General features: G+C 41.2%; 4 protein-coding genes across 4 annotated transcripts in view; 3 read left to right on the top strand and 1 right to left on the bottom strand.

Annotated features, from left to right (window-relative positions):
• Nucleotides 1-16773: 16773 nt before the first annotated feature.
• On the top strand, nt 16774-24009 carry zdhhc15b (zinc finger DHHC-type palmitoyltransferase 15b). The gene is made up of 11 exons (XM_058649198.1): nt 16774-16939; nt 17369-17395; nt 17530-17624; nt 17747-17867; nt 18165-18234; nt 18573-18605; nt 18702-18822; nt 18945-19077; nt 19996-20122; nt 20387-20505; nt 22021-24009. Exons 1-11 carry the CDS (start codon nt 16822-16824, stop codon nt 22062-22064), a joined length of 1008 nt encoding a protein of 335 aa, XP_058505181.1. The 5' UTR covers nt 16774-16821; the 3' UTR covers nt 22065-24009.
• Nucleotides 23930-29137, bottom strand: uprt (uracil phosphoribosyltransferase (FUR1) homolog (S. cerevisiae)). Its single transcript, XM_058649199.1, has 7 exons — nt 28917-29137; nt 28074-28116; nt 27911-27980; nt 27608-27670; nt 25670-25831; nt 24969-25067; nt 23930-24342 (listed from the first exon to the last, which is right to left on the bottom strand). Exons 1-7 carry the CDS (start codon nt 29135-29137, stop codon nt 24236-24238), a joined length of 765 nt encoding a protein of 254 aa, XP_058505182.1. The 3' UTR covers nt 23930-24235.
• Nucleotides 29138-29539: 402 nt separating this feature from the next.
• On the top strand, nt 29540-51345 carry abcb7 (ATP-binding cassette, sub-family B (MDR/TAP), member 7). The gene is made up of 16 exons (XM_058649197.1): nt 29540-29689; nt 33083-33163; nt 33247-33324; nt 34282-34401; nt 37829-37961; nt 39674-39942; nt 40564-40652; nt 41201-41288; nt 43149-43323; nt 43550-43707; nt 45482-45645; nt 45812-45941; nt 46345-46516; nt 47718-47821; nt 48493-48600; nt 49970-51345. Exons 1-16 carry the CDS (start codon nt 29540-29542, stop codon nt 50186-50188), a joined length of 2238 nt encoding a protein of 745 aa, XP_058505180.1. The 3' UTR covers nt 50189-51345.
• Nucleotides 51346-57428: 6083 nt separating this feature from the next.
• nexmifb (neurite extension and migration factor b) overlaps nt 57429-72089 on the top strand; it is a 46937-nt gene continuing 32276 nt past the window's right edge. The window contains exon 1 of the mRNA XM_058650094.1: nt 57429-58046. The gene's annotated coding sequence lies outside the window, so the exon portion shown is untranslated. The remainder of the gene's footprint in view (nt 58047-72089) is intronic.

Genomic DNA, 72089 nt, shown 5'->3' with positions numbered 1-72089 from the left:
TGGTGAGCTGCGAGGGCCCGATCGCTCCCATCCGGACTGTCTTTGTCTGATCGCACACGTGGGCCAAATAACACTGAGCACTCAGAGACTTTTACTGGTCAGTGTGGATACAGAACGCCATTGGCCAAAACCCATAAAACTAGCAGAGGCATGTTTCATTGCACTACAAGGTGTGAACTAATAGAGACTTGGTGTCTGGCAGCAGAGAGGACTGGAAGTGAATCTTTGGACCTTGACTAACCTGAGCAGATATTTGTCTGTGATTTCTTTTTTTTTTGTACTCAAGAGAAGTCATAGGGGTTTATGAAACTGAATGTTTTGATGTTTTATGTGCTGGATGGATGAAGGTCATTGGCGTCGTCTTCTTTGAAATGTCTGTGTAAGGCTGTTTATTGTTCAGTATATTAATTGACTTTGAGTGCTCCCACCGGCACCATTACGTCAAATGAAATAACCACAGTTGTAAAAAACCTCCATCATAAGGTGAACACAAAGGGACAAAAGCACCGCGAGAAACTGCAGATTCATGCTGTTTTCTTTTTGGGGTTTGTGATTGTGTGTGTGTGTGTGTGTGTGTGTGTGTGTGTGTGTGTGTGTGTTCCAGGCATTACTTATGTTGTGGGGACCTCGGTTTATTTACTCAGTCACATTATAATGTAAATGATCACATATTAAGGTGAGGACATGGTGTATGGTTAGAATGAGGTTAGGGTAAGGTCAGTATGGTTAAGGTTAGAGTAAGTCTCCAGGAAATGTGTGTGTGTGTGCGTGTGTGTGAGAGAGAGAGATATTTAGAAAGCATAAAATCTCCATGAAAACTTTGTATGGCCAGTCACATTTCCAAATGTTTGACACACTAAAATAATTTTGTGGCCTCTGTCGTCAACATTCAGCTTCTTAATACACTTATAATTTAATACTTATTTTATTTTTTTTATCAAAAGAACAAACTAGCAAGTAATCAATGTAAATGTAAATGTAAATGTAATCAAATGGCATAGTTGACTACAATGGTCAATTTATTAAGAGCTTATTAACACTAATTAATCAAGTACATTTTATCTTCTGCATGTTCTCCCCGTGTGTGCGTGGGTTTCCTCCCACTGTCCAAAAACAATATGGAGAATGGCAAATTGGACACTCTAAATTGACTGTAGGTGTGAGTGTGAGAGTGGATGGATGGATGGAAGTCCTCTTCTTCTGCTTTATGTCCTCCTTCACACCATCCATGAACCTTCTCGGCGGTCTTCCTCTTTTCCTCCATCTTCAACATCCTTTGTCCAGTATAATCACTGTGCCTCCTCTGCACGTGACCAAACCATCTGAACCTTGCCTCTCTTACTTTATCTCCAAACCCTTCGACCTGAGCTGTCACTAAAATATGCTCTATGCTTCTAATCTTGTCCATCTTGGCCAGTCCCGATGAAAATCTCAGCATCTTCAGCTCTTCCCAATCTGCCTGTTGATGGCACACAGGAATGAACTCAAATAATGTGTGCATTGACATCAGGCAGAGGCACAGCTCCTTTCTCGAATGAGGATTTTAGGGCATGTCTTGAACTGTAAGGGCAGCAGTTTCATATATTTTACATGTAGACACTTTAAGAATCAGATGAGGACTCCTACTGGTAAAAGAAAAACTTGGTTAAATGATGTATCAACCAGATTTATTAAATCTTTGTCGGGTTAATTATGAAATCTAACTCTGCTGCTTTGAACGACTGATAAATCTCACCACGTCACTACTTTCCTCCCTCTCCACCTTTGCTGCAGATTTGCTCCGTGCATCTCCGTCTGCACACATAATCACTCAGGACACAGATAATTCTGGATATGTGTCTGCTTCTGGAACACAGTGAACTGAGCGTAAATGCAAAGTGATCAGTGGAGCATGCACTGAAATAAGGCTTGGCTGCGGGGAAGGGAAACATTAAGTCTTGCACTTGAACAACCAGAAACTGCATCAAACATCCCAGTAATGTTATAATTTTACAGCCTGTTTTAGTAATGCTCATGACTCTAATGTATGAGTGAGTCAATCAGTGCGCGTGAAGCTCAGGATTTCAAATGAACTTTGAAGTGCAGCTTTGCGTAATGACTTTTCTTGCACGCCAGGCCATTAAATTGTGGGAACTGGTGGACAGAGCGCGTCCACATGGCATATCAAGCTGTCTGAGGTGTTTTCAGACCTGCCTGCTGCTGCATGGACCCGAGCTACAGCAGTAATGGAAAAGAAAAAGTGTGTCACTGATCTCTGAACATTGATGACAGCCACAGCAGTCGGTTCCTTGAACACTGCTGTTCCCCGTGGTCAACTGGAAATTGATAAAATATGTGCGACGCTTTTCCTGTAAGGCCATTTTAGACTCGTCTGCCAGACTTGTACATTTAAAAAGGCTGGACTTAACGCGACTGTGATCAACAACGGATCACATAACTCTGTGTAATGTAAAAGGAACTGCTTGTAGGGATGACGCCCATAAGAATTATCCCCTGACTCTACAGTTCCCCTCAGCTCTGCAGCAGTGGCCTGCACAGATAAACAAGCGGAGCCAAACACTCCAAAACTCCAAATGTGCGATTCAGCTGTTTACTACACCAATGAGTAAAATGTGGAGCAGACGACAAAATTAAACTTGGAGTAAATCTCGTACAATCCGGGGCCTGTCCTGTCTCATGAGTTTGTGCTGCCTGTCTTTCCTGTGCTGATGTTGCTGCCTGGTGAGCTCCATCACTCTGCACGATGCGTGGTTGATTATCAGTGATATTTAAAATATTTACCTGGCAACAGTGTCATATACCTCCGCTCTGTGTGTCTCGCCTGACAGACACACAAGATACCTACTCTTCTGAAAGAGAAACACTGGGCTTTTCAATTGACTCTAATGTAAACCCACTGGTGTGGATTTAGACAGTGGTAAAATAAAAGTCTCTAAATAAAAGAGTATAGGGTTAGGGTGAGGGTAAATATCCAGGTTAGGCTCAGTGGATATTCAGTGTTGGCTCACACTCACACAGACCTTTAGTTTATTAATATCATCTGCTTTTCATGACCAATAATAAATCATAAATAATTATAAATAATAGTAGAGTGTATGTTTTCATTGTCAGCGACTGCTTAGTGCTGGCTCGACGCTCACACTGACGTTAAAGTGTGGAAGGATGCTCGGAGCAGTACAGCACCATAAGCGGCAGCATATGGTGCTCGCGGAGTGAGAACAGGATGGACAACATCACACACTTGAGTGGCAATGTAGAATTATGTTGTGTTGCGTTGTTATATCTTTCCCTGAGTTATTGTTCGGTTTATAGTCAGGGCGCACAGGGGAGAGGCTGAGTTTTGCTCTGCGACTGAGAACTTGGCTTGGGTCTTGGCGAGTTATAGCGTGTATTTATAAAACTGCAGTTACAAGTCTCTGATACCTTTACTGTCACACTGCTAATATTCTTTGCTTTGGTCTCATACCCACTCCATTCTGTGAGGTCTGGATGTCACGTGCCTCTTTTGTTTACACCGCCATGTTGGCAGGAAAAGTTCTGCAAAAAAAAACAACAGTGGCCAGTTCCAGTTTGAAGCTGTAAGAGTTCATTGAGCATTTAAAATCCGGGGAGACTGAGAAATATATCATAAACATTGACGGACTAAATATAACTGACCCTGATAGTGACTCCAGGTCTTTGGTGATCCATTTTCACTTTTTATGAATACAGATTTGAAAAGACGGCACATGCCACTGACTGGTGTTGCATGATGGGACTGCATGACGTCAGCTACAGCAGCTCCAACCCTTTTCTTTCACCGATAATAAGAACAATATGGAGTCTGAAACCTGTCAAACTTGCTGCAGATCATAAACAGTGATCAATCACCGTGTAATTTGCTCATTTACTTGCTACTACTGTTACCACTTAACGCTGAGGTAGGAAAGATAATTGAAGTCATTTTCTAATGAGCCAGTGTAGTTTCCACATGCAACTGCACGTGTGTACAACATCAGTGGAAGCGGAGTCAAAAGCAGTTTGACAGCACACTTGACTATAATGCTAGCTATATTTAGTCACCCATTGGAGATCTAATGCTTTGATCCCATATGTGCAAATGCCAAAAACACTCTGCTCCCCCTTTATCCCGAGTCTATGAGTATGTGCTTCCAGAGACAATGGTCTACCAAGACCACAAAAGGATGATCAAGAAGGGGCAACATCATTAACTTAATGGGACAGACATCCTAGTAGAATTCAGCATACAATTCCAGTGTGTGCGAATTAGTGACATCTAGTGGGGAGACAAACTAAGACTCTTTGCTCACTTTTCCTTTTCCCTATTGCATCACAGAATTAGAAATAGGTGTTTCAGGTTGACCAACAGCTGATGAGGTTCCCATAGATGCACATGTTTTGAGTTATTTATTCAATTTTTAAACCTTTAGGTCAAATTAACACAAGATAACAAGCCTTTATTTCTTGCAAGATGGCAGACTTGGTCAAAGAAGTCTCTTGCCTATAAATTACACACAACATGCTCATTCTAAGGCAACAAAAAACAAACATTTTTGTAATAACATGATCATCCACTCAATGAAATGGATATAAAGTCTCAACATGTTGCATTCTGGGCCTTTGCCCTTTGTAAACAGAACGTCACTGTTCTGTGTAGTGTTTAAGTATTGCTCACCTTGGCGAACAAAATAAATCGAGAGCGACTGTGTGCAGCACATGCCCAGCACCAAACGATTAAGCTAAGCAGCGAATCGACATAGTTTGGTAATTATAGCTGTAGGAGAGAACAAGGGGGATGAGAGAAGAGTACATTTTGGACATAAACATAACCACAGGTGCATAATAACCGTGAGATGTAATAAACTGCTTGATGCCAGTACAAATGAAACGGTGATCGCCGTTGTGTTAACAGTTGATTTCCAGTGTCCCAAGGTGGACCTAAAAATCCCATACCAAGGTGAAGATTGGAGGTCAGCGAAAACAAGATTTTCAGGTTGTAATGTGTCGCTCTTTTAATAATAATTTTGAAATGCTGTAAGGGTTGAGCGTATGTTTGTACTGCATTTGATTCATTTAGGAGTTTGGACAGTGTCTGTGTGAGAAAACCTACGTCTGTGTGTGTGTGCGGTCCTGCTAGTGTGCGTCTTCAACACCCTGAAAAGCGTAAAATGGCCCTCAGCGGAGTAAGCCTCCACACTACCTACCACTCCATTACCAGCCACGCCGCCTGACTCAGGCCAATGTGCAAAACATCTGTTGAAAAGGCCTCATGCTTTCTCTTTAATAGAGTGTCCCCTTAGAAATGTTTTTCCTACTCTCCTCAATTTTATCAGAAGTCTAGAAATACCCACCCACTTCTGTCATGTAAGATTGGGTCCCCTCCAAGTATGACATGATGGAACTCATCTGGATTGAGTTAGGGTGGGGCACCCTGTGGAGATAGAGTGGATGGGAATGTCATTACTGAATCGATAAAGCCTTGTTAGCATGTTTGGACTCACGGTGTGCTACAATCACTCAACTCCGAGACTCAGAAGGTTGCAGTTGCTGTGTTCAGGGCGAGCCACTGTACTATGACGGTGCACCATTTTGCCTTTAGTAAGTGCGTGTCTCGCCCCTTCGTCCCACCCCCGCTTCTGTTTCTGATATGTTACTCGTGAACCACATGTTGTACAAATTTCAGCACCATTTTAAGTGCTCTCTGTTGCCACTCGGCCTGTAAGGCACTGATTACTCTGGCAGGAAGCTGCCCCCCCCCACACACACACTTTTAACAAACACTCTACCTCAATTTACTTCAGGGTATTGATTTTAATACAAAAATGTTTCAAACAAAGGAAAATCTACAGAAACTCTTTCCTTCATATAGTCCCCACCTCTCCTGTTTTCAACAAAACCAATAGAAACCACTCTCTGTGAAGTTGTTTCAAGTGATGGGAAGTAACAGAGATCGGGGAACAATATGGGATCAACAGAGAGGAAAGAATCTTAGCGAGCGACAGTGAGATTGAAAAGCACTATTCCGTGTCAAACTGCAAAAGTTTTGGTAAACCTTAACCTAAACGGAAGTAAATGTAAGGAAAAAAACACACAGGCACATTTGTTTTGTGAATCATCTCTGCTCTGTGCTGCCTTTACGTGCTTTACAAGACGCAGCCAAACCACATTTTTCATAGAGATACACCGACATGAATCAAGTTCATGATGGGCTGCTGCACTCATGTGCAGTGTGTCTTGTGTAGATATAAAAAGGTCCAGTAGCTTTTATTTGCTTTAGACTTTCGGTGTTAACATTGCGATCGAAAGGGTTTATTGACCAAATTAAATCAGAGAATAACCTGTATGCTCATAAAATGAGTTAATTAGTAACAAGCTACATCTTTAAACCTTAACAGTGACAATACTCTTATATTTGAGTCCGTCTTACCTAATCAGTACGTCCCTTTTATTTGTTTTTTTTTTCAGATCACCTTTGTTTCCTGTTTTACTATTATTATTTATTTGTGTTATTTTACATTACTGTTGTGTTTTGGTCAGTCATTTGTGTTTTAGTCTCAGGAGTTTCTGCATCACTAGTTGATGAGAGTGAAAGTGTCACAGTTTTGATGTACTTTGATTTTATGTGTAGTCAGGGAGGTTTCTATTCTCTGAAGCACTTTGAGTTGCAGTGTTGGTTGATTGATTGATTGGTTGATTGGTTGGTTGACTATAGGTGTTTGTCGATCATTGGTCAGTCCTTCCTTGTTTTTGTCCCTGTGCTGCATCTGTAAACCCCCCTTTGAATATTTCCTCTCTGACATTTCCATTTTACCCTCTCCAGCCATGTGATAATGTTTTCAAGTCAGCCATAGTAGATTTGAATCTGCCCCCCCTTCCCCTCCCCCCAGTGGCTATTTAACACAGATTTTAGTCCTTGTAATTATTTAATGTGAACAGATGTATAAGCATGGCTTAAATAGGTGACACAAGTCCTGTTTGATTACACGAGAAAGGTCCTAATTAGCAACATCAGGCTTGTTTTCCAGTCCGCATGACCCATCAGGCCCGTCCTCCCAGCCGGTCTTTGATGCCAGCACAGAGCAATCAGACTAATTGGCCATGGCAACACTGATGAAACATTTCAGGAGGAGATGAGAAAAACACAGGCTTGGAAAACTGAATCAATATCATTAATCACTGGCAGGAATTTGCTATTATTGGTGTCTGTTTTCTATTAGGGTTCGAACACAGACGTTAGACGTGTGCAGGGATGAGGTTTATCTGGCGAGTAGTGCTGTGACCCCAGCTGTCCTCGACATGACCAGACGCAAAAAGTTCACGGCGGAGTGCGCTGAGCGGTTCACAGCACCCACTGTCACCTCAAAACCAAACAAACCGACGTGTCTCTCCCTGTCAAGGTTACTGCCGCGACACAGCTGCAGGTGCAACTGCAGAACGATCAGAAAGAGATCTAAGTTCTGCTCTAATATATGTATCTGGAGGGCTTGTGTGACCTATTGTTTTAGACACAGCACTAATGCTGTTTCTGAAGGACAGACGATATGAAAGTCTATCGCCTTCAAAACATGTATTGTCACAGCTCCTTTGAACAAGGCTGTCTGTGCAGCTGTCAGTGTTGCTCCTTTTTAATTCTTTCTCCCCTGACTTATATAAATCTGCATCCTCTGAGTTTCCAAACTTTATTCGCAACTATTATCACTACCTTTTAAATGTATACGGTAAACTATAAGCCTATAACTTAATTTTTGGTCTCCACCAACTGCTGAGATGAACATCAGGCTCTGAAGTGCCTAAACTGCTCTATCTGTTGGTTCTCGGCAAGTGGTGAACTGTGTCTATCTTTGTTTTCAAGGAGAGCTGTGGGTGGAAACGTTGCTACTCGAGTCGTGAGTGAACTACATCTGCAAAGTTGACGATGAGTTGAAATGGTACAAAAAAGCTCTGGCACTGAGGGGACATGCAGTGACCGTCTGTGGTTTGTGACTCCATGGACACCTTTCCACATACAAGGAAATGTGTAACTTGTTAACATGTTGATAATAGCAGCAGTATTATCATTGTAGAGCCGTCACACTGAGGGCAGTTTAGAGTTTATATGATTTAATTTGATGCTAAGTAAAGAAATACCAGGACTCGCATCAGAGCATGACAAGGGTTTTGAGCCAGGTAACATGAAAGGCCCTTTCACAAGTGATTGAAACTTTATGAGAGCTCTCAAGACAAGAAAAAAAGACCTGGCTGCTCGTGACACGTGAACCATAGTGGCTGTCCCATCAGTGGACGTCCATCCACCAGAAGAAAAACATTCCTTTAAGACCCTGCTTCACCAGAAAGAACTGCCACAAGTGGAAATGTTGTTATGCTAATGTGTTGAGAGACTGTAGGCAGGCAGAAGTATGAAGAGAGTATGGCTGCAGAGGATAAATAGTTAGGCTGCCGTCCCAGCTCGTAGCTCCAGCACTGGTGCATCGAGGCAGTGCGTGCCTTTCGGCCAGAAGGTGGGGAGAGCAAGTGAGGTACCCAGGAGCAGTACAAACAATGCCCCTCCTCCCTCTCTTAGTCACTTTCTCTTTCCCTCTCCTCCCTTTGCAATCCCTGACTTTGATGTAGCACCGCTGCTTATGCCATATTTTTCTTGGCTTTTGAATCCAAATGGAAAATACAATGTAACAAAGTGCTTGTTGCTGACCAAGTGCATAGACCTTTTATGTGACTTTTAAGGATGAGGGAACTCTTTAAAGGTGACACTGGCCCTCTAATTCCCCTTAATCCCTAGCTCAACACAGAGCCTTTTTGGGAATGAGAAGTCTCTTCCACACTCCGTTTAACGCTTGAGCTCTCATTTGTATGGAGGTAGTGACATCATCACGGTGAGACATGTCCTTTATCAGCCACCTGATGGCATGCGGGCAAGTTGAATTTGTCGTCATGGTGACAGAAACACTACTTTATATACAGTGCATATGTGGAGGCCGACATCCACAAACAGTGTGCTTTTACATTCGCACAACTCTGCCGTAACAGAAGCAAAGTACAGTAATACCATTCTTAGTCTGAATCCATTCCAAGCCAGGCATACAACAGTTGTTCATAATATTAACTTTACATGACTCTCCAAGAGAAACATGTTTCTACGAGGTCAGTTACTGTTTCCCATCAATGAATCATACACACATTAAGAAGTATTTGTGTTTGCACTCTTTTGACAGAGATTACTTGTCTTTGGTCTTTGCAGATGGAGTCCACCGTATGTGGGAGTGAAAGTATCTCTGGGCTCTGGGACCACTGCGATGTCACAGACTGGATGAGGATTTACTGTCATGCTCAGAACCAAATGACCCCAATTCAGGTTCTGCTTGGACCCACAAGATCTCTCTCTCTCTCTCTAGACAGCTGTCGGCCTGGCCGGTGGCTCCTGACAGCAGTGGGACTGTAACACTGGATCCAGCACAGGGGAGACAAAGTCATCTGCCAGGGTTTATGTGATGCTGCCAGTGGAAAGAGTGTTTAAAATACATTATACATCAGTGGAAAGATCTTCAATGAAACCAGCTTTCCTGTGCTGATAAAAGAAGCTGCTGGCAAAAATAAAAAAAATAAAAATAAACTATTTGCACTATACAGGAAAAATTGTTATAACTTTAAACATTAACTTACCCTGAACATATTTAATTAATTTGTAATAATAGATCATTTAAGTTCACATTTTCATATCCAAACTGTTTTAGTCCTATCAGTGGTTTGGTTATTCAGCTTCATTCAACATCAAAACCACGACTGATGGAGTGTCGTGAATTCATTGTATTTAGAGCATGAATCTTTTTTTACTCTTTTTATTGAGGGCCACCAAAATACAAATCTGTGATTCCCTCATGGTTGATTCAAATGGCATTTTTAACTTTAACATCCCTGACACCACTCAGTAATAGTGAGTTTAACATCAGCATGCTATCACACACAAACACACTAAACGGGCACAGGAGCAGTGGGCAGCACTTAAGCCCATGACATATCCTGGGATTTCAACTGGCAAACCCTCCAGTTACAAGCCCAACTCCCTTCCGCTTGGGGACAGGCTGCCAGTTGGCTACGAGCTGCCCAGCACCATGCCAGCATTGTCACTGGTTGGTGTTTGACTGAAAGCACCGAGCAGTTTTTTGTTGGTGTTAATTTATGTGATCACAACAATGTCAACCCTCAGGTGTGAGGCAAACTCAGGAATCCACTTTCATTACGCTATAAATAACTCGACAAGACAGTCGGTGTCTGTATTATTTCCTCTTTTCTAATGCAGCGCTTCTCTTGGTACACAGCAGTGATTTGAAATGGCACACGTGGCCTGTCTCTATGGCTGCCTGTCTGTCTGCTCTTCAAAGGCATCCATGTATCAGCTACAGTGGTGAGTCCGGGTTTCTTGGGGGTGCACACAGGGTCAGCAACATGTGCTGTGATTACCAACCAGCCCCCCTGCGGCTCCAGACTGCATCTGTTACATTCCTCGCAAAAACAGAACAAAACATGGTCAAGCTGTTTGTTGTGGTAACCCGGAGCATGAAAACACATTAGTGCCTACACCAGGGGCTTTAAATGCAAAGGTTTAGATTCCTTATTGTGGTTTACAACTCAGTGACGATGACACTTTTGGCTGCATTACTATAATACTATAATAAGCTCTTTTCCACCCCGATACCTGTGCTTTGTTTACCCTTTTGTCTGCTCCTCACTCTCATTATTCCGCCTCTTTGTCTGCGCGTCTCTCCCTCCCACATTTAATCTTTTCTGTTCTATTTATTCCACACAGTTTGCCTCCATAACTCTGCCCCTGTGTGTCAAACTGGATCATGGAAACAGATTCCCTTAAGTACCTGCTCTGGAATCTCCTCTGCGATGATAACTCCAGACCCTTTCCATGCAGTGCTGGGAAAACAGTCAACCCGAACTTGAATTTTCAGACTGTAAGAAAAAAAGAAAAGAACTTACGCCATTAAAGTGTTTTTTGCAATCTTTGAAATGTAAATTACTGTCATTGACGGGGTCACCTCTTCACTCAAGGCATTCGTCAGAATATTTATGAGCATGTCATTTTGGAAAGCAGTCATTTGTGTACGGTTCAAATGGGGTGCTCATAAATTACCGTAAGCTGCCGTAGCAGGAGACAGATGAGCTGTTGTCACCCAGATTTTTCTTATGCCACATTACTGCTCTGTCAGAGCTCAGTTTTTGTGTGATCTGGCTTTGATAGAGTTGCACACATCTGCTCACAGAGCTTTTGGTGCTGACACTTTAGTTTGCCTTTTTTTTCCACTCGGAAACGAGGGCCATGTCTTCAGGTGAGTGTAAAATCTGCACCACGGCAGATTAAAGACAAGGTAGATGTTCTTTTGCTCTTTTGCACTCGTCCTGAGGGTTGACTGACTAATACATAGAGGTCAGTTTATGTGCGTATAGGCACAGTGGTGTGCAAACTTGAGGATGAGTGACAGACACCGAAGAAGACTGATGTGGTCCCATGTGATGCTGACGCAGTTTGCATCTGTGGGACCGGATCATCAGAACCCAATGAGGCCTTCCACTGTCTACCTCAGTCTGTTCCCCACTGGGTCGTCATTGAGTAATCTGTTTTCTGTGGCAGTGCGGGGAGAAGGAATGCTCACATATTTGTGCTCTGGTTGTTGCTATTATGTTTTCACTGCTTGCTCTATCTTGACAGTTTGATTAAAGCTGAAGAGACTTTTTCCTTCACCTTTAAATCCATAATCTTTAGCAAAACATCCTAACGGCAAGTTTTACTCACTGCTACATCTTCTTTGTTTGTGGTTCATTGTATGTTGTGACTGTGTCTACGTTGCATGGAAAGAGTGCACAGATAAGCGTCCTTCGGGGACACTGGAGGCTGGAGTACAATACAAGGCAAACGGCATCTAATCCGTTGAAATGTTATACTTTCCAGTCCCCATCTTTGTCCGGCACCGCGCTGACTCTTCCCCAGCGTCTGTTTGTATCTCACAGGCCGCTCTTAACAACCGCTTCCTTTTCACTCAGTCAACTAACACGTACTGTTACGCAGGGTAATGAAAATGAGTTTAAGTGAGAGGACTGCCTTTTGTTCACACTATCTGTGATTAGACAAGGTTTAGCTCGGGATCACATTTTCCATGAGGTGCTTTTAGTGGTGAAGAGGTGGTTCAGTTTAGACAGAGCACAGGCTGCGGTTCAGCTTTCAAAAGGGCTCTTGAAAGCGACAAAGCTGCTACAACGGCCCTTTGATGTTCTGCATCAATTATCATGTGGTTAGACACAATGTACTACTTTATCACTTAGCATAATGCAATTAGTCTGTTTGACGACAAGCATGGGGCACAAGAACAATAAAACCGATGAAACACTTTTTCAGTTAGGATCCTGTTGGTATCAAGGCAATGGAAAGAGCTCCACACATGGTTTCAAGGCAACTAGTGACACGGAAATCGCCCACGAGTGCATGACTCGCACACGGTGTAATGAAATGCCTTTATTAAAACGCATATAGTCTTCCTCCATGGCGTGGCCATTGAAATTTCCATGATTGTTGAAGACACACAGGTCTCCACCCTTGAGCAGATTTATTTTCACACATGCTGGGTGAGGTGTCTGCAAGTCCTCCCCGCCCCGTCATTGTTTGTTCTGCTGCTGAATGTGAATATGAGGAGAAACCAGGCAGAAAGAGGGAGTTCTCCCGCTCCATAGGTGCTGCTTGCTGAGGTCACGTGACCCAATAGATTTCCCGACATCTGCAGTCCACTTTACCTGTCGGTGGGTGCGGAGCCAGAGCTTGAGGCTCTGCAGTCGTTCTCATCGTAAGAGCATTTGACTAAAAATGACATGAATTATTCTCCATGGTTCCAACATGACTTATTCATACAGGCATAAGACGTTTCTAGACATTTCTCAGTGCAATGCATTAATGTTAATATGTTAATGGTAGAATACATTAAGTCTTTTTCTGTGTTGTGTTAAACTAAATTGCAAATGACGTGTCTGACTATACTCCGCAAAGTCATGGCTGCGTGTTCTTGTACTGGTCTGTCTCTCGTGCTCGTGCCTGATTTTTGCACACATACCTTTTGTCTAAATGTGGGCAACTCAGTACAGTCACTCTTTTATGACCTGAACACACACCATTGACAATATGTTAAGTTGGATGCAGAATTTCCAATATGTGCTCCACATTGACTTCAAACAGATGGACACATGATGAATTCCCTGTCCAGACACTGAAGCATGCAGGGAATGAAATTGAAATCCTATCAAAGTCTGCATCGTCTTGCAGCGCTGTAAAAATAGAGACAGACTTGCAGCGTGCTAACCCAAGAAAACAAGTAATATCGCCATGTGCATGCTCACACAGACTCAGATTACGATCACTTTACTGATCCCAGGATGACAATTGATTTATCTCAATTACAATCAGACAAATAACAGATTATATATCACATGTCAAGGCTCGGCTTAAAAAACAGAGGTCGGGGAAGGACAGATAGATAAATAGATTAGTAAAATAATTAAAATAAATAAAATAAACAATAGATAGACAGACATTTGAATGAAGGATTTGGATCTATTGGTTCTCCTGGAAGGTGAAGGTGGCAGCCTGAAGGCATCACTATGAACTCTTCTTCTTTAACGGATAAAACATTGAACCAACAGATTTAAATGAACAAGTAAAGTTACTGAAAACAAACACACACACACAGAGACACACCTAACAAATGAATCAACCTCTCAAGTGCTTAGCATCATCCGCATTCCCTGAGTCAACTGTGGCTGCAGAGCACAACAGCATGACATGAGAGTCTTCGGGGTCAAATGAAAAACACACTCAAAAGTACCTCTTCATTTTCAAGTAATAGCAGTGAGCAGCAGCACAAGTGCAAACTCAAATAACACTGGACTGTGTTGGCCACCGTGCTCCTCTCGCCGGTTAAAAGCCTGTATGGTGGAACATTGTGAACTCAGGTCTTTTTGCACTTTTCTGCAGCCACGCATGACTTCTCACCAAACAGGCTCTTGTCCAGCACCAACTGTCTGATGGTAGACTGCCATTAGGGCGACGTGGAATTGCTCCAACCCTCTTCACTGTGATGAAGAGTCTGCCTCAACCCGATATGAGCGGGTTGTGTTTTACATTTAATAAATGTTTTTATTAAAAGGCTATTACTATTTTGCTGGTCACAATGACTTTGTAGTGGTTTGCTGCCTTGCTGATGGATGGACAGCCACTCCCTGCCTCCTGTGAGTGCATGAATGAGAGAGGAGCTGTCATCACCCAGCTGCCGACACTGTAGCCTGAAGAGAGGGGAGGGGGGGTTCAGTGGGAGCTGGATCGAGAGCCAGTGGTCGACAATGTGACGTGGGAAAAGATGTCAGGAGTAAAGGAGTAGGTCCACAGACAGAGGGGGAGAGAACATGAATGATGCAGGAGAGGAGGTCAATATAGGGTCCAGCTCACCTCACACCCTTATCCTCTCACTGGGACAGGGGTGTGAGGTGAGTATTACGTAAAAAAAGTGGGGGGACCCCTTTACACAGTCTGTGTTCGGCAATCTGTTGGACTGTTTGACTCCGTGGTTTAACAGCTTGAGTGACACAGGGGACATGATGTAAAGTTTCACAGCTCTCGGTAATGGGGAGACTATTCCATGAGTTTGTACGCATTGTGCTGAAGGGCCTTGTCAGAGGATGACGGCATGCCATAAATCTGCATAACAAATGGAGTGAACATGAGTGTCTCTTGGAAAGTTTGGGGGAGAAATCCATGTTTCACATTGAAAACGAGAGTTGAACACGAGCAAAATTGTTGTTATCGAAATCGCAGGCCGTGATCAGCTGTTGTTGTTGGAGGAGCATAAATAATACATTTTTAAAAGAATGTGTTGCAAAAACAACTTTTTCAGACAAAGTTATAATAATTTGATACCTTGATCTTTACACAAACAGTCATTTATCCCCACTCTCCACTGATGATGATGATGAACACATAGTGAGATTAACACTCTTAATTGGTTTATATGCAGTGTTGAGTCAGCAATTGTCACTTGTTCATTATTATTATTATTATTATTATTATTATTGATTGCAATACAATATATTTGTGATGGAATTAGGCGTTATGGCTCTGGTTTTAAAACAGACTCACACTGCCTCCTGTTGGCGAAGTCTGCAAAGTTCATGCAGTATTGACTTAAACTGACCCTCTAAATGTTTTGTTAGATGTAAAACAAACAAAATACGGTACTTCATAGTCAGCAATCAATTTTGTCTCTATGTAAAGCAGATCCAAATTAAATGATAATTCATGTCGTAAAGGTGTTACTTCAGGAGGTAAAGCCAGTTTTCTTGGCCAGTCATTACAACAAGATACCCCGAGCAAACTGTACTTTTCTAGCCCCAGATCATTCAATGTACAACACTCTTGCTCCCCTAAACTTCAGGGAGATTTCACCTTGAGAGTAATCTGCAGTTTTATGCTCCGCGAGGATAAGCTGTGTCTCCATCAGAGTGAGACAAACTGAAGACACTGCACTTCTGTGCCCCAGATAAAACTGAGCACAAGACGATACGACACATTGTTCCTGTGGAACGAGCCTCACTTGCATTGCAGCAGTGCATTGTCATCAGTTGGTGCTTGAGTGTCATTAGCTTTGTTCAGAGGAGGCAGCGAGAAGACGGGGAGGCCAACAGTCCAAACATGCTGCTGAAAAGGCTGACTGTCATAGAGCTGAACCTGACACCCCGGAGACAGTAACACACAATCCTCTTTACCTCCTCTGTGATGAGCTGATGCATGAAGTACCGACAGGTTCCACCTCGTACCTCGTAGGTGTAACTGAAAGCCAGTCAATCACAGCTCCAGTACTTTGTGGCCAAATGGCCTCAACATTGGACACAACTGGAAAATAACACCATGCATCCACCTGATTTATTCCCAACACATTAATGTTAAATTATTACTGATTCTACCAGTAATACTTCACATTCTAACTAAAAGAGATCACTTATATTATGTGCTGTACATTACATGACTGTAACTTCAATTAAATTATCCTCTGATTTATTGAGTAGTATTTGTTGTTTGCAATTACCATTATTATTATACAATTTAAGTTTAATTTAATCGCCATAAATATAAAAATGTTCCCACAAAAAAGACACACTTTTTTTTTTAAAATAATAATTGTTTTCCAACTCTTCTTGGAATGTGTGATGTTCCAGATTTACCAGTGTATACGGACAATGACCTGACAGATAGAACAAGTCAGAAGAGACCACCTGAAGGACATGGTAATCAACACAAGAAAGAATAAGACATATTGCTGCATTAAAATACTTAGAATGCAAATCCGGCAACTAAAGTCCGCAGCATTCTTTATTTTTTTTCCATTTTTGTCTTTGTTACATACACTTCAGCAATACATTTTGTCATTCTCTCAGCAAAAGCCACAGAAGTCCACCTAAAGTTAATAAATGGAATATATCCATCCAATGATTAAACTGAAATGACTTATGATATAAAGAACTGTGTGTTTTTGTCCTTTCAACAGGATAATATTCATGCATTCATTCTAATCCCTGCGAAATTAAACAAAAACTAAATATAACAGAGTACGAGACAACAACCATTCAGGGAAAAGCAGAGCAATGGCCTCGGAGACTGTGCAGGTCATGTGACCAGGTTGCTGTAGTGCGGTGAATCGCTCGCTGATGCCGCTGATGTAAAAAAAAGGAAAAGAAAATTCCAGGAACGATAGTCGATCGCAGATAAGAGCAGTGGTTTGATGGAACATGGCTCTCTCCAGAGGTTTGAGATGCTGTCAAAGGGTTTTCTCCTGGATACCTGTGCTTATCATAACCTCCGTGGTGCTGTGGTCGTACTACGCGTACGTCTTCGAACTATGTCTGTGTAAGTACGACACAACTGTGGGCTTTAAATGTGTGAACAGGATTAAAGTGTGGACTTCGCATAATGCCGCACAGCAGTGTTGACAAAAATAACGTTGTTGTAGACGGAGCAGGAGCTCGCGAGGGAGGCGGAAGTGGTGCAGGGCGTGTGCTTTAGTTTAATAAACGTTTATTAAATGTACCTTTTAAAGAGCCACTCGTAATTCAGTTTGTCATGGCCACTGCGTATTAACTGTGTATTCACAAAGAGACCGGCTGTAGTTGTGCTACATCCTATAAATGTGGCTAGTCGTGTTAGCCACTAAATGTAGTAGTTCCTCTTGTGAATAGTGTGACTGTCGTAAGTAGAACCAAATATCTACATTGACTTGTCGTCACTGGCATCCGGCTTGTGTCTTAATTAAGTCATATTTTTTGTTTTGTTTAACAGTTACACTCACCAACACACTGGAAAAAGGTGAGCTACTCAGTCATTTGTGTGCTTCATATACGAAATGGTGTTACTCAACAAAGATCTAGTATAATGCCACGGTGACGTGTGTGTGTGTGTGTGTGTGTGTGATATCGTGTCTGGTGTGTTTGTACTTTCAGTGCTCTATCTGCTAGTATTTCACGTTTGCTTCGTGATGTTCTCCTGGACCTACTGGAAGTCCATCTTTACACCTCCTGCCACTCCATGCAAAAAGGTGAGCACATGCTGAACTCTTAAAAATGACAGCCTGAATATGACTTTATGAACATGTTTGCTGAGCCAAGATTGAAACAAAGCAAATGTGAAATTGATCACGATGCTTGTTTGTTGCTCTAGTTTCAGCTGTCATACTCGGACAAGCAAAGATACGAAATGGAGGAGAGACCAGATGCTCAAAAACAAATCCTGGTTGAAATTGCAAAAAAACTACCCATCTTCACTCGAGCACAGTCTGGAGGTAGCGTGTACTGTTGAGTGATCTGTGTTTTTCCTCTTGCAATATTTCAGTTGACATCATTCACTTATTTTCCATTTATCAAAACTGCTGGGAGGAAAAGTTAATCTTATGCACATCTGTGTGCACTGAAAGGAAGGGCCATTCGCTTTGTGTGTGCACCCCATTCAGAGTAATCAACCAATGCATTTCCTTCATTAGTGCTGATTGCTTAGACTAAGTTCAAGGCTACAGGAAGTAAGTGAAGGGTAAGCTCAGCTCAGATGTCTTTCATTCAACTGGCCATCCTCTTCTCTGTAGCTATCAGGTTCTGCGATCGCTGCCAGGTGCTGAAGCCTGACCGCTGTCACCACTGCTCAGTTTGTGAAACGTAAGTCACCTTTCCTCCTCAATCCACTCGCCCAGAGAGATTAACCTAGGCAAGGCGATAGTTGTTGGCCAGAGACTGGTGTGATAATTAGAAGGTGTTGCTTTGCAGCTGGCACACCATCTCTGAGAGATAATATCCTAATGATGAACCAGTACAGCTGTTTGTTAAAAAAAACCCAGCAGATCCTTGATATTATGATTGTAAAGATGCATTTATTCAATTCATTTTATAAGTTTCATAATGTGCAGAATGGTGTTAAGGTTTTACTGCTTTCTGTAGTTCTCACGTTGCCAGTGAAATATAGGAAAATAATTGAACTGAATGTTTTTCTTCTAAAGATGTGTCTTGAAGATGGATCACCACTGCCCCTGGTAAGTCGTGAGTCATGACAGCCTGTATTTCTTTGTCAGGATAATGTAATGTATTGTAACGTACTTTGCTCTGACAAAGGTTCCTTTTCCCTTCAGGGTAAACAACTGTGTGGGCTTTTCCAACTACAAGTTTTTCCTGCTTTTCCTCTCCTACTCCATGGTGTACTGTGTATTTATTGCAGCAACAGTCTTTCAGTATTTCCTCAAATTCTGGGGGGTGAGTGTCATTTGTCTTATTTATTACACATGCTGTTGGATTGGATAAAACAAGTCATATGACCACTTTGAATTGTGCATAGTGGAAGTGTGTAAGTTCTCCCGTTTCTTTCTCTCTTCCAGGGGGAATTGTCAAATAGGCCAGCAAAATTCCATGTCCTCTTCCTAATGTTTGTGGCACTCATGTTCTTCGTTAGTCTCATGTTCCTCTTTGGCTACCACTGTTGGTTAGTGGCAAAGAACAGATCCACTTTAGGTGAGAGTTTACATCGTAGATTTCCAACCTTTTAGCCCAAGGCAAACCAAAGACGCAGTCAAAATCTCAAGGCGCACCTGTGGTCAAATCTATGTAAAATACTCTCTATGTAGTCACTTCTTTTACTTTGAAGAAGTTAATTTCTAATTTCTGACATCAGATAAAATTCTACAACTGCATTACAGCAGCACAATGCATGCATTGAGACCACATTAGACATTTAAGGTTCCTCACAAAGGCCAGTTTGAAAAATATAAGCTACCGGGGTGCCTGAGATTTGTATTTCCTATGTCAAACCTATAAAGCTAGGAATTGATGCCATTAAAACAACATGCTTTTGTTTGTTAAATTTCACTCTTAATTGCAAATATTGCAGGCAAAAAACAATGCATCTTAACATAAAAGAAATATGTTGTTGTTTTAGTAATTACACAATTACAGTAATTAGAAGTAGCTTCTAATTTTGAACTATAAAGTAGTGTTTGTAGAACTGTGGTATAAAAGCCTTATCACATTTGACGTTGTGCTGAATATTAGCAAGACTGTGATACCTGCGGCCTCGTGCCCACACCTACGCCACAGCCGTACTGTGACGCAATCAGTATGACGACACTTCCTCTCATGTGATATTGCTTTATTTTCCATTAAAACATCCAGGAAATTGATCAATCACAATAATTACTCATCACTACCAGGCCAGGTCCACATTATTTCGTTAAACACAACATTTTATTGCAATAACAATGTTGGTTGTCACCAAATCTCATCAATATCATTTCAGATCCCCTCGATTCTCAGAGGAATTATTTGTTGGACCCCTTTTTTTTGTTATTTGTCTGTTGTTGGTTTTTTTTGTTGTCATAAAAGTGTCATAAAATAAAACATATTGTAACCCACATTTGTTTTTCAATTTTCTAGAGGCCTTCTCAGCTCCAGTTTTTGTCAATGGACCAGACAGAAATGGCTTTAATGTCGGCATACGCAAAAACTTGCAGCAGGTATTTGGCGAGGATCGAAGACTGTGGTTTATCCCTGTCTTCACAAGGTGAGTTTGTTGTCAGGAGACAGATGCGCAATTAGATGATTCTCTTCATTCTTTTGCTCATTTTGCATTTGTTATTTACTTGAACTTTAGACTTGTGCTCTAAAGAATACAAACATAATTAAAATCCTAAAGCAGAAAACAATGATGCCGCACAACATTAAAGCCTATACAGTAGTTTGGAGCTAATGAACAAACCGTAGAATGAGGTAGTCGACACAGCTGCTTAAATTGCTTCCGTCTTCTTTTGTCCAACACGTGTGTCAGCCAAGGGAATGGCCACTACTTCCCGTTGAAGAATCGAAATTCTGAGTCGCATAACCCCTTATTAGCTAATGAGGACATGTGGGAGGAGTCAGACGATGGCTCTGAGGAAGGAAGCTTAGGTGAGTCACTTTTATTTTGACATATCTGGTAATTTGCTATCCTACCTAGAATATGAATGATTTTTCTTTTTTTGTGATTAAAAAAAAAAAATTAAGTCAAAAATGTAACAGTATTTATAACCAGTATCATATTTTTGACATCCTCATATGATAAACAGACTATCTAATAAAGATGGACATTGATATTGATAATATAGCTTAATTCTGTGTAACTGTGAAACAATGATGATGAATGATGAATATCAAGCAGTTATTGTTTCCATGTGCTGCTTAGTCTTAAAAACATAAAATGCCCTTTTAGAAATGTTATTAGTTCAAACTATGTTTTTCCAGACTGAAAACAAAACACAAGAATAATTGTGTATATTGATGTTATTGTTAATTGATAATAGTGTATTGGTGGCTGTGTCTAATCTGGTCTATTGTATCAACCACAATTAGAAACCACCAAACCAACGTCTTTCAGAATCTGTTGGCTTTTACATTAAAACACATCTTGAGAGATAAGATGTGTGCAGTCTTCACAAAGCTCAGTATGTGGTTAATTATTGTTTTTATTTTGTAATTTTCACATCTCCAATTACCCTGCACTGTTGCTTTGTGGTGAGGCTGTTAAGTCAAAACAAAACCTAAAGATAGAAAGGGACAAATACATGCAAGAATCACTACACTTAAACTGTCCTCAAGCCTGACATAAATTTCAGGTCTAAATAAATGGTTCTAGAAACCTTTGCTTTTGTGTCTCATAAAAAAACAAATATGGATGAATGTATCCAAATATTGCATGCTGACCTTTAAAAATGAGTTTTTAGCAGCAGGGATTAAGATGTGTACAGTATTTTTTCAGTTTCAGTGATCTTTAATCGACACAAAAAAACCATTTAAATTGGTTTAAATTCACTTGTTTTAAGAAAAATAATCTGCCAATGGGTTGAGCAAATTTTGCTTGGGTAGAATACTTCAATCTAGGTCCAGCTATTTTCAGAGTGAAATGTGCTTGGCCAAAACTGGCCCGTGTTTTAGGAAAGTTGTTGTTATCACAAGCAAATAAATTCTGCCAAAACATTTCTCACAAGTCTTCCTTTACTTGATTAAACGGACTTATTGACAGAATTTCTTATATTTTGCACACACAGCAATCTGTGATAGTGGATTTGAATTCTTTATTAAACAATCATTAAGTGGTGAACAAACAAACCAGGTGCAGTTTGGATTTCATGCAAGCTATTGTTTTAGTTTGTTACTGGTAACCATCGTATTAAGGCAAAGTAAAAAAAAAGCTTACTTGCAAAGATTATTTGTCTTTTTAGGCAAAAAATAAGAACCATTTTCTAGAAACAAGGCTTATTTCACTTGCTTGAAAGTCTTATTTAGCTGTGACCAAGAATAATCTGTTACTGCCTGACGACCACTGCTATTTGAGTTAATTAAAGCACCACAAAAGCTCCGATTAAAAATAAACAAAAATGATTTACTTTTCACATTTTTCTGAAATCTCTTGTTTTTCCATTCCAGTTGACGACCAAGACCCCTTGGTCACGATCGAGATGGAGGAATAGTAATTTGGTGCAGAGCATGTAAATATACAGTATATTGTGCACACCGTGTACCACGTGACAAATGCATTCCAAATCGTGTGGATGTTCAAAACGCATTGGAAAAACAAATCTGAAGGGGGCCAAACAAGTGGATAAAAATGCATTTGGATTGTCATGAACACTTTAACCCCAGCATTTTACAAAATAAAGAAAAGACCAGCAGTGGCAGTGTCGCCCCTGCACTCTTGGATTAAAAAAAACAAAACAAAAACGCGACCTGGCGAATAATACCTCACATACTGTACAAGAAAGCAACTGGAATCCATCGCAGGTTGTATATTTACCTCTGGTTGTTCATCTCCAAACACCAGCCTCTGCTGAGCTTCTGTCCGACACTGTGCTCTTTATATACAAGTTTGAGTGGTGAACTGAGTTTACAGTGTTGCCTGATAGATTTTGATCTGTGTAGAGCTGTAACTTGACACCGCAATGTTCCAGAGGTCTCTTGTCGTGATTCAGATCTCTGCCTTTGGATCTTACAGCATATCAAAGTGATATTTTGTCTTTTTTTTCTTTTGTTCATGAACATAAACATATTTGAATACCTAACGTAACCTGCGCCTTATCAAATATACTGTATTCATATTTGTATTGTTGGGAGTCTGCGTCTCCTAAAAATATATCCAGTATTGTACCTTTTAAAAGAGCCCATGTATTGCTTTTTATCATGAATCCTGGGTTAGAATGTCATTACAGATGTCTGATCAGAGCAGTGACAGTAGCTTGAGATTTCATGCTCCAGCTCATTATGTTTGATAATTGGCTCCGACATCTCGCAGTATCATTGCAAAATGAGTGTTGATCACTGTTAATATACTGTATATTGATATGATTGCTGTTGGCTACAGTGCAGTTTAGAAAAAAAAATGTAGAGATCTTAATATATTATTTTGTTTTCATCCACATCACATCAGCTATTTCTGCTAAGACAACATGCACGCACGCGCACGCACGTGTGTGTGTGTGTGTGTGTGTATGAGGTGATAAGAAAGTAAAGTGAAAATAGCTTCATCTTAAGCACAAAATCATGCAAGATTTTTTTTCTTCTTGAGTTGTGATCATTTTAAATGCTGATAACTGTACATATATAAATATATATGATGACTGATCAACATCCACTGGTTGGCAGAGGTCAGTTGTCTTCTGCAATATGCTATTCTGATTTTTTCGTTTTTTTTTTAACTTGCTGTGTTGATGTATTTTTAAATTTTTATTCCATCGTAACCGATTCTCCTTACTGAGGCTGGTTTGTGGGCTTGTGTTGATGACTGTTTTTGTATCCGAGTACACTCATTAATTTAATGAGTAAGAAAAAAAGATAGGCCTTCATCAAACCTTGAAGCTGTTTGATTTTGACACTAACTTCAACGGGCCTGTTTTTCCTACTGTGTTGGGTCAGCCAAATGCTGCTCATGTGTGAGAAATACATCGAGTAGAAAATGTCCTTTTAAAATTTTGGGTATGATTCGTTGTTTGAGTGCATGTGCAAGACATTAGGAAATTTGTGGATGTTGCGTGTTTCATGTAGTCTCATGTCTATTTATTATGTTTGTTTTTCCTGTGTATTGAGTTTACTGATTAATTAAGTGCTGCAGGCGGTGTCTGTTTGTTTCGCTCCATCATGTGACACGTAAACTATTGAAAGAATGTGCTTTGATCAGGCCGTGAGATATTACTGAAATGAGAAGTGCCATCTCGCAAACAGGAGTTCAGTATTGCTAAAGTACATGTGGCCCTTTTCAATTGTCTTTGTACTATGTGAATGTGGTGCTTCCCTCTTTTTAACACCTGAACCACCAAAAATAACGACACCGTTTCATTCTCTGTTCTGTTAACAAATATAAATTCTTTATTGATAGATTACTTGTTGTAACATGCGAAATAAAATGCTCCAAGTTGAACCCCTCATATGGTTCAGTATTGTTTTCTTTCTGAAGCTTGAGTATATGCTGCAAAAAAAAAAACCCAAGTATAATAAATACAATCAAGTTATTTATTTTGTGTCATCTAGAAAACTTTGGAGATAAAGTTGCAGTACTTTGGCACAACAAGGAGAACACAAGAAACATTTAAATAAAGGACAAAAATACTCAAAACAGGCTGCAGGTCGTGGTCCTCAGGTTGTTGTCAGTTTAGTCAGTGCCGAAGTACCTCTGTCCAAAATGTGTTGGAGCCACTGGATGAACCTCTGTGGTCAAGATGGTGATATCTGGGAACTCCTGGATTATAGATTTGGCTCCTAGAAGAAAGGTTAACAGTTTAACATGGGGCACACTGCAGCTCTTTATTGACTACTTCAAAAAGTAGCAGCCAAATTCCATGCCTGTTATTCAAGACTTTTCAGTAGATTCGGAGATAATGAAAACTAAAACTGTACTAACCCTAGCTCTTTTTTTTTTTTTAGGTTAACATCAGAAAAGTCTATGGGATTTTAGAAAAATCGCAATTTTCATCCTTTGAGGGCTTATAAATAGGATGGTAACATGCCCTTCTGATTTCAACATCACATTTAAGTGGGAATTTATGCTCAGTGGTGGCAGTAAAGGTCAAGTGCTTTAAAAATCCTCCTCTGAAAACTATGAATATTCGAATGAAATGTCATGACAATCTGGTCTGCGGCTGACAGACAACTATCAAAGTACACAATTGACTTCAAAATGACATATGACAAATTAAACCTGAGATAATTGTGAATTAAGCTTCTTTGTTTAAAACATTTACAACATTGTGGTCAGCAGTGCCAGTGAATAAAAAGATGATAATGACATAGACAAGTGGAGATGAAACTGGGGCCTAAATGTGAGATTTAGTGGATAAATAAAATGAAATTGCTGATGAGCTGCAGTTGCGGTGAGTTTGGTTTACCATGAGGTGTAGAGAAGAGGCTGAGCAGTATAATGTGTCTGGGCTGAACTCCATGCTCTATCAGCACCTTCACTGCCTCGATCACAGTGTTCCCTGTACCTGCAGAAAAACAAAATTCAATGAGACACAACTATGAACAATGTTCATTATGAATCCATTATTAAAGGCAATTAAAAGTGCAAATAATTGAGGTAAGCATCAGGAAAAGCTACTAGACTGATTGATCCGCCCTTGAGTCTGGGCACTTGGCAGGCTTTCATTTCTGACCCCGTCAACAGCATGCATCAATGTAATCCTGAGGTCCATCATTTTGACATCATAAAATGCACCTTCAACCAGAGCTTGGTTGTCAACATATTCTTTCAGAAACGAGAGCAGAAAAATACTGCTTTTTGACATTGGGAAGCCAGGGCTATTAAGATACTATTTTTGTTGGCTCTCATTATGCTATTCAGCAGCTTGGTGGCTATCCACCAGGCAGTGTATAATTTCCCCCCGAGAGCTATAATTATCAGAACAGTGTGAATGGCCCTCTATGATGTGGAAATGCAGACTTGGTGAGAAGGTCAACTCAATGGAGATTTCTCAAAATGGATACATACACGGGAATGTTTTTACATATGCACATTGACATTTACAAGTCACTGACTAAAACTGGAGTTATCAGCGGGATGAACGGTGTGCGACGCTCTTTTACGTACTGAGGATGGGGTACATGAGCAACACCTTTCTTCTGTACACATCTGGGGGGAACTTGGCGTAGTAGACCTTGGCTTTCTGTGTCTCTTCATCGCTCTGGATGAGGATCTTGCCAATGCGGATGGAGCGGCAGCAGTCTCGGAGTCCCTGCTCCATGGCTTCACCTGTGGGGAGAACACAGAACACAAATAGGAATCGAAGTGTTGTCAAATTGAAATGGCTGTGTTGTGTTTGCGTTGTGTGACCAGCGTTTTTATCACTACGGATGTGACCATGACAGGTGCCTATGTCCAAACCGATTCTTTTTATTCTCCATACATCAGGAACAGGAATCAGCGCAGCAAAAGATTATACCAGTACTTGTATAATGATACAGTTCTAGGTGATGAGTCACAGAAAAAAAGCGGCTTTAAGACGCCACAGCCGTCTAGACGTATTTATGTCTTTGAATTCACATCATACTGCCAATGTCAGCATTTTAACAAGATGAGCCAGCTGTATAAGGGTCAGGTGTCATGCCCCTCCACTGTCTCTCAATGTTACAGGGAAAGTGTATTGGTTTTTCCTTGTGTCTTGCCCCATCCCTCCAAAATTGTTTTATGAAAAACTGCTCAGTAGTTTTAGAGTTATCCTGCTAGAAGACACACAGACAGGCATCATTAAAAACAGAACCTGCTTGGAAGAGCTAATTATTGTGAAGGACAAACAGGCTTCTTTTGTGTTTTAGTGCCAACAGTCTAAAATAGTGATTAATACTTCAAACCTAATCCTTTCTCATCAAAGCTTTTGCAATTACCCCTCATTTATCATTTATTGACACCTTGACTGTAACAAACATGCCACAATGATGACTATATATAGTTGTAACTTTTCTTTTTTATTCTTAAAGAAGCCGGTCAAGAGAGAGTAGCATGTACATATATAACACATACATGAACATATGTAGAATATTACTGCACGATATTCCATTAAACAGGATTCTGGGGAGCTGATATTAGTTTTCATATAGAACATTAATTTATCTGTTAATTCATAAAAATCCCCATGGAACAAAGATAAAATATAGCATTTCCAGTGGGCTTTGTTTAATGTTAGTAGTGGAATTCTTCCAAAGTGATGTCGGTTTGCCTTGTCTGTATGCCTTGTCTGTACAGTCAATTCAGTTCTTAATCTGTTTTGTTATCACATATTACTAATATCCCTGAAGACAACTGTCATCTTAAAAAGGACACAACCTCTCCACTGAGTATGTTTAAGCAGATGAGGACAGGACTGATAGTTCCTCTATCCTCATCCTTGCATTGTTTTGAAGCAGAAGCTACTGATCACAGAATGTACACAATTTTGCAAAGAACAACTTGTTAGTCAATTTGATTATAATTAAAAATTAATATGATAATGTAGACAGCTGCACTATTCATGTCCAGCCAGATACTTAACTGGCTTTTTGGCATGCAATGCTTATGAAAAGCTCTGAAATGTTTCCTGCCTTTTATACAACATAGACACAATGTAATGTGTGTTGATGAAGAGACTTGAATTTTAATATTTTCTATTTATCCATAAAAGGATTTTACAGGTTTGGTGTGCCTGTGATGACAGCTGGATTAAATCTGCAAGAGAAAGAATGAGAGTGCCTTCTGCTGACTGCTGTGCCGTGAGAGAACATGCTCTGTATGAAGTACAGAACAGCATCTGTCTCATAAACCCCATGTGACATTTTACTGTTATATTATTTAGCTTTCAAACTATCCATCACTTTTACCAAAAGAAAATAACTGACTGCTGATAAAAAGCCTGAAATCATCAGCACACGAGCCTAGTATAGGTGCACAGTGGGCACAAATGACATGTGCACTGACTGTAGACATACTGTACTTGTGGCCCTAGATAAGAAAAGGCAGCAATTTTGTAGCTGTACAACCACAGGATTTACTTACCACTCCTCATAATGCTGACTCCACAGTTGCCTCTTTCAAACTTGACGCCTTCATACTTGTACCCTGTGGGAAAAAATGAACTTTGTACATGAACAAATGCTGCTGCTCTGAATGTGTTTACATAGTCATGGAGGAAAATCAATTCATAATATGAGAGCCCGGCATTTATTTATCATGATTTTGCAATTGGTCCACACTTTCAAGCTTGTTCTGGGGGGGATGCCACATGATCGGGCTCAGATTCTGTAAGATCCATGCTTTAAAAATGTCCACTGTCTCTCTGACAGAGAGAGACATCCTCACCTGTTGGTGTAGTCACCGTGCACTCCGAGTAGGGAAGCTGATTCAAGCCCTCTTCAACTACTAGTCTGATCTGTTGGACAAAAAAGTGATAAACACATATTACAAATCACACACGCACACACACACACACACACACAATGTAGTGGTGCATTCAGGATCTTACCAGTCGATCAGCACAAAACACAAAATCTCCTCTGCTGGTTGTCCTGAAGATACAAACATTAGCTTGATTAGATATATATGAGAATTAGCCAACACTGCTCAGCTGATCTCGTCTCTCAATTCTAGATATTTATAGCACTGTGTGGGGGTGAGTGAGGTCATCCCGCTTTGTGTATGGTTGCATGATTTTGTAGCAAACAGAGAATAAGTGAACAACATCATTTAATAACTAATCGATTAGTTGTTACAGCCCTATAAATGAGATTGTGTTACTTTGACTAATGTTTGGTTGCACAGCTGAATGGTAAGATGATAAGATGACTAAAGACATAAGTTACATACACTGACTGATCAGTAATGATGATTCACTCAGCAGTGCTGATACTTCTCAGATTATTATGGTACATCGTGATTTCACACATACACACCATTCAAATACAGAACTGGAAGACCAACTTCTGTACTGTGTATGATACAGTTATAGAACTAGAATGTGACTTAATAGTGTTGTGGTTATGATACAACTTGGATGTCATGTATGTATATGAGTAAGTGCCTGAACATAGTTAAACAATGGTTATAAGTGTAGCTCCTTATTTACCGACCCACAAAAGCCTGCAGTCTGGGGACAATGTCTAATCTCTTTGGCTCTTTTGACAAAGTTAGTGGAATTAATGAATATTAAGTTCTTCTTGTTGACCAATTATATTCAAATCAGTAAACGGCTTTACATAAACACACATATACAACTGATTTACACATTGATTTATTAGATGACACTACATCTAGATTTGCTTCTGCGATTTGTTGTTTGTATCTAAAAACTGAGAAGCAGGGGACTCACTTGTCTCTGATTATAGTCTGTAATTCACGGATCTGGTCATTCAGTGGCAGCAGTTTGAGCTGAGGGCCTAGGTTATCCTGGATGTGCAGTAGGGTGGCATCACTTGGCTCAGGGCTCGTAAGCACTGCGGGGACACTGCTGCTGCTTGCAAACCGTACTTGCTTCACTGGGTGATCCTGGCCACTGTTGACACTGTTCATTTGCTGATTGTGGCACGGCATCCCGAGTGAGAGATCAGCGAGGTTTATCTTTTAAAAAAAGTGGGTCCAATGACGTTTCTTGACCCAGCGACCAATGTAATGTCCTGTTTGACAAAGACTAGCAATCAGACAACGTGTTCTGCCGTTAGCCTTTACCCTTGTTTGAAGGAAATTATCCGACTGACAGTTTTACGCAGCTTCAGTACGCAGTCTGCCCATTAGGACCACATTCACAGATCTTCAGAAACAGTCACGTCGTGTTAAAATCAATCTAGCAGCTGGTATTTTCCTCTGAAGTGTAGGGGAAAGCTAGTGCTATTAGCCTGCTAGCTTTGAAAGTGACAGCGCGTCGTCAGTGACGGGCGGCCGGATATGACGTAGGCGGCGTGTTGACTTGACGAACTGCCTTCCTATACCGTCAACATGGCGCCTATGTTGGGACCGCTGAAATGCGGGTTTTACTTTGAAAGACGAAAATTAGCGCTTCTCCTACGACAGACGAGCTCGTATCACATTTGGAGTCAAAGTCACAATGTAAACGGCACCAACTATAAACGTCACAGTACATGTACGGTAAGTGGGGACTATGGGAAGGCGAATGGTTGGAGAGGACACGGTGTTTTTGGAGGTGGTGGGGACGGTAGTCCCTACCCAAGGACAACATTTGGAAAGTACTTCTAACTTACTCTAAAGGAAGTTGGTGTCTATGATTTAGTTATTGTTAGTCGCTGTTTTCACGCGTCTGTGAAGTTAACTGCGTTGAACGGTAGCCAGTAATAAGTTGTGTTGTCCATGAGAACACTGACACCGGGTTGTTAATGTCATGCTTATTTGTTATAACACGGCATTTGTTTTTTCACTTGACCGCATTCAAAGTTAAATTACTGTCTTACACGTCACTGTTTATCGTGTAAATGCTGTGGGGTATACCAGTGGCGCTTAGTCACGTGTGCATGTTAGATAAGACTGTCCTCCTGTTACTGCTGATAGATCTGTCCTCACGTGTTCCCTGTCTGTTATTGATCAGTTCAAAAGGCTCGCTGCTACTAATACTAATTTACCAAATTTATTGTGTAGGTATGGGTAAAACTTAACTTGGCTGAATGAACTCCTTTTTACACGTTCATATTGTAATGTATTACTTCACAATTTTGACCCAATAATTGCCCAATTATAAGTATAGCCACTTTTTTAAAACTATTTTAATATATACTTTGGGTGTGCACCTTTCCCATAAACAGATGATTTGATATGTGTCTAAATACATGGGCAAAGAATAGGGATGAGCCCATATGACATTCAGTATCGTTATTGGACCGATAAAATCACTGGCTTGGATATCAGACATTTTAGCTGAGTCATGTTGTGGGCTGTTTATTTCTTCTTTATGGGAAAAGAATATCTGCTACACAGTTCGGGAGTCATGTCCTTTTAATAGCTTGTAAAAGCTAGATATGATTCAGGCAAGATACTTTCAATTACTGAATGATTCAGTATGTTTCAAATCTATACAATTATTAATATAATGTTCATATCATCTCTCAATAACAAATTAGGATAAGCCTTTCGCTACTTACCTTCAGCATCCTCTCTGTGTATGTATGTATGTATGTATGTATGTATGTGTGTGTATATATATGAGTGTGTGTGTGTGTGTGTGTGTATGGTAATTTTATTAATATGAATTATTTCTTAACTACCTGTCTTTGTGGCACAGTTCGAGTAACAACTTGAGACCTAATGTATGAAGAAACATTCTTAACAAAGTGTGGTCTGTTGACATTTTAAATTCAATTATTTATTTTTTTGGGGTATTCTTTACTATTGTAAAAATCAAAACTTTTCAGTCTCCACTGTCTGAATACAAACAGGATTGTCAACGTCTACACAGTCTAGATGACAACCTGACCAAGCTAAACCCAGAGTGGATTAATGCCTGAATAATACTATTTTCTTCACATAAATTGACATCGGCATAACAGACAGGCATACCCACACATACAAAGTTTTTGTCTAGCATTACGCCATCTAAGCAGTCAAAGGGTGTTTTCGCTTGAAATCCTGATCAATTATTTTCCAACATTTTTAGACTTTTTAAGGACCAAACAAGTACTTGATTAATTGAAAAAATAATAGACAGATTAATCCTTTATGGAAATAGTAAGTTGCAGCTTGCATGTTGCAGCCCTACTCTCCATGTGACGATTCTATAAGAAGGCTACACATGAGCTGTATACATGTTGGGGTGCAGAATGCCCTTACACTAACAGAATTCATGATAAATTTAAAAGCAAGTACATTAACTTGAGCATACGTCTTACTGTTTGTGTCCTCAAGTGTTATCAAATATATGATATGGTGACCAAGACATTACATCTGATCACTCACACACTTAGCATACAGTACCAGATAGAAGGAAAGAAGGATACAATAGTGTTCTCTTTACTTTTGATCATCACAGTGTTGCTCTTATTAACATTATAGTGATGTCAAAGTCTTTACCATTTTAGTAACAAACCATCAGCAGGTGTTTTAAACCAGTACTATAGGGATAAGGATTACCAAATCATATAGTACATAAGTTAATAAATGATCTTGCCAACCATATACTTTGTGTTGCATACATTTAACTGTTGTGACAAATCATCCATATAAGTATCAATGGAGCTGAAAATAAAATGCCCCCTTGTCAAACTGTGTTACTGACATTAAATAGTTTTGATACAAAATCAATCAATTTAGAGACTCCAATTGCAATTTTAATAATTTATATAACCATAAGCCTTAAAGGTGCCAATGAAACATTTAAAAAATGTTGATCGTGTTTCTCAAATCTTGTAATGATAAAGTTCTCAGATTATCTCAAAATGATTTGGTGTTAAGGATTTCTTTGTTATATGGAACAAAGAAACCAGAAAACATTAACCTTTAACAAGCAGACAAATCAGAAAGCTTGTTTTAATTAAACACTCTTAATCAATTATTAAAATACTTGACAATTACTTTCAGTAATTGATTAATTGTCTGTAATGACATGCAATAGTGATGGATGAAACTTAAATGGACAAAAGCAACAGTTCTGTCACAAAGCAAGCAGTAAAATGTTCATAATGTGATGAAGTTGTTTTGATTAAGTGTTGATTATCTATGGTTTTTTTGAAGTCTGTGGTACAAACGAAGTGGTGTATTTTGTTCTTCTCCGTGCATATCAGTGAGATCCATGCATTATTTTTAGCCACATGAACTTGGTAACCTGGCAACTGCATGCATTGTATTATGAGAAAAGTTACTGAAACAATTAGGTGGATTTGTTTAAAAATAATCTAAAACTAGTTTGATTATTGAATATTTTTTTCAGTCACTTTTAAAGCAAAAATAGTGCAGCTGTGTCAAGAACTGAAATCATATGAGGTAGTTGGTGTTTTGTTCAAACAAAGACATTTGTAGAGGTGTCCTTTGTCTTGGTGAAGCTGTGATAGGTATTGCTCACATTTTATATCCAAATGTTAAGTCGTCAATGAAAAATTTAAAATAGTTGAAGCACTTTACAATGAACACAATAAGTAGTTTATTACTACTATGTCTTATAAGATTCTACTAAGATAATGTAGGTTAAGTTTAAGCTCTGTATGGTAAATGGTTTGTATATAGTCTTGCTTTACAGTTTTGCCATTCACACCAGTTCACTCACACTACAGTGCATCTATGTGCAGCGCATTTCCTGTCACTCATCTTTCATACCCATTCACATGCTGCCAGCACAGCCGTCAAGAGCAATGTGAGGTTAAATATCTTGCCCAAGGACATATCGCCATGTAGACCAGGGGCATGGAAACCTCATGAAAAAGAAAATGTTTATGTATTTCCTTATTTTTTTCTTTGCTTACTATGTTTTTATTTTAAAATATTCAAAAAAATGAAAGAAAATAGAAACCTCAATTAAATTAATCATCTTATGTGTTTCAGTTGAGTTCGCTTCCGCACTTACAGACGGCTACATGGAGCACCAACAGAAACAAAAACTGTCGGATTTTGGGGGCAGTAAAAGTCAGTATTTGTGATAAATAATATGAATAAGTGTGCCGTTATCGAAATCCAACCTAGAATAACATGATGTGTTGCTTCCATAGCATCTGCAGGTGACCGACAAACGAACATGTTGGCACGGACATGCAGGAGGAAAGCTAAATGCCGATCCAAAAAATGTGGTGAGTGTTTTTCATTATTACAAATAAGAATTTCAAATTATTAAGAGCCAAATTTACTCATGCAAACTAAATAATAGGTTCATGTTTATATGAACTGACAACACACATTTGATGTAGGCTACAATTACTGTTAATTTTTAGTATTTATTCATCGGATTATGCACGCTGTGTATATTGGCATATTTTAAATGTATTCTTGGCTGATGAGGTTTTTTGACCTCCTTAAATTGTCCATTTATGGACCTCTTATCGACACAACTCTTATCAAAATTTGAAGCTGCATTAGGCTTTAACTATTTATACATAAAATAATTGTTTTCCTCCACATATGGTACATAAACCTTCTGTGGTCCAATTAATTGTTAATCTTCCCTTTGCAGTGACATCTATAGCTTGATTGTTTTTAATTAAAGGCAGGTGTTGGGCACAGTTTCACAGTAATGTGATAGGAGGCGCTGCCATATAGCAATACTGTAACATGGTGCCACCATATTGTGTGGATTAGAGGAATTACTCCATGTCCTTTGGCCTGTGGAGAGTCCCTGTGGCAGGTGTGGTAAAGTGTGGGTAAACAGCCATGCTGGCACCAGTGGATTCTCCACCTCGGCTGAGATGACAGCCCAGGTGTCTCCTGGGATTTGTAGTGTCAAGTTGGATACCTGGGTCCACCTGGAGTCTGCTGCCATAGCTTCTCACACATCTCCATAGGGAGTCCCATTGACATTTGATGTACCATGTGTCTGCCCAGAGAGCCATGTATAGGTCATTGTGATTGTAACACTGAATACAAAATGCCAGTTAGTTGTGATAATTAGAAAACATAAGACAAGTTGGAAAGCAAACATTGCAGTTAATACCCCCTATAGATATGTACTTTATAAAGATAATATTTACAGTTTATCAAACTCAGAGTACTATGATGTGAAAATAGCCTTTCTTTTGTTTTCCTCTCCACAGCTGAAAGAGGTGAATTCAACCCAGATCCTATCTGCGATGATGTCTTACGTATGGCCAAAGGACAGACCAGATCTGCGGGCCCGTGTTGCCATTTCTCTGGGACTGCTCGCTGGAGCCAAGGTTAAAATTTATTTGTTATTCAGTTTTATTTTATTATTGCAAAGCAGTGTTATTTATATACAGTACTCTGCAAATGTATTAAGTAAATATAAATTTAAGTCTTTTTTTTTTTTAAAGATTTTTTTTTAATCAATTTACAAAATGCAAAGTGAGCTAATAGAAGAAAACTCTAAATCAAGACCAGCCTTTGTCTTCAAACCATTATCAATTCTTATAGATACACTTGCAGTGTAGTCAGGGATTGTGTAGTATTGTAGTCAGGTGTCGGATGTTTTAATCACTAGTTAGTTCAACTAAAGGGCTAAAAAGTTCCTTAATTCTGCATCAGGACAACAACCCCAGACATAAAGCCACTGTCATTTTCCATCATGGTACGATTTGGTACAGTACAGTACAGTATGTTTTGGAATGATAAAGCCCTGTGTCAGGCTTGCGTTTCCACTGAGAACAACACCTTTTCTTGGTAGGTGTTGTGTTCCGATGGCCATGTCAGCGAGATACGTAGGGTGACATTGTACTAGTTCCAATGGCAATGGATGATGACATTAAACATGACACAACAGACAACAATGGAGGGCATCCAGCAGCTTTTTTTCATGCTCAGTTTGTGGTTTGTACGAGAATAGACTGCAGGCACTGCAGAAAGACTGGTCACAAGGAAGTTAGGTTTTTCTGTCCCCCTATTAGCTGACTGTCATGGGTGGAGCCGGTCTAGCGCCACCCTGACTGTATCTCCGGTACCTCAAGGGAAGAGTGTGAAAAAATGGAACAGTAGGTGCTGGTTATTTTGGTACTATTCTTAATAGTAACTCAAAAAAAAAAAAACTACCATACTGTACCAAACCGAACCAAATGGAAACAAGGCTATTAAGAACTATCTTCAGTGTAAAGAGGAGCAAGGAGTGATGGTATGGCCGACATAACATCAACATCATTGAGTGTGTCTCGGAGTACTTGAAGAGACGGAAGGATTTAAAGCAGCCTACATCCACAGAAGATCTGTAGTTCTCCAAGATGTTTGGAACAAAAACTGTGCAAGTGTACCTTTATTATGCTGATTTGGAGGCAAAGGGTGGTCACATTAAATATTCATTTGATTTATGATTTTCTTCTGTTAGCTCTGCATTTTGTAAATTGTTATATATTTTTGTAAAAAAATACTTACAGCATTTTTCCCACACCTGTCTGAAATGTTTGCACATTACTGTTTATATACCCCACAAATTAAGAGATTTTTGTTCAAGTCTAGCCACTTACTTCTCTCCAGATTGTTGATTTAATGTAATCCTTTCTACAAACAAATCTATGTGGCTGATGCTGTCTCTGAATACAGTAGGACCAATTCTCTTATACAACTTGGTCAGGCTGAAAGGCAGAAGCAAGACTCTATAATCAATAAAAAAAAGTTGTTGCTTCTTTCAAAAAAAAAAAAAATTACATAGAAATTGTTTAATTATGAAAAAAATAAATACTATACACACAACAAGATCATAAAGCGATTAAAAATATTAAAGAATAGAAGGATAACAAACTATTGCTGACATTTTCTTTTAAGACACAGACAGCAGATAACCCTTACAGTTTATAACACTGATGATGCTGTTGAAGGTTTTGACAGTGTTACAAAAATGTGGAATGTGAGAGTCAATTAACGCTACACAGCTTGAAGGTCCTTCTCACATATTGCTGTTTTTCATAGTTTCAGGTTTGTTCAAACAAATGCACCACGGAAAACTGTAAACAAGAAATAGTGATCATGTATTTAGTGTTGATATTCTTTGTAATCAAATAAACAATAACCACAGTCTGAACAAGAATAATGAATCATACGCACTGCTGTGATAATGCTGATTAAACCCACAACCACCCTCCTGTTGCAGTGTCAGAGGTTAAGACTTTGGAAAAAAGGGGTCTTGAAGAATGTAGACAGAGCTTTAATGTTAATATTAATGACGCCTTATCTTTCATTTACCTACCTTTTTGAAAGGTTTGTTCTAATCACCTCATATGTCAACACAGTGGACATGGTGTGTATGAATATTAATTCAACTGAAACTCACCAATAATGATGCCATTGTTTTTAGCCCAGTCACAGTACAGTGTAGTAAAATGCTAGCAAATGCCAATTCCAATATTCAACAATTAAATTGAATACAATAAAATGCAATATTTGCATTTCAACATAAATGCACATCTTTGCTAAAACAAACTCAATAGTGACAGTTCATATATATAATCAATGCATGATGTTTCTTCTCTTCGTTTGTTGATGGTCTCTAATTTACACCCTGGAAATCAATCACACATCCTCAGCTCCAAAGTAAGCATGTCCTGCTGTCCTCAGCATGGTGGCCTCTAGTGTGTGCTAAGGAGGAGACTCTTCCAGTCTTTGTCTACTATTTTTTCTGCCTGGTTGGGGACCCACTTTCTCCAGGTTGTCTGTTTGCACTGCAACCACCGACAGTGTGGAGGCAATTTAGAAATCAGCTGAATAATTATGTGGTTACCCTGCATCACCCCTCTGCACCCTGCATTATCAATGACATTTTCATTTCAAGTAAAAAATCATATTGATGCTCTCTGTCTTCTTAACAGCCTGAAACCTCATCTTCATTACTTGACACAGTATCTCTATTATGACATGACATATCATGAGGTACAAATTGACATGTAGTCGATTTATTCTCCAGTGTTGGTTTAATGGATTAATAGAGGTTTAGCCTTATCATGTATAAGTGGTGAAATTGAGGACAAGTTTTGGCCCACAAATAAAGTGGTTCCTTTGTTTGTGAGTATAAAGCCAGATACCCGAAGATGTAGCATTATAGTAGTGCATTATTAGGTGCCTTCATATACAATCCCAGTAGGGTTGACATTTTTTTTTATCTCTTGTTTTTATATATTTATTTTTACCATTTCTTTGTATCACGTAAAATTTGACAGGCGTAATGGAATAAAAAAAAAAAAAAAAAAAGCCCTCCCTTGTGTTAGGGTCTGAGAGGTTCAAATGAAATGGATTTCAAATGAAAATGCTTTGGTGTGCTGCTGTGTTCTATGGCTGTCCTAATGCTCTGCGGACTGCCTATCCTGAGTCACACAGCTGCCCCTGTGCTTTTAATTAGCCCTAATAACCATTTCAATTCCATTAACAGGAAGCTCCAGCACCAGCAGAGCTAGCTGAGAAGAATACACACTCTCGTAGCATTTAAGCAGTATATTCAGCATAACTTTCAAGGTACATTCAAGGGTTTTATGAATGCATGTAAAGCCCATGGGGTGTGCATACATGGATAATGTACAGAGGCACAGCAGAGGACTAGACTGTATCGAGCATATGTCTGGCTAATAGGCTATTTGAAACTATTTATTCTCTCTCTCTTTTTCTGCTGCTCTCTAAATGTTCCCCCCTCCCTCTCTGCTTTCCCAGATGACCAATGTGACTGTGCCCTTCATGTTTAAGTATGCAGTGGACGAGCTTAACCAGATGTCAGGACACATGCTGAACCTGAATGACGCGCCAAGCACTGTGGCTACCATGGCAACGGCCGTGTTGATTGGCTGTGAGTCCCAGACTTTTATTGCACTGGCAGGTGCCGTGCCCATCAGAGGAGACTGGGGGGGGATGAGGGGTGGAGTGGTGGGACTGCCTGTTAATCTGCTGGATGACCTTTCCCAACACATCCATATCAATGCCGCTTCACAACCTCTGCCTCCCCCTCACATTATTTACATTATGTGCTCTGCTCTGAGTTCATTTCTGTTAATCCATATGGCCCTCTTGTAAACACTGACAACTTTTCACGATGACACGTCTGCGCTCTCAAGGCAAACAGAGCTAGATGCATTTTCAAAGCAGTGGGGAAAGAACTTGTTAATATCCTTTAAAAGTGGTTGGATATTTTTTAGTGTTACGGAGGCCAGGGATACTTCTTTCACTTCATCCCATTAGAGTGACTCCTTTTCAGGCTGAAATGTAAAGTGAATTTGAATTTCCTTTCAGTGATTTTTTTCTTCTTTTTTTTTTCTTCTGAGGTTCTGATGAAAGGGAAAAATAAATAAATAACACTGTGAACCCGACACCCACTGCAAGTCACTATGGCCTTGAGTGAGATCAGCTTGGATGCAATGTACACTTAGCCCAGTAACCACTTATTTTAATGAGCCCACTTAGGTCTTGCACACTAATGCTGTCAGTTGAATAACTGGAGCACACGAACAGAACTCCAGACAGGACGAATTGGGACAGTAAGAAAGAATGAAGGTGACGCTTTCAAGAAAAAGGAATTGTAATTTTTTGTTCTTCTTTGTGGCATTCGGGTCCTGGTACTTTGAGCTTTCAGGGATGGGTGTAATTTGGATGAAAAGGTTGTATTGTGCTCATCCTACCTTGTCAGATGTGGACACATTGTTCATTACATGAGCATTCCTATTTAACGCCACATTACAGCCCTGTAAAGACCTGTAGACAGAGCAATTATTGGCGTGACTCTGGTCTCAACAGAAAAGTCATATCGTAGCAAAGCTTGGTGAAATCACCACAGGTGAGCCATATGTAATTTGAACACAGACTAGTATTAATTCCTAATAGCCCTTTTAGCAGTCTAATTGTATAACAGTTTGAGAAATTAGACCAAAGAGTTCATTGAACTGAAACTTTAATATAATTCCTTAAATAGACTCAAATTATGTATGCAATATTTAAAATACTATGAAGAAAGGTTATGTTGCTTGCATTGTCTTTATCTTACAGATCAGCCAGTGAGAGTCTAGATTCAGACGGGTTAAATTGAGCCTATTCACTGTCAACTCTTGGTCCCACGTTTTCGCAGCAGTTTTAGTAAAAGCTCTATTAGTGTTGTGCTCAGTCATATAAACAGTTCTCTGCCATGTGCAGAAGCACATGCATTTACACCCTGTATACTCAGATTTCCGTCACTCTGCAGTGTGCTGTGCCTGCCATAGTAGCGTGGTTTCGGATAACACACTTTTCTGTGGTGACAAAGGCTTGGGGGATGCTTTAGCATCAACTGCAGACCAGTTATGATAATAAATAAATGGCCATTTAATGAAAAAAAATTAAAATTAACCATACATTCACTGTGTTACAGGCCTGAAAGCACAAACAGCACATTGTTATTTTGCTGCATCATAACAGTCCTGAGGGGTTAAGATGATGATACATTTTCACCAGAAAGCACCCAGTCCCACTGTTAGAACCTCCCTGCTTTTCACAGCTGGCGTGCTAAATTCTCTGTCTCCTCTGCTACCCCAGATGGCGTCTCACGGGCTTGTGCGGCCTTTTTCAATGAGCTGAGGAACACTGTGTTCGGCAAGGTGGCCCAGAGCTCCATCCGCCGTATTGCCAAAAACGTCTTCCTCCACCTGCACAATCTGGACCTGGCTTTCCATCTCAACCGCCAGACAGGTGCGCTGTCCAAGGCCATCGACCGTGGCACACGGGGCATCTCCTTTATCCTCAGTGCCATCGTGTTCAATCTTGGACCCACAGTCTTTGAGATGGGCCTTGTCAGTGCCATTTTGGTGAGTTATATGAGGAATTGGCTGGATAGTAATAGTAACACTGCTTACATTTCCCTGAATCTTATTTCATGATTCTGTTACATTTTCAGTCCTTACTGCTAGCACAGAACTTTTCATAACCTTGACACTCTTCAGAGCAGATTGACTGGAAATTAATTTCAGGAATATGGTCTAATTTACATTCTAAATGGAATATGAATCCCAATGAACATTTGGAGGCAACAAAGAGCCCATTAGTGTCAACGGTGAATCCCAAAGCTTTGTGGCAGCTTAAAGTCTTCCTGCAGAGTATGCCCTGCACAGATACCCCCCTCTTCAGCTGGCATTGAAAGACCTGCTCTCATATACCTTCCCACAATTATTCCACTCTGTACCATAATGTCAGTTTGCCTGTAATGAGGGCAAACTCCATTGCCCAAATAGCTTAAGCATTAGCACAATTAGTTCTTATAGTTTCCCCTCCCTTTGTAATACTTGATTTCATAGTGGAATAATCAAAAAAACTCAGATTACCTTGTGGCACCAGTGTAGGAACCTGATGGTTGGATGTGGGAACTCAAAATTTTTGAGTCACAGTTCGTCAATTTTGCTTTTTCTTAACTGTGCATTTCTCATCTGCAGTTTTACAAATGTGGTGGACAGTTTGCTGCTGTAGCCCTGGGCACCTTATCAACATACACCCTTTTCACCATTCTCATCACTCAGTGGAGGTAATGACCACAATGTCTGCTTTTTCTGTATCCGTTTGCCATTACTTTGGTTGCTTTAGTGCTTATGTTTGGGGAGCAAACATAAGCAGGTCAACAGATTATTATTATCATTATTGTTGTCATTATTATCATTACTATCATTATTATCATCATTATTTATCTGAGCTTGGTCCTGACCAAGATTCAACTTTTCCAAAGGTTGTTTATCCCTGTAAAAAGTAAGTCTAAATTTTGACTTTTTCAGTTCAAGTTCTCAAGCTAACTGCTCTACTGTTGGCTTGAAATCTCAGCTACACCTGTAGCTGCTTATATTATCCCCACTCAGTCCACCTGTAAATCCTATTCCATTTTCTCTAACACCCTCTAACAAATCAGGGGAATAAAGTAAAAGCAAAAGTACAGGATTAACATTTCTATAACCACCACACAGGGTCAAAGACGTGTTCCAAGTGAAAAGAATGGTGAATAAAGACTATTCTCTCCATGCTTTTTAGCATGTACAATACAAATGAAAGCTCTTACATTTACATGTGTTTCTCTTCATGCAGGACTCGTTTCCGAATAGAAATGAACAAAGCAGACAATGAAGCAGGAAACGCAGCTATTGACTCCCTTCTCAACTATGAGACTGTTAAGGTGAGATATACACACACACACACACACACACACACACACACACTTTCAACTTTTCATCAGACCTTCTGTTTTTTTTTTCTCATGTCCACACAAACTGTTAAAAAATAGCAAGGACAAGTCAAGCTTTAAAACTGATTTCAAATGGCTCTGTGTGTTTTGGTTTCATTGGTTTTCTTTAAGGGTGGAGCAACGTCTCACCAACGTGTGCCCACATACAAATGTTAGGTCCTTGTTTGTTTTTTTATTATATTGATTTAGGTACAAAAATGTTCACTGCATATTCATTATGTGTAATGGGTTATAATAGTTAATGGTTAATAGTTAATAGTTAATAGTTAATAGTGTTAGTACATGTGTCTTTTCTCCTGCATAGATGATATGTATATACTGCAGTGGTTTACAATCTTTCTCTGCAGGTCCATTTGCAGGTTAATTCATTTAGCACTCGGCAGGCAAATTTCTCAGCTGTATTCTCTAGGAGGCAGACAAAAAGAGACAGAAATCACCCAAACAACCTTGCTTTTCACAAATGTATTCATGCTTTACTGACATTGCATTGTGCATAATTTGCAAGAATTATCAGGGTTAGGCTTGCTCCTCAGACATCTGACTGATGGAGGGAACATAAATATCGATTCCACTTTTCTCACACACAGTTATCCTAAATCTTGTCTTAAACTGTTTTAAATTTCTATCTGGGTAACCTCATTGTACACAGAAACACATGATCATAGTCAGCATCCAGTATTGGCTTCTTTGTTTACTCTTCCAGATTTTTAGGTGCCCATGTTGTTTTCTTAGCTGTATTTTGGATTCCTGTTTTTCTTCGCATTTTGTTCTGTTTTTTTGTTTTTGTGTGTGTCATCTGTGTCAATGTGGCCTGATTTAGCATCACTATGAGCTGTGTGTGTGCATATGTAATTAGATCTCCACCCACTCAAAAATCCGTTCCACTTTTACAAAGAGCTGGATGAGAACCTGTACGTGGTGCCTTGCACTGTCTTGGTTTATCCTCCATGTGCTTCTTTCTTTCCTTTCTTTCTCTCTGTGGTTCTCTGCATTTCCGTATATGCAAATAGGTGGCAAGGCGGTAGCAGCACAGCACCACTGCCGTGAGCTAGAGAAGCAAATCGCCCACTTAACAAGCAGAGAAACAATAGTGTAAACTAAACAAACAGAAATATTAGGTAATTGGCAGCAGAGTTGAGGAAGGTTGTTATGATTATGCTGTGGATTTTATGGTAGAATTTAACAGCTCTACTTGTGGCTAATTCATGAGGGCTGTTTTCTATAAATGGTAGCTGTATGTCTTTCAAAATGAGTATGCTACAGCACATAAGAGAGCTGTCTATAAGGTGCTCTATAAGGCGTCTTTGTTTGCTGCTACAGAGTTATTATTCTTGTTTAGCTTTCAAGTGGTATTTAGGATTTCCTAAAAAAAATATAACTGCCTAATATTTTCTAAACTTTTCTTTGGCCGTGAGCAGTGTCCTCTGCCTAGGCTTTAGATCTACACCCATCCAAGTGAAGCAGACTCTGGATTTTGTTCCATCGCCCTCCACGTCCTTTAAAATCAGTGGGGAGGAGATGATGATTCAGACATTAAAAAGTGCTTTAGAGACCGACTGAGACCCAGACTATGCCCAGAGGGGTCACTGCGAACAAATGCAGGCTTGAAGCAGGCTGTGCTAAAGTGTCCATCTGTGTGACACTGCTCTCCATGCTTCCAAAACCTTTAACCCTCACCATTTTTTTTTGTCTCTCTTTTACTCTCAACTTACACTTTCTGTCCTTTTGTAAATCCTTTTTGCCGTCTCCGTGGCCTGTGCACCTCTCTCCTCCTTCTATTCTCTGCTGCAGTACTTCAACAATGAAAAGTATGAAGCTGAAAGGTATGATGGATTCCTGAAGACTTATGAGTCATCCTCTTTAAAAACCACATCTACACTTGCCATGCTCAACTTTGGCCAGAGTGTCATCTTCAGCATGGGACTGACGGGCATTATGTTGCTTGCCAGCAAGGGCATTGCAGCAGGTGAGTCAGTTTGAGATAACATTTTGGGGGATTTGAGCAACATTTTTGAGGGTATTCTGTCAAGATGTTTATACTAAACTGCATTGAGAAATAAGAAAGTAAAAAACAACAACACTGCAATCATGAGAATTTATTTTTTTTAAGATCATGCATCTAAAATAAGAAACATTATCTATATTATGCTATATTATATCTCTTTTTAAGTTGCTCTGCTGCTGACATGTAGGTACGATGACTGTGGGAGACCTGGTGATGGTGAATGGCCTGCTCTTCCAGCTCTCACTGCCGCTCAACTTCCTGGGTACAGTGTACAGAGAGACCAGACAGGCCCTGATAGACATGAACACTCTGTTCACTCTGCTCAGCGTTGACACGATGATTAAGGTACCTTCTTGGCCGAACATGCTCTTTTTTTTTTCTTCCTCCAACAAAATATAAACGTAGGTCTGAAATTGCACACTGTAGATACTAAATACAGAGTTGGAAACCTTTAACCGCACAAGTGGTTTAGGTATTTAACACGGAGCTGAGTTATTGTTGCGTTATTATATGTTGCATGACACGCTGTCTATCTGCATGTGCTATGAAAAAATGATAGGTTGTAGTCATACCTAGTAATTATGTGCTCGATGTGTCTCAGGTGCTTCCTCATTAATTGTGGCTTTTTGTGTGAGACATTATGTTAGTGTGTTAGTGTGATATCTCTTTGGATATTCTGGATTTGACTAATTGTAGCTAAGCTGTGGTCAGTGATTTATTTTATTTATTTTTTTTAATCTATTTGGAACTTAATTATGAATAGTCATTTTAATTGGTGCAAACATACTTGATTGAGGTGTTGTTTTTCATTAAGTTAAGTTGTTTTTGTTCTTTAGTGTGTAGCATTTTTTGTTGTCATAATCATTATATTACATTACATGTCATTTAGCAGACGCTTTTATCCAAAGCGGCTTACAATGGAATTGAGTACAATCAGCCAGGGGTGGAGTTGAACTTGCGACCATTGCGACCATGATGTCTTTCGCAAACAGGGTACCGGTCTTAACCACTGAGCCCCTCCACCCCCACTCAGACCAATAACTTAGCATTTGTTCATTTGTGGTTTTCCCAGGTTTTGGTGCAGATTAGTTAGTTAGTGACTGCTTCTCTAAACATGAATATATAAATGAGTATTTTGGAGTTTTGAATTACTTATTAAATTGAATGTATTATATATTATTTAGTCATTGAAAATCCCCTTGTATTATCTATTTGAAGTCATTGAGTTATCGTTCTACAAATCCACACTCGATTTACATTTAAAAACTATTTAAATAAAAAAGTTCCTCTTGAACCGAACCAATAAAAATAATTTCAGACTTAAAAAACATTTTCATAATTATTATGTTTGCTAAATAGCTGGCTGTCAGTTGCTTTTAGTTGTATTTATTTTCATTTAAACAGCTTGCTTCAGAAGTGCACACACAAATGTGCACCCACTGATTAACAACGTGATTGCCATTCCCATTTCCATCCTGGAATTACAAAGGGAAAAATAGTCTGTCCAGTTTTTCTCCATAAGTAATGCAGTGCTCCATTGTGATTCCTTGTGGAATTGCGCTGCCCAGCAGGCCATTACTATCTGAATGCTTTTTGTAAAGCACATTGGTCAATTATGCAGATGTAAAATAATTTTTAAATGATTTTGGTGTGGGGATGTTACATTATAATCTGTTCATTACTAATCGACTTCAAGTTGTATTAATAGGATGAGGTGGATAGTATGTGATTATGTTGCTATTAGGGTAGCATAGAAACAGAGCAGAACAGGCTTTTACTTTCAGGGTAAGGACGTTCTTTATTCACTGCTGACCTTGGCTGCATCTCAGCACTGTGGCTCAGCTCGGTATGTTCTGAAAGTTTTCACGCCTATTGATCCTTCAGTCACCATGAAGGGCAGTGTGTGAAGGTTCAGATAGTCTTTTGAAACAACCTCTTGAATTTGATGTGAATGTCTCTGCTGTATGCAGTCTGTGTAGGCTCTGTGCTCCACTATAATATCCCTCTTTACAAGGTGTTGGAGTAACGTTGCATCATGCTGGGTCTTCTCTGCCAGTGGCTCTTCTGTATCCATCTGTTTCTGTTTCATCTGTTTTAACCCTCTGATGGTTTGCTCTAGGAGAGGGATCTCGCCCCGCCTTTGGCTGTCACACCACAGGAGGCCACCATCCGTTTTGAAGACGTTTATTTTGAATACCTGGAGGGCCAGAAAGTCTTAAATGGAGTGTCCTTCGATGTGCCTGCTGGGAAGAAGGTGGCCATCGTCGGTGGCAGCGGATCTGGGTATGTCAACTGCTGTAGTAATCCACTGACTGTTAAACCTTTAGCCAGGAGTATGTCATCTCATTTGTATGTGCAGTCATTCGTGTCATCAGATATCATCAGTAGACTGTGGGATACAGCTCACAGACAGAGTGGTGCTGATGATTGTTTCCATGTCTGTTTGCAGGAAGAGCACCATTGTGCGCCTGTTGTTCCGCTTCTTTGAGCCTCAGCGGGGGAACATCTACATAGCAGGGCAGAATATCCGAGACGTCAGCCTTGACAGCCTGAGGAAAGCTTTGGGGGTTGTACCTCAGGTCTGGGACACGACATCACAATAAAAAATATTATGTTTAAAAAAGTTAAAATAAATAAATAAATGTCATCACATAGATTTCAGGTTATTAGGTTTTTTCTCTGTATTTGGGTGTTTTTCCACAACAAATAAAATGTATATTTGCCCTTTAAATGGTAAATGCAGTATACTATTAGTGCTCTTATTTATAATTATAATATAGAAGCAGCATTAATAATTAGCTTTCAAAATAAGCTGATATGCATAAGGTTTTCACCTTATGCAGATCAGTGGCTGATCTGAACAGATGGTATATTTCTCATTAAGTGGCCTCAGTATCTGCAGTTCTCTGTTTTGGTCATTGCTGCACTAAATCCATTCTCTGAAGCCTCATTTCTTTCTCCATCTAAATGTGTTGTCGTCAGGATGCTGTTCTGTTCCACAACACCATCTACTACAACCTGCAGTATGGGAACATCCATGCTTCACCAGAGGAGGTTTACCAAGTGGCACGTCTAGCAGGCATCCATGACGCTATACTCAGGATGCCCCATGGCTATAACACCCAGGTTGGGGAGCGGGGCCTCAAGCTGTCAGGTTTGCTGCACCATTTGACTTCTGTTTAAAGACGGTGTGCTAAGCTGGAAAAGAAAACAAAAGCCATTACTTGTATGAGTAGTAACATAAAGGAGTCAGGGAATATGTTATATGAGACTAGATTATGTCTACATTTTTTATTATTGGTTATTAGGTCGTTGCTGTATACCGTTATTGTTTTCTTTTTCTGTGTGTGTTTCAGAGATAGCTTTTTGGTAAAATGGTAAGATTTTTCCAAATATTCCACACACTGCCCAGGACATAATGTATATTGAAAAGTGGTTATGTACAGGATGTCTGCTGATAGATAGGTGAGTGGCTGTAATATCAGCAAGGTGCTGCCATTGAAGATTTAATTTTGCACAGTTGTAAATTACATTTCAATTTCTGCATTAATATGCCACGGGAAGTAGTTTTTAACTATGAAGTGTCAACTAAAAGTAGGTGATAATTAAAATGAATCTAATAATTCAATTTGACATCCTTTTAATGACATGCATTCAGGATGGGACTGTAGACTAATCTCTGGCAACACCTTTATTTTATCATTTTTCTTCTGTGCAGTATATGAACTTGGCATGTTGCCTCTCAGTTATATTTATCCCCATTTGATATGCAGCGATAAGAGAAGACCGTGTATTTGGCTCCTAGCATCTCTCTGCAACTCATCTAGCCCACATAAATACACAGTGTTTGAGCACTTTCACTTAACATTCAAGATGCAATTACTGGCAGCACAGATTTCCCTGTGTGGAGTGACTGAGTGAGAGAGTGAGTGGACGGACAAAATAAAGACTTGACTAACTTCTCATTAATTTCACTGCTGCTGTGTGTGACAGCTGCCGGTGAGTTTATGAGTCAAGGGAGGGTTGTTTAGGGAGGTGGGCAGTCTGGGCTCTTAGGCTCCCAACTTCTTTCATTGCTGTTCTCCACTGGCAGCTATACTCATATCTGCTTACTTACTTTCAAGAGGCCACACACAGCTCATATGCAATAAAGGCTGAGTCAGACACAGTGGGAGACATCTTTGCATCCTGCTACTTTGTCTTCACATTTAAATTAAGTACATTTTATAACCCTCAAACCGGAAGCATTGGAAGTGTGAACAAAGCATGGTAATTACCTGACAAGTGGATCGTTTCAAACCGTTCGTCGTTCGCCCGGTTTGCTTGAGTTAATGATTTTTGTCATGTTGTTACAGGAGGGGAGAAGCAACGTGTTGCCATCGCCCGTGCAATACTCAAGAACCCACCGGTTCTCCTGTATGACGAAGCAACATCCTCCCTTGACTCCATAACAGAAGAGGTAAGGCTGACAGAGCTTGAACACACACACCCTGACAGACACAGGCTTGCATACATAACATACGCATAAATGCCCATTCTCTGCTGCACGACCAGGCTGGTACCTCTCCATGCCTGCACACACAGTTATCAGAAAAACGCCCACTCCTTCACTTGCTGGAAGAACACAATAAGTCGACTCAGGCCTGCGACACATACCTGCTGTGACCCCCTCCCCCCCAAAAAAAACACACACGCACACACATGCCAGTGCTTTCTCCTACCTAATCTTCAGCTCAGCTTAAAATCCGCAGGCTTTGTAAATGTTACATTTAATGAGAAAGTTCACTATGTCCCCAATGAACTTCAGGAATAAGAGTGGGACAGTAGACGTGGCTGTTAATTGAGATTTTCTGTTGCTTCTCATCACAATGGTGTTTTTAAATTATCATATGTAAACACTGGAAAGAAAACCATATGAAGGTGGATGTTGCCGAGCAACATTGTGTTGACTTAGCTGCTTCTTCAAATCAAACTTTAGCTTTGCTTTTCATATATATCCTGTCATTCATGTGCTGTCTTTCCAATTATTTTTGCAGACCAGAGTTATTGCAACCCTGAGGAAATATTTTCCTTTGGATTAGGATATGCTCTTGTTAACAGTGATAATTGTATTTGTCTTTTGTCCTGCAGAACATCCTGAGTTCAATGAAGGAGTTGGTGAAGGACAGGACATCGGTGTTCATCGCCCACAGGCTCTCCACTATTGTGGACGCAGACGAGATTATTGTGCTGAATGAGGTAAGAACTCGTCTGCTTATTTTGTTACTTGATCACTTGCCTTCACTGATTAACATTTCCACTTGTAATGTCAGATTCATAAAAGCAAATTATTGGACGGTTCAGAGTTTCCAAGTATAAAAATGCACCGTGTTAATTGCTAGTCCAATTAGGCGATTTTTGCATTGAAGGGAAAGATGTTGGACTGCAATCAGCGTGACCTTAAGGGCACTGTATCTGCCAGCGACAAGTAGCCTCTCTGTTTTTGCCACTCGTTTATTTTCAGTTACTTTTCTTCAACGTACGTGATGAAAACATGCTTTGTTCAGCTTTTCTCATTAACTACAACAACAACAGGGTGCTGTTAGTTGAAGTGAATGTATTATTTTCTCCATAAGGGCTCATTAAAGCAGTCAGACTCGACTGGCTGTTTTGGTCAGATGGCGTGTCTTGTTTGTCTCGGTGACTAATAATGTATGGGCCAGCTTCCCAGACGCTGATGAGGCATTATCTAGGACTGAATGAGTCTTTTACTGCAGATCGCCTTTCAAATGGACCTATCTTTACAGTTTTTGAATTATGTGTTAAAGTCAGCCTGAAAAGACAAAGACAGGGTTTCATTTTGTGTTGAAACAATTCAATACATTGGCACTGTGCTGTAAATCAGACAAATCTATGAGTGAAGAGGAAAATGCAGTAGCGTTTAAGTGGTTGGCCATGGAGATGCTATTAAGCACAAACAGAGTGCTGCCAGTTAGCTAGAAATCAAGAGTTAATAAGAAATGCAACTGAGGTGAACTGAAGTGACATTTCCCACCAGTGTGTTAAGATAAAATGAGAAGAGGATTCTTTGAACTGTGGTGAGCGAGCGTGTGTTGTTCCATGTTTCCAGAGTCAGATGGCAGGGATCAGAGGGTCGTTGTGAGGAGGCATGTTTGCGTGTGATGTCGCCATGGTGTTTGCTGGTGTCACCAGCAGAGGACTGCCTGGGGTGCTCATTAAAATAACGAGCGGAAGCAGTCACGTGCCCGTCCTGGGTGCACTAAAGATGATGCCAACACCTCTGCATGCTCATGGGAGGTGGGGGAAGAGGGTGCCTTCATTTTTGTTCAACTGTGTGGGAGGGATGTGTGTTTGGTGCGTGTGGATGCGCGTGTGTGTCTGCGAGGCCATGTTTTTGCAAAATAAATGCAACAGTTGTTGGGGAGGCGGCAGGCATTCTAGGTGGGGGGCCCCACTCTCCACAGAGAATGTGATCACTGTTGTGTGGTCAGGAAGAGAAGCTAACTATAGGACTATGTGTGTAGCCCCTTTGTTTTACTTCATGTGTATAGCTTGTGCTTATTTATGTTTCTTTCCTTCCTTAATTCTCCTCCTTTTTTCCTGCTAGGGTAAAGTGGCAGAGCGAGGGGATCACCACAGCCTCCTCAGCACCCCAGGCAGCTTGTATGCTGATCTGTGGAACACCCAGCACAATAAAATCCTGAACAGCGGCAAGGGCTCGCCCAAGCCGCCGGTTGAGCACCTCTCCCAGAAGGAGGAGGAGAGAAAGAAATTGCAGGAGGAGATTCTCAACAGTGTGAAGGGATGTGGCAACTGTTCCTGTTGAGAGGAGCTGCCTTCACTGTGTCTGTTCATCCCTCTTAGATGCCCTATACTGGTCTGTGGAGTATTGGGGGGGGGGGGGGGGGTGATTACATCCCCAATACCCTCTCCCAACTCGAGCCAAGCCTCAGCCCATGTGACTCTCCCTCCTCCTCCTCATGTGAATAAAGGCCACTGCTCACCAAAGTGAGGGAGGAGGAGCAGAGACAGAGAGCAAGTGTGTGTGTGAAGCACTGGCTGGTGTCCAGAGATAGAGCTTCTATGCCAGTTGCTTTAGCTGAAGCCAAGCATAAGAGACCTTGTATATTACAAACATGTGTCTAAGACATCTGTTAGTCAACATGGTTGCCCCCCCTCCATCCCCCATATTTTACACCAGGTTTATTGATCTTCCATTGCACTGAAAACAGTTGAGGATACATGGACTAACTAACATATGCCTTAATGGTGACACCAGATTTGTATTAATTACATTTTTTAAATCATTTTCAAAATAAACTAAGCGTATAGTTTGTTTTTATACTAAGGGTGTGTACATGTTGGAATTGATTCTGCTTTTAGGTGAGCTGTTTGAATACAGATTTACAAAGATCGTTACTTGGGATTTATTATACATAGGCGTGATGCACATTGCCCATGATACATCCATCTTCTACCACTTTCTTCTCCACATGAGGGGCGGGGGGGGCACTGGGCCAATCGCGGGGTACACCCTGGACAGATCGCCAGTCCATCACAGGGCCACATATATAGACAAACAAATCCCTATATTGCATGTTTTTAGACTGTGTGAGGAAACTGGAGAACCCGGAGGAACCCCCCCCCCCCCACACACACACACGCATTGCCCATGATATTGTTCTTAAAAAAAAAAAAAAAAATGATCTGGCACATAATTAAGTCTTCTAGACAACATAATATGGCTGTTTGGACTCATGAACATGCATAACAGCTCTCCACTGATTGAGCAGTACGTCACAGTCACTCTCATGTAAATTTAACACACTGAGGGTAGCGAAGGGTGGCCCTAATATATCATGAATGTTTTTTTTTTCTCTGCATAAGAATCACACAGGCAACGACTTGCGTAGTCTTCTGGGAACATTCCACAGTCATATTGTCTTTTTTGGCATCTTTAAAATAAAAGTTGTTTTAACAGTGCTAAGACAGCATTCTGGATTGTATGATGATGAGAAAACAAAGACTTCCTCTTGTAAGTTAATGTAAATGTTAATGTTATAAATGCTTACAATATAGATGTGTCCTCATTTTCAGAGGCTTGTATTGGGTGGGATGCGCACAATTTATTTGGAACCTTGTATCTATTGATGGAAAAAATAATCAGCCGATTTTTCTTGTGCTATACACACACACACACACACGATGTAAAACCTATGTCAAAGTGTTATATTGACTGTGTGAGGACACTGGATAAAGGTAAATAAACATTGGTTGTTGGCTAAAAAATAAAGTTTCCAGATGGTGTCATTGTGAACGGGGTCGGGTAATATCATAATACAGATCATCATCATACCCTTGATAACAAAATAATATGGTGTATCATTAATGTATGTGATTGTATTTAACAGGGATTCCCAATCTGAGGGTCACAACCTATCGAACGGTGCCACAAGATTAACAAGCTAAAAATGAGGATTTGTGCTACTACTAAAAGGTACGACGTTTATTTTGCCTTTCATGGGTTAAAGGTTTGACATACAGCATGCTGTCATGCTCATATGAACAGTAGCTGAGAATATTTAGGCCAGTCTAAAACATGGGGCTCAAACAACATACACCTCTATATCTTACTTACAAAAATGTAAATAATATGTACTTTCAAGCAATTTAAATGTTTTCTTTATGACTACATCTATTCCAATCAAACAACAGCTCATACTCTGTGAACAACATTTTTATATCAAGGTTTGTGAATGTTGTGAAACGTTATTTGACCGTGATGGGAGAAAATATTGCCATAGTGGATATTTTGTTCAAAATCTATAACCTTTTTTGTATATTTATTTCACTGAACTGAGCAAAAGTGTAAGTTCCTGTTCCGTCGGTCACAAAACAGTTGACATACTTCCTCCTGCCCACAGCAACACATCTATCTAGCATGTTTCAATGATTGATGTGTAAAGGAAAATTGGGTTAAAATCAAATCTGCGTGTTTTAGATGAACTAGTTTTAACAGACTATTGATCCAGCTTCCGTTTGGATACGAGTATGATTTTTCATCGCAGCTGATCCTCGGTGATCCTCACACGCTCTCCATGTGTTTGTCATCTTGTGGACAGAATAACAGTGGATCCTCCTCAAGAAGCCCCTCAGCTCCCAAATCCTCCTCTGGGATGAGACACAGAAGACCACACACTCTGTGAGGGCTTTGGGCAGGATTATTATTGAAACCATAAATGACAAAAAAACATTTACATAACGTGACAGTCCAGGCCCTGCTGTGTCGCATTGTGAAGCCTCCACCACCTCCTGAGGAAGTCGCACATTATAGATGAAAGTAGACTTTGATAGTGCCTTGCATAAAAGGAAACCAACTGGATGATTACTGCTTGAATGGGTCCCCTTTCAAGTGTCACACGTCCAGGCAGACGAGCTGATGTTAATGGTATCTTTCTAATCTAACCTAGGAAGGGCTTATGCGACTCAGCTGCTGCCACGGACAGGTTATTCGCCTATTACTCAGGAAACATAATTCACTGCTTTTTGCTCAGTGTCATTAAAAGAACCTTGGATATTAGAAAGAGTAGATTTATTTGGCTTTATATTTCTTTTACTTTCTGTTGCCGAGGCAAAGCTTGTTGTGTGCAGGCTTGATACAGTCAAGGACGTGACCAGGCAATCTGAGATGGAACTATGCAAGGAAGGGAGGGTTTAATGAGTAAAGACATCAAGGTTTTGCAAGGGTTGTTTCTCAGCTGATGATTCTCATATGGTTTTTCCCCAAGACTCAGCGGTATTTTGAATAAGATAAAATTGACATACAATAGACACAAAGAAACACTGAACCCATCTTGAGAAGTCTGAAAGTTTATAGTTTAACACCACACAGAAGTGCGTGTTTGTATAAGTGTATAACCTCTTTAAAATGAGGATAGATACAAGCACAAAAATCTGTCGTTCAGTAACCCTCAATTGCTCTCTCTGTATGCCATGCATGTGATTACTGCTGTTGTGAGGTGGCTGTCCGCATGTCTAGGAGGGAATAATGAAGCCATGTCCCTGTTAACCGTGCAGCATTCTGCTGGTGCGAAGCAAGACAGGCACACAAAGGCCTCTAATAACATCCTTAATATGGACCACAGCAGGAAAGTCCGCCACTAATGGAAACACCAACCTTCCACTGAGGGAGGGATTTCAAAGAACAAAATGCTGATGTGAAGAAAGGACGATATCTTCTCATCGTTTATATCATCCCGAGACAGATTTAAATGTAAGACCTCCAAACATGAGCTGCATTTCTATTCCCATGAAAACTCTTCAGAGTTGCAGTGATAGAAGGGAACACACGGCAAATCCCTGCTGATCCTTCGGTGGCCTGTTGCTGACGTCTGCCACACTCTTTCCCCCGTCATGCTAACATACATTATAGACTGAGACTCTGGGCGCTCCCTCTGCACCAGACAATCGGCTCACCCCCATTTCACTACAATGGAACCGGTATGTGGCCAAAGGCTTCTTGATAAATATGCAGGGACGCCTCAGAGTAGATGTAGTTATTTCCACCATTTTGTGTGGGAGTGTAAATTTATGTACGTAATCCCTGTGTACTCTATATCAGTGCTCCTGGTCAGCATGAGAATTGAATGAATATTCACACATGCATGCACTTACACTCACTGCTGATCCCTATAAAGTCAACTCACAAATATTGGTATTACCATCTCTGCCCTTGATGCGGTACACTGTAGTTAATGCGACCTTAGAGCAGAGCCCAGATACAAAATATAAATATCTTTTTATAGTCACAGGCAAAAAAAGGTTTATTTTTTGAGCAATTTGCCTCATGATCAAGGTCAAGTCCACACTCTGTAACGTTTCTGAACTTGTTTTCCGCAGTGTGCAGGCTGTGTTTCGATGGAAGAGGCCACTAAAATCAGGCAATATGGAGGACATGCGGAGGTGTGCTGCCACAAAGTTTCGGAAGGTACTGTATGTGTCCGCTCATCGTCCATATGAATGTGAAGTCTCCCCAACAGAGCGTTGCTCAATGTATCATCACTCTGTGCCCATCAGCTTGCTTTTTTTTTTAAACAGTTCATTTGACTCCTGTCAAAGTCACTCAGATTCTTTCATCTTCCTGACATTTTTAATGAGAATAAATCACTGTGGCTGCAACATATTAGTCTTCCAGTTTGCTGTTTGAGGCCAAGCCAGGAGTAAAAATATATTGAATAGCCACCAGGGGGCGAATTTGCTGAATGAAATCCAATGGGAAAATGAGCCTTTCACTTGATTGGTAACTCAGTAAACATTTTTCTGAGGAGTTAATGGACTCAATTACTAGTTTCAAGTCTCTTTCAGTATAATGTGATGTCAATTCTGTTAATGATGAAGCATACCATTATTAAGCTTTGAAACTGTATCAGATACCTGTGGTTGAGACTCTGTTCCGGACTTTTAGATGAGTTCCCATGAATGATTGTGAAGCTGCATGTGCATTTTGGGTCTGCTTTAATAATCACGCTCTTCACATCTCATACGGAGCTGACAAATCAGAGCAAACAGCACTTCTTTAGACTGTTTGTTCAGGCACAGTCATGCTAATAGACGCAGGGTACAACTGTCACAGTCTTATTGGAGAGTTCACACTGTCTGTCAGACCTGGTGAGCGTCAAAGTCTGAAATTTCAACATTTACATTCTGGTTACAACACTCACTGCCTTTAATTGTACATGGACTTAAATGCCAGAGTTATCTCCTGTTGACTTTTCAGCCTAAAAAACCATATTATAATGTAAAACGTTTTATTACCAAGCCTAATCTGTCGCAATATTTTAACACCGCTTTTCCTTAACATGAACTCCCTTTGAAATCTTGCTTGCTGGGGCAGGGCTTCAAATTATTTCACCTGAAATATATCTGTGTAAAAAAGAGTCTTTCACTCCATTTTCTTCTCATTTATAATATTTCTCACATTCATTTATTCTAACCTGCTTAATCCTCCACATGAGGATGGGGTCACAGGTCGCCAGTCCATCGCAGGGCTGACATACAGAGACCAACACCCATTCACTCCCACATTCACACCTACGGTCAATTTAGAGTGTCCAACTATGTTTTTGGACTGAGGGAGAAAACCCACGTGTACATGGGGAGAACATGCATACTCCACAAATAAAGGCCCTCGCTCAAACCAGACTCTGAACCGGTGACCTTTCTTGCTGTGAGGCAACAATGCTGCCACTACACCACCTTGTGACCCAATATATCACATATTCCACATGTATATGTATATATAGAGACCATAAAGTCATTTTAAATTCTTTGTTTTATGTCCTAATATAACATTACTTCTTGGAAATATTCAGGAAATGAAAAATACTAGTTTTTGCCTTTTTAATCTTTTTTTTTTCTTAAATTACATTATATACCTTCAGTTTATTAGTCTTTCTTTATAATTTGCTTCACCCAGATACACTACATAGTATTTCTATATCTTACTCGTATATGCCTACGTACATTTAATGACTACATCTACTTTCAGATTCATAATGAAAACTTTTCAACAGATGTTCATTCCGGCCTCAGCACTACTTTGTTTATCCAAGCTTATTATTTCACATTACGTTTGCGTTGCAGTTGCAGTGATTACCCTTGTTTGCAGAAAACACATGAAGAAACTCAATAATTATACCAGCATGAGAATGTTCAGCTCTCGTCTGGTTTGCATTTCGTCGTCTACCCTCGGTGCCTAAAGAAAAGCTGTGATCCAGTTTGTCTCCTCTTTAAAAACATCAGTGACGGTGATTGCTGCAACAAAACAATCACCAATAGTAGGACGTCAATCTCCAAAGAAAGCACTCGCAGAACCTTAGATGACCACTCTTCTTTTTCGTTTTGTAAAATTAAAAACAAAAAAGGACAACTGTCACAGGACAGAAACATATTCATGCAAAATGTTATGTACCAGTGCTTAATATGAGCATCATGCCAAGTAATCAATAATCTAATTATTTTAAACTTTGTATTCAATTTCAAGAGCTGCAACACTGACAAAAGACAGAAAAAAATTGATCTATTTTTGTCACCAATTAATCATTTCAATCTTCTTCTTTTTATTTTGAAGCAGGAACACCAACCATTTGTTTCCAGCTCCCGATGATTTGTACGTGATAGTTGTTTTTCATTGTGGCTTGAATCATTGGTCAGATCAGAGAAGCAATTTCCATTTATCACCATGGGCTCAGGGAAAATATATTAGAGGGGAAAACCAACAGTTTCATTTCTAATTTTTTATGCTTAACAAAAAAAAATTACCTCAGAAATTGATTTGTTTGTCCATGCAGACCCTGTCCTCTGATCCACATCTGTTAATGTGCAAACAGTGTGAGGCTTCTCATGGCATAGCTGCACTGCACCTCAAGGAACATTCGGTGACATTACAACATGTATTTTTTTTGTGTGTGTTTTTGTAATGTGACACAATTTTTTTCACAACCTAGGTCATTTCTTTGTTGCACGAGTAAAATGTTACATATACTGTCTAACAATAATGTTTGCAGCGTTATTAACAGTAGCTCATTGGTTATTATTTCCTCTGTATGTGCAAACTTATGGATACAAGTGAAGCTAGATTATGGACAGAAGAAAATAAACCCACAGCATATTACAGCACTTTTTTTAAAAATCTAAATCATACAGGAAGTTTTCATATTGTTCCTTGGCTATTGACATATTTTACATGCATTCAATAAGTGTGTGTGTGAGAGAGAAAGAGAGAGGGGGGGAGAGAGAGAGCGAGAGAGAGAGAGGGAGAGAGCGAGAGAGAGAGATTGTGCATCCAAATATTGCTTTCAGTCCAGTCAGTGTTGTGAGTGGGCCTATCAGCCAGCATAGACATGAGTAGCCTATTCATTATTCATGTCATTGCAGTTGCCCTGTTATGATACAGTCCTATTTGGAGAGGACTACCTGATTTGCTCAGCGCGTCCGTCAGAGCGGTGCGTGGCCCTGCGTCGGCTGGAGCTGTGCGCGCTCATAGGTCGGACCGAGAAGAATCGGAAGGGGGAGCAGGCGAAGTACGCGCTTACGAGACTGCGCGCTGCGAGGAGGGGGGAGAGGTCCAGCTGCAAAAAAAAAAAGAAAATAAAAGAAAAAAGGGAAAAAAGAAAAAGAAAAAACACACCGCTTCAATGGCAACGTCAAGCCGCTCGTAAAAGGTAGACACCAGGCGACGGGGCGCGCCGCCGCCGCCGCGAACCGGGAGTTTGAGAGGCGACGGCCCCTGTTTGTCCTGAGGAGCGGCGACATTAGGACTCACTGGCTGCGCTGTAGCGCCTTTCCTGGAATACGAATTCTTCCCTAATTGAAAATGGAGCGACGGGGGAGAGGAGGAGAGACGCGCTGTCTCCATCACTGAGAGGCGCGTCCACCTGCTATTACTGGAGGAGGAGGAGGAGAAGGCCCGGGCTGCTCCCTCTGCTGCTGCCGCTGCTGCTGCCGCCGCCGCCGCTGCTGCTGCTGGTAGTAGCGGGGAGGGAGGGTGGTGGGGGGGGGAACATGCAGGGCAAGTGCTCGCATTTTGGGGCAAAGACGCATCTGTGAGCCTGTCCACAGCAGCGGAGAAGGATCCCATTGCGACGTGGGGGGAGAAACGCAGCTTGGGCGCATACGCTGTGGAGGTAGGCATGCAGTGAAAGCGTTATTATGCTGCCATTCAGCGTTAGAAGATGGAGCTATGTTCGGTCTAGTCTCTGTGCACAGGACAGCCTGCTCTCTTCACACTCTGATTTACGTGCCCGCTTCCCCCTGATTTGATGTGATTTTATTCAAAGGGCTGGACAAACGCACCAAGCATGCGGTGTAGTGGCAGCTCTGCCTCCGCGGGACAGCTGTCGTAGCCCACATTCACTCGTCTCTGCTCCATCGATCACCCATTCCCTGCGAAAAATGCCCGCACTTATTTAACGCACGGGCTCTGACCCGCTCGCTTAAATGTCGGAAACACAACACCTATACAGATGCCACGTGTGGTTGTTGGTTCCGGAGCCGAGTTTAGTTTCCCAGCGCTTGCATGTTGTGTGTGTGTGTGTGTGTGTGTTTTGAAGATGCACAGTGGTCTGTGGACTTCATTTTGAGTCAACGTTTTGCATCCCGAGCAGAGCTGGTCCCGAAATGAATAAGAAATGGGGGGTGGGGGGTGGGGGATCATCTTTGGTCAATGCATGATTCATGAATGGGCTCTTGAAATCCAGTGGGACAAGACATCATCTTACAGCCATAGACGCATCCACGGTGATAAATGATTCATAAACGGTTTAAGAGGCACACATTCTCAAAATTGGCCTAAACATGACGACGGTGGGGCACGCACAGGTGCAGCAAGGCGTGCGTGGATGTGAATGCCTGCACTGTGGGGTCACTGGATCAGTGGCAGCCTGTGTCTGATGTCTCCTCCTGACACATGTTTACTGGATGTCCCAGTCAGACACACTGCGAGCCAGACGAGCCCTGTGGAAAATAATGAGCGGCAGCCCATAATAACAGCCTCTGTGCTTTTGTGGAGGTGTTACAATCGGTTGTTGTTAACTTTGTTTTAAATAGGATTTTAATTGCATTAAATTTTAACAAGCTAGGAATTTGCCAGGCTGATGTTTATTGGAATACGTCTCACGGTGGGATTTTCAGATAAGAACGTGGTGCATTTTTATTGCTGCAGTTAATGATCCGCACAGCACACAGTTATTGACCTGACATGACTTGGTTTCATTGATGCTTGGAAGCGTTTCCAGCCTATTTTGATTCCATGTTTTTCTGTTTCGTTTACTTTCCACCCCGCTCTATAGCGGCTCGTTGGAGAATTGGCTTGGAATGTGAAAGGTTTCTCAGACCTGATCAAGGGGCAGTTACAGTTGACGCCTGTTGCTGCCCCTCTCCCAGTATAATGTGAGGACAGCAGTGGAAACCAGATGGAAGGCCGTGCATTGATTGAGTCAAAGAGAGCCTATAAGGGGGCCAAATTGAGTTGACACGTTGCTGTGGGTGTCATTATCATGTGTGACGGCACAGTGTGCCATTAGGCCCGAGGCTACATGACGTGTGGAGGGTGTGAGGGCCTCCATCCTCAGGCCGCCTGGCCTTGTTTGAAGATCGCAGATGCGGAAACTAACAGGAGTTATCGCATCAAACAGAGCCTTCATTCTGGGATGTGCCACCAGGCTGTCTACGGAGGATTGTCTTTGCAGCGTTTGCCATTCACGCCTCTTCCTGATCAGTCTCAGTGCTCTGTCTAAAGTGTCATTGTATGTTTTAGTTTAAATTGGGTGAGAAATTGAGCTCAGTGATACATTTCCCTTCAGCTCGGCGGCTGTGTTCCAACATAGCGAGGACAGCGCTGGCAGGTTCTCTGAAAATGTGTTTAAAATGCTATCTGAGCATTATGTTGCAGCAATAAAACCAGCAGCTTGTGTACATACTCTCTTATCTTCCCCTGCCCATGTGTACACTGTGGCTTCTCCTCTGCTTCAGCCTTAGGCACATGAGCCTCTACTACCACATCTATTGAATGAGAGAGAGAGAGAGAGAGTCTCAATTATACAGAATGAACTGGTCCTCATCAATCATGCCTCTTCTTACCCGTGGACGTTTTGTAAGGACTAATGTTTTACACATAAAGCAGAATTAAGATGAGAAGCAACTATCAGGACACAACACTGCTGTATCACAAACATTTAAGGTGTGTAATTGATTGTTTTTTTTTTTTTTGGGGGGGGGGGGGATTTTTCAACTCAAAAAATGTCTGAATACAGGCAAGAACATCTTGTGAAGCACACAGAAAGGCCTTTTCCCTGCCTACATGGAGCCGTGCTGTGTTTTATGTCTGGAGCGCTGCAGCTTTCTTTGCACATTGTATTGCTACAGTATGGGAGCACCTTGGCTCCGTCGCAGTCTATGTAGAAACACGCTGAGCCCATCAGGAGCGACTATACAGTATGTTTAAGCACACTGGGTTTGTGCGAGGCCACCGTGTGCAGAGGCCTGCTGTGTCGACCCCAGCCCTGCGTTTGAGCTGTGACATGCTGGATGTGGCCCAGCAGAGGCGGTCTTTTTCTGTGCTACTGCTGCTGCTGCTGCTGCTGCTGCCGCCGAGGTCTGTAATTAAAGGCAGAGGTAAGACCAGGGGAGAAGACTGGGCTCTGATTGCTTTTCATGGCCGTGAGGAGAGAGCTGCAGCGTGTCCTGAGGGACCGAGCCGCTGCTGAGCTCTTTGCTGTCTGTTCTGCCCCCCCAGACGGGAGCTGTTCCAGGAAGACACACACATTTGTACTCGTACGCTACTGCATACTCAGACACATCCTGCTGCTTGCACTCTGACACACACACAGACACACAATGGCTGAGAGATGCAAAAAAAGAAAAATTCAACTGTAGCTAACAGGCAAACTGTGCTAATCTACTTTAAGGATTGCCCTGTTTTAGGGAATATGTGTCAGTATGAGAGTGTGAGAGGCAAACTGTAACCGTGCAGTCATGTAATGCATTAAAAAAGACATTAAGGTTCCCTCTCCCTGGATAGGCTGCTGGTCGACATTGACAGAGCGGTTGATGTGTGATTGGGCTGAGTATAGATGTGAGCAGAGGCTGCCTGTGGTTGTCTTGGACCGGTGCTTTGCAGGGGGAGCTGTGCCATCCCCCCTCACACTCTCTCTCTCTCTCTCACTCCCTCCCTCCCTCGCTCCCCCAGCAGCAGCCAAAAGGATGAGGGCTGCTCTGCACTCTGAGGGCCTGGCAAACATGGACATACTCACATATAGGAGCTGGGTGGGCCCCAGCATTTTTTTGGGTGAGGAAAAAAAAAAATGCTCTCAGTGCTGTGGTCTCCTCTGTCTGTGGATTCATTCATGGCAGCTGACTGGTTAAAGTACACTGAGACTTTAAACCATCACAAGTCCTATCAGAGGGAGAATTCCATGGGAGGCAGAAACAAGAGGGCTTTGAGGACGGGAGGGTTTTCAGAAAAAGAGAACAAGAGAAAGGAAAACAGTTGGATGCTATTTGAATGCCAGGTTTAGTCATGTTTTGTTTTTTTTCTACTTTCCTTTTTTTTTTGCAGCGTGTTCATGAGTTAGTTCTGCCAGGATGATTAAAGTAATGCATCACAATTTCTGCCATTAACAAATGAAAGTCCAATTAAACTGGGGTCTATTAAACCACTTTCCACATTGCCTACTTGATCTCAATATGTAGGCTGGTGGCCACTGGGACCGGGAGCACGCGGGCCTGACGTTCATAGCTCATTTCCTGCTACCACATCAGACCCTTATATTGCAGATGGATAGATAATGTGAAATTTCCCCTGTTCTGATCACCCTCTCGCGGGTCTCCTTCTATTTCGACTCGTGGGACTCTTGAAACAGATAGTGAGATGTGATGCTGGGAAATTTGAGAAGGAGCCGAAAGAGGTGGGGATTTAATGCGGTGGACACAGGTGCACTGACGTGAATGGTGTGAAAGCAGCATATTCACAACATGACTCGGGAGGCAGGAAGCTATATGACGGGGCTGGATTTTAATTGGTTTCACACAGTGTGCTCCCATGTATTGTTCCTTTTGTAATGGCACACACAGTGGCAATAACAGCTCTGATTTTTGTTATATAATAACACTAATAGATTCATTGCCCCTTGTCTAATTTGAACATTTTCCCTTTTTATTCTTCCTATCCATGCCACAGATGCATGTTACATTGGACATGTGTACTGTCAGGGTGCTGAACACTGCAGTAATAAGCTGCCTTCATTAGCCTTATCTTTGATTTGGTGGAAGGTAAAGGGGGGGGAGGGATGGAAAAAAAAAGGGGGTTGATGATGAGAGAGGGAGAAAAACGTAGGTTAGGTTGTGCTGTGAGAAAGGAAATATCAGAGGATCTACCGAGAAGAGGAGGGTTGGTTATGGTGGGAAGATTAGAGGAAGGGTTGGAGGGACGGAGAGGGAGAGGGGACTGAAAAAAAGAAAGCGAGAGAGACATTGTTACTATTGGTGGTGGGGGGTTTCAGGGTGCGTCTTCGCAGCACAGCCAGCTGGAACAAACAAACGGTCGTGAGACAGACAGAGTTGTTTCTAATAGGGGAGAAGCTTGCTGTGCCCTGGATGTTTCCCTGCACCTTTCATTTTCTAAATGCTGTTTTGTCTGTTCGCCACTTAACAAGCCACCAGTGCCTCAGAAAGGAGCCTTGCTTTATTTGCTGCTGTACATAATTACCAGCCATTCAAGACAGGCTTGTTTGCCACTCTAAATGATGTTGGGAATTTATATACAAATAAGGGACAGGCAATGTTTTGCTGTAAATCCTTCCACAGCACACACGAGTCGAAGGTTTCAGATTCATTGCCAGTGTTTGGTCCGAGATTTGTCGTAATTCATTTCAGTTTAATTGTGCTTGTGGAGACTGCGTCATTTGTGCTCTAATCTAACATTAGTGATAATTCAATTGAAAAGCTCTTTTATCATATGTTGCAGTTGATGCAGAATGACAAAAGCCTGTTGAGCAGATGCAGTAGTTTTCCTGTCAGATACAGTGAGCAGACAAATAGCACTTTACTTTCTATTTACCACAGCATGCCACGGGCAAAACATAATCCATGCATGACACATCTAAGCTCAAGTCAAATGAGAAATGTTTTTGAATATCTTAACACAGGGAATGTGAATTGAATTGCATACATGAATTTCAAGCTGGATTTGACCCTGATCTGTTGCATGATGTTGCTGATGATACAACAGCATGACTGCTATTCTACTACGGTTAATAATTATAATCATTCACAGTTAGTGGTCCTTGTCACAGGAGTGGGGCACAATGGAAATAATAATTAGGACTTTCTCATTTCAGATGCAATGCAGTAGAGTGCATCGAGTGTGTTCCGCGGATCTTTGACTTCTAGGATGTACAGCTGTGTGTATACTTGCTTGTTTCCCTGTGTGTGGCAGCGTCAGCGCGCCACAGAAATCATTTCTGCTCGCTGTTGGGCTTCTTCAGCTTTGGTACTGCTGTTTTTTTTTTTTTGTTGTTTTTTTTTCCCCCTCACACAAACACAACACACTCCCCTCCACACACACACCACACCACACATTTACATCATGACAGTGACCCAGTCTTTGCTGTCATAAACAAGTAGTTAATTGTAGCATAAAGAGACACAAAAGGGCCAGGCTTTAGTTTTTGTCTGGGCTCGTTCCTGACAGCAACACTTCCACTGACTTACTGAAGCTCTGTCACGCACGAATAGACATGTTTTAACATCCTCGTCTCTCAGGTCAAACCTATTTCCCCAAGTCATCATTCAACGACACTGAAGCCCACATACAGTATGTCATAGTTGAGCCAGTAAAACACTTCCCAGTTGGAGACATATGCACCCCACGTAGTCTCCAAAGGAGCTAATTCATCACAAAGTGACACTGAGCCACAAACCCTCCTTTATAACACCGGGTACAGTTTACTGCTGCAATTCAGTATCTGGATCTGCTGAATAGTTTCCAGTAATGCCCGAGTTTATTTAGAGTAATGAGCTCTTTTTTGATAAATGTACCTCAGTTGGCAGTATTGATGCCCTGAAAACAAACACAAACAAGCTATTGTGAAATGATCAGAAAGGTTATCACAATAAAACATTTCAGTCAATATTGATAATTACGGCCATCATAGTAAATGTCAGATAACTAAAGATAGTTTGTTTTTTTGTCCCTGGGTGAACTTTGAAGAAACCAATTAATTGTGGGTTTTTAACTTCTTTATAAATAGAACACAACTGAAGAAACATTTCACAAAATCAGAGGTAAAACAACAAAAGCAATTACCAAATGTATTATTTCTCAAAGTGCATTAACACAATAGCGATATACAGTACACTGAGCTTGTGTTATATTGCTATTGAAAAACTGCGATTATGATTGTTATTGAATTATTGGCCAGCACTAAACCATCCAAAGCTGTGACGGGTAATATGATCAGGTCTGGGTATTGAATCTTTTTGACCTCTCTTAATTATGTGAGAACTGACTGAGTGTCTTTGTCATGTTAAAGGAATACTTTGTATTACTAGAATAGGGGTAGTATTTTTGAAAAAATTGTGCTTCCCAATATCTTCATTCTTTTTTTTTGTTAAGTGTCCACCAGTGGCATGAAACTGCAACGCTAATTCAGCACTTTTTTTTCATATCGTATTTGTGTCGCGTGTTCTGACATTTTTCATTTATCAGTAGAGACGGTAAATAACAGATTAATTAATAATAACACATTTCTTTGGTTTCACAATAACCTGCCGTCAAACCTCTGATGAGAGATCAAACGATAGCCAGCCTTAAAGCCGTCACGACACTTAGTAGCTTCCACGTGTTTACATGTGATGATGACTCGTCATCATGCTGCGTCACCGCTGCAGTGGCACCATTTCTTACTCTAAACGTCAGTCAATATGACGAATGCTGTCTAAATTTGTGATGTGGATGCTGTATTATATTAAATGTATAGTGTCAGTGGCCACACGGTTGGTGTAGTGGTTTGCAGCAAGAAGACCTGTGTTTGTGACCCAGTCAGGACAAGGGCCTTCCTGCATGGAGTTTGCATGTTCTTGCTGTGTGTGTGTGTGTGGGTTTTCTCCAGGTTCTCTGGTTTCCTCCCACAGTCCAAAAACATGTAGATCTGGGGATTAGGCAAATTGGACATTCTAAATTGACCATGAGGGTGAATCGTTGTTTGTCTGTCTCATGTGGCCCTGTGATGGACTGGCGACCTGTCCAGGTTGTACCCCGCCTTTTGCCCTATGTCAGCTGGGATTGGCACCAGCGACCCTCATGTGGAGGATAAAGCATTAGAAGATGGATGGTATATTGTCAATTACAGCAGAACTTTCAGTTTTATAGGCATTCACATTTCCCTTGCATTACACTCGATTAAGAAACAGGTTGCTATTTAGGCCAAGTAATCATACCTGTTTAGAATTAGGGTTGAGCCACACTTGCCACGCTCTGCATTTCTGTATGCTAGTATAAAGCCCACGGTTCCGTTTGTACTTTTGTAGTTCCGTTCAAACGAGGCTAACGTATATTTGATATTTTAAGGATAGCGAATCTCTGATAGCGGAACTCTGCGCACATGCAGGTGCGGAATATGACCCAGGCCTTAAAAGTAACCGTCCTCCACACTATGTGATACCAGTGTACCAGTGGCGATTGCTTTAAGACAGCACAGGAAGCTCAGCTTCCTCTGGGATGCTGTCAAATATGTACTGTCTATGTACTGTTATATTTCAATAGTAAATGTGCGCTAGAATGCGATTAGTGGAAGGGTTGGAGGGATGATGGATTGTCTTACATTACGTAACATCACTTTCAAGGATGACAGTGGACGTGGGGTTTGGGTTCTACGTGATGATTGGAGGAACGGTCTGAAAAGTGGAGTCTGTAGACACATAGCCGGTCGTGGTCTGTGTTATTTGCTCAGCAAATTATCCCATTTTCATTTGTACATATACGCTGTAAATAAAAATAGTATTATAGCATTTCAGTTTGACATAATGATGGCATAATTATGGCTTATTCCTTGTTCTAGTTGTTCGTTTGCTGAATGTATGTATAAATAACTGGGCCCTGTTTCAAAGACCAGCAGCAGCCACTGCGTACTCCTCATCTGTAGTGTCCAGTGATCTCGCTGCCAGTGTAAACATGCCCTCTGCCATTTTCATAACTTTTTTGGAACAGCAGTGCTTCTGTCACTGTGGGCTAAATAGTTGAGGAGCATCACAACACCAGGTATTTTTCCTTTTATATTCAAATGAGGACGTGTATAACCTGCTCCTTTGAGATCTGTGTATACTGTATGCTTATGTATGAGTGGGCCTTTTTGCCTTTTGTGTTCTCTATTTGGGATTTTACTTGTGGTTTATTTATTTATGCAGGTAATCCCACTGAGAGAAACCCCTTGTCAGGGGAGAGCTAGTGTACAGTCTGCATGCATACTTTATGCCTATATGATCTAATAGGTTTTAAAACCCGCTATCAAAGATGTATGCTGCTGCCGTGTTTTTGCTACAGTGATGAGGCCTCTTGAGATGTGTGGTACGGTATCTATGTGCACAGTGTATGTGTTACAGTCTCTGTGTGTGCTTGTACATATGAATGATCTGTTTTCGGGGGCAGCCGGTGCACAGAGAGGCCCTCGGAGCTGACCGCTAATCCCGTGGTACACTTAGTCCACCTGGAGTTACTGACCTGAGAGAGAATTTGCAATAACAAACACGCCCGCCTGTCTCTCCCTCTCTTATACTCACTTACAAATCTGCCCGCAACTGCAGAGACTCCACAGTGAGCGCAGTGACAGTCTGCCAAGCAGTGGGACATATGAGTGTCTATGTACGCATGTGCACATGCTTATTTGGCTCCCAGAGCTTCTCTGTGGGCACAAGAGCTTGTTCTTGTGTACGTTCGAGTCGGCCCCGCTTTCATACAATAACGCGATTATATTTCATCTTGCGCTGCACAGAAATGATAAAGAGTGGAACGCGGTTATTTGTTGGGATATCTGCCATGTGCCTGCAAGGAGCAACATATTCGGAAGACAAAGGCACCATTGTTGAGAAAAGAGTAAAAAAAAAAAAAGAAAGAAGAATTTGCAGCAATTTACACTTTGACTCCATCTCTGGAGGCTTTAGGAAATGTTAATTTAAGTTCCCATTATGAAATGTATTTAAGTCAGGCTAAAAATTAATTCCATTATTCTAGGAGGCAGCTGGGACTTCTGCATCCGTCGAGACGATTTGCTGCTCCCTCCTGAGACTTGTGGGTTTTCCCATCACTTTTAAAATCAATTACCTTTCTACCTCCCTCGCCTCTCCAGCGCTCTCTAAGTACTCTCCTCATATTCTTCATTAGAAAACCCACCACTTCACCTATAGCTCACTATGAACACCTCGACTGGAACACTGTGTGTTTTAAGTGTTCATGGCACATTTGAGTGCTGAGCTCTGATTTATTATGTCTTACACTGTGCTGTATAGCTGTGGGCTTTTCACAGATTGTGCTCAGCCAACTTTTTTCGCAGTATCTAGACGATGTCACTGCCTCAGATATAAATAGGAACACAATCTGTGGTTGGGTAAGACCTGTTAGCCCTATGTGACACTAAAGCCACAACAAAGACTCTGCTGTACTGCTGCCGAGGAGCGGCTGCAGCCCTTGGGAGAGATCATGTTATTCTCCCCTGTGCACCATCTCACAAACATCTCACCACACTAACTGAGGGGAATAAGCATGGATGGGCTTGACGGCTGCTTCCTATTTTAGTCATCGGCAGGTAGGCGGATGAGTTGAACTGCGGAGGATCTCTGTGCAGCGAAGTCTTCGTCTAATTAGTTTGTCTAATTATGTCTTTGTGCTGGAAATTTCTCAAATTAGTGGTATCGTGCAGAATGTGAGCATGCTCATTATGGTTGTCATGAGAATTGTTGCAGTGGTTGGAGAGGAGAAGAGAAAGGGAGAAAACGAGTGTCATTGCCGACCATAAGCTCTCCACGGTCCAAAATTCTTTTATCAAATAGACAGAACTTGAAATGGCAGATGCGGTGCCCGTTTTTTTTTGTCGCAGGAATTCACAGGAGAAAAAAGCCACTTTGGCGTGTGAAACACTTCAACCCCCCCCCATCCCCCCCTCGCTCTTTCTCACTACACAGGGGGGTGCACCTATTTGTGGCAAACCACAAAAAGGTGCCCTTTGATTTTCCCCTCCTTGTGTGCAAGGTGCATAAGTGTCACAGTATCAGTCCATGTTTCACATGTAGACACCTTTTGATTTTCCCTCATTGTGAGGTGCCACAGTATCACAGTATCGCAGCATCGCAGCATCGCAGCATCGCAGCGTCCCGCCATGACTTGGAGCTGGACACGCAAGTTTCCTGCCAGAAACCAAACCTTTTCCCTCTCCTCCTTCCTTATCATCCCAATCTCCTTCCTTGTTTCTTCCCTATCATCCTAATTTCTTTCTCTTCCTCTTTATCCCAGTCTCCCTTTCCTTCTATCTCACCCCCTTTCCCTCCCCCACTCCTGGGCCCACAGTAATTGGTATTCCGAGTGGCAGCTGGGATCCATACAAACACAGCAGACAGAGGGAGAGAGCGAGCAAAGCAGTGTGTGTGTCTGAGAGTGTGTATGAGAGAGAGAGGGAGAGAGAGGGAGAGAGAGAGAGAAATGGAGGCAGGGAGAAAGAGAAAGCCAGCAAGTCAATACGCTGGTTCATTAGAGCACTGAGTCACAGTGGCCGCTGCCTCGTTTGTTTGTGTTTGTCCAATACTCTGTCTTAAGCAGAGCCCACCACCTCTGTCGGCTCACACTGGCAAACCTGACAGGAATGGACCCCAGGCTGCCTGTTCGCCTGTGATATGGCCTTTTCTGCGCCTGTGACTATTTGGGCATACCAGATTATGAAATAATTAGGAAATCAGTCACTCTAAATGAAGTGAAACGAGGCCTTTTGTCATGACTATCGCCGACGCGGGGCCGAGTTCACATCTCGAACAGCGTCCTTGTGACGCCGCGCACCTTTGTGTTATTCCGCGATCGTGAGTTATATTTTCCATGACCGAGTACATGAGGCGTCAATGAGACATGCGGCGACAAAAAATAGCAGGTCTGGTTACTGTAGTGGATGTAAAGAAAGCATCCCGGTTCTCTGAAATGGAATTTAGAGACAAAAAAAAGAGAGAGGCTCCATTAGGAAACAAAAATAGGATTCTGCAGTTATTGAAAATATGAAAGTAAGTGGATGTTCCAAAAAAACAAGAGGGAGGAGTGTGCTCTGGTCATGGCAAGCTGAGAGCAGACCACTTGTCAGGATATTGAAAGGGAGAGAGAGCGAGAAAGAGAGACACAGGTGAAGCGAAAGGTCTGAAATGGCCTGTTTCTCTCTTCAAGGCCTGTTTATTTTGGATGAAATAGTAATATGACGGTGGGTGTGTGGCCGTCTGGCCGGAGCTGCTGGCTCGCAGGGCCCTCACGGTTCATAGTGACCTCTCATTACCACTGCTTGAGGGAGCACGAAACAGAGGAGATCACTCCAAAGGGCAGCTGTGTAGATGCACCTAACCTTTTAAACCATCGAAATACGTCAACCATACAAATAACTCATTAACCTTATCCATTTAAATGAAAAGCTCCTACTTTTATCCCACACCCCCCTACTTCGCTCTGGTATTAGATTTGCTTAATTGGCCATTGCACATGCTGAAAATGGCAAGCCCCTGTGCTGTGTGGTGTGGTCAAGGCAAGACACACAGCAGTGCAACTGGGATTTGGCTCTCTTTGGCCCCCGACACTTAACAAAGTCCTTTTAAGATTTTTGTGGGGCAGGGATACGAGAGATGAAAAGCTTGTGGAAGTGATAGTATGTGTGCATGTGTGTGGGTCTGTTGTTTAGGAATTGGCCTCCGACTCTGTACAGCAGCACAGGATGCCATTGATTGGAGGAGCTCAATAGCTCGGGCCTTTTAATCACCTCGCTCAGAGGCTGCATTGTCCCACAGGCTGGTGAATATACGCCGCTAATGCCCCTGTGCATATGCACACAGCCACTGGCTCCCAGGCTTCTGCCGCCCCACACACAGACCCACACAGACCCACACAGACCCACACAGCCACTAATCAATAGACCTGATTACCTACAGGGAGCAAGACTGGGCTTTGTTCTCCTATGTCCACAGAAAACCATCTATCTATCTATCTATCTATCTATCTATCTATCTATCTATCTATCTATCTATCTATCTATCTATCTATCTATCTATCTATCTATCTATCTATCTATCTATCTATCTATCTATCTATCTATCCATCCATCCATCCATCCATCCATCCATCCAGAAGAACACAATGTATTCATAAAATATACAACAGCTACACACAAAAGGAATTATTAGAATGCGATGCACCACAGGGACACACACCACACCACAGCTATGCAGAGAATACGGAACATGTTCGACTGACGTAGAAGAAACCGATCACTTATTGCAAGTGCACAGTTCAGATGAAATATTGCAGGGTTGAAGGATTGTGACTGTGTGAAACGTGACCCGCTGCTCTCACACTCAGTGTCAAATCACGACATGCTTGTCCTGCGCGTCTGGAATAACGGTGCCGTTCTGACCCAGTTGTAAATACAACACTTACACTCCAGGCCTCCAAAAATGGAAATTGTCGCTCACTCTCTGTTTTGCACTCTCCTCTCCCTCGATCCGTCTCTCTGCCTACTTGGCTGTCATATCTCTTTAAACTGTTTAGAAATGCTGTACATTGTGTTACAGGGTTGTGACTGATAGCCTGCCAATTTCAGCTGTGGCACATCAGAGAGAGGCGAGCCCCCTCCATCCTGAGCACAGAGAGACACACATGAGAGCCAGTGTGCTGCTCTCACTGATTCCATAATCCATGATTAAGTGTTTCACAGGAAAGCTGCATTTTACTTGTTATAAGTGAGGACCTCTGGTAGCACCGTGGCCAAAAACGGCAGAGTACACGAGCGCTGAGATGTAGGAAAACACCCAAAACTCTCTCCTGGTGTGGTTTATGAGTTGTACATGTGCTGCAGCCTCACGCGGGCGATAGACAAGAATTATTGTTCTCTCATCAGAGATTCTGAGGCCTTTTATAGTTCCATCTACACAGCCTATCAATAAGCCCCTAAGCTGGGTTTCAAAAACTAATAACATCAATGACTTTAAAAGGGAAAACAAATATCAAAGGAAGGCGGTATTAGCGAACTGAGATGGCGGGTGAATATTGAGATTTGAGTTGGTAGATTGTCTGAAGGGCAGAGTTTGGCTGATGTTCCATCCCATATCCTCATCATTATTACCTCCCAGATAAACAAACAGCCTGTACTCACACTCATACGCTGACTGACACCCTGTCTCTGCAGTTTCCTTCTTGTCTCTCAGCGTTTCTTGTTGTTTTTTTTTTTTTTATTCAGCCCTCCCTCTCTCATCCCATCATTCTCCTCCTCTCTGTCTCTCTTTGTATGTCCTTTCTTGTCTTTCTGTCCTCTGCTAACCCCCCTCCTGTCCCTCCTGCCTGCCCCTGTCCTTTGGTTTTGAAGCCAAGTGAAGGAGTAGCCTTCTGAAGCAACGGGAAATAATTTGTGGTTCAGAGAACAAAGGGGGATCTTTACTGTGAGAGTAATGGAATGGATTTTGTGATGTGGATGAAAATCATTTTGAGAATAACAACAGAAGATTATTATTTAAAGAGGAAAAAATAACAAGGGTGAAGCGTCTGTACAGTATAGCCCTCTGTCAGGATCATTACTATTTGATTTTTTTTTTATAAATAAAAAAAAGATTCATTATTATGTTTTGATGGTGTTGTTTTGTAGAAGCTTGTATACAAATGGGGGCGACCGCAGTTTTGGGGGCTAAAAATGCAGTTTTTTTTAAAAGCATCATGTGCAATCCAATACGCTCTGTATTGACTGGAAAATTCCTCAAAGCCCTCACCAGACCTCCATGCTCACTTATTGAGCTGTTATCAATGGGCTGCTTTTGTCTCTGCTCGGGGGACTGTGGATGCATTAGCAGGACATTTATTGTGCTGCAGAAGATGGAATTGTGGAGCCAAAGATGCAGTGGATTTGTCCGCCAAGTGCTCACTCGGTCTCCTCCACTGATATTTTATTCTT

Source organism: Solea solea, chromosome 14 (genome assembly GCF_958295425.1).
Source record: "Solea solea chromosome 14, fSolSol10.1, whole genome shotgun sequence".
In the NCBI taxonomy this organism is placed as follows: Eukaryota; Metazoa; Chordata; class Actinopteri; order Pleuronectiformes; family Soleidae; genus Solea; species Solea solea.
Note: the sequence above shows the minus strand (reverse complement) of the source record. Positions and strands in the feature narration are given on the sequence as shown.

Bases quoted from the DNA above. Each gene is read 5' to 3' on its own strand.
- zdhhc15b (XM_058649198.1), top strand. From the start codon at position 16,822: ATGGCTCTCTCCAGAGGTTTGAGATGCTGTCAAAGGGTTTTCTCCTGG. The intron at 17,625-17,746 runs GTGAGCACATGC...TTGTTGCTCTAG, and splicing joins CTGCCACTCCATGCAAAAAG to TTTCAGCTGTCATACTCGGA. The intron at 20,506-22,020 runs GTGAGTCACTTT...TTTCCATTCCAG, and splicing joins CTCTGAGGAAGGAAGCTTAG to TTGACGACCAAGACCCCTTG.
- abcb7 (XM_058649197.1), top strand. From the start codon at position 29,540: ATGGCGCCTATGTTGGGACCGCTGAAATGCGGGTTTTACTTTGAAAGA. The intron at 29,690-33,082 runs GTAAGTGGGGAC...TATGTGTTTCAG, and splicing joins AACGTCACAGTACATGTACG to TTGAGTTCGCTTCCGCACTT. The intron at 39,943-40,563 runs GTGAGTTATATG...TCTCATCTGCAG, and splicing joins GCCTTGTCAGTGCCATTTTG to TTTTACAAATGTGGTGGACA.
- uprt (XM_058649199.1), bottom strand. From the start codon at position 29,137: ATGCCGTGCCACAATCAGCAAATGAACAGTGTCAACAGTGGCCAGGAT. The intron at 25,832-27,607 runs GTAAGTAAATCC...TTCTCCCCACAG, and splicing joins AGTCAGCATTATGAGGAGTG to GTGAAGCCATGGAGCAGGGA. The intron at 25,068-25,669 runs GTACGTAAAAGA...GTTTTTCTGCAG, and splicing joins GCTCATGTACCCCATCCTCA to GTACAGGGAACACTGTGATC.